Source organism: Callospermophilus lateralis, chromosome 7 (genome assembly GCF_048772815.1).
Source record: "Callospermophilus lateralis isolate mCalLat2 chromosome 7, mCalLat2.hap1, whole genome shotgun sequence".
NCBI classification, from domain to species: Eukaryota; Metazoa; Chordata; class Mammalia; order Rodentia; family Sciuridae; genus Callospermophilus; species Callospermophilus lateralis.
Window position 1 is genome coordinate 86,905,507 of NC_135311.1, and position 60,948 is coordinate 86,966,454.

At 34.1% G+C, this 60,948-nt stretch overlaps 1 protein-coding gene across 3 annotated transcripts; it reads left to right on the forward strand.

The window, feature by feature from the left end:
- Positions 1–41,566: 41,566 nt before the first annotated feature.
- Zranb2 (zinc finger RANBP2-type containing 2) lies at positions 41,567–58,426 on the forward strand. 3 transcript variants are annotated; one of them, XM_076863717.2, is made up of 11 exons: positions 41,570–41,720; positions 43,461–43,513; positions 43,607–43,715; positions 44,884–44,966; positions 49,252–49,328; positions 50,189–50,323; positions 51,388–51,557; positions 52,920–53,006; positions 54,823–54,981; positions 56,011–56,085; positions 56,635–58,426. In XM_076863717.2, the coding sequence occupies exons 1-10, from the start codon at positions 41,665–41,667 to the stop codon at positions 56,042–56,044; spliced, it is 963 nt and encodes a 320-aa protein (XP_076719832.1). In that variant the 5' UTR covers positions 41,570–41,664; the 3' UTR covers positions 56,045–56,085; positions 56,635–58,426. The 3 variants fall into 3 exon arrangements, with proteins under 3 accessions (XP_076719834.1, XP_076719831.1, XP_076719832.1); XM_076863719.2 differs by lacking the exon at positions 56,635–58,426 and having other exon boundaries at positions 41,567–41,720; positions 56,015–56,085; XM_076863716.2 differs by lacking the exon at positions 56,011–56,085 and having other exon boundaries at positions 41,568–41,720.
- Positions 58,427–60,948: the final 2,522 nt, after the last annotated feature.

Sequence of the window (60,948 nt, forward strand, 5' to 3'; positions counted from 1 at the left end):
ACAGCTAAAATAAAATTGAAAATTAGAAGCTGATCTGTTTTACTATTATTCCTCATGTTTTTGGAAATATCATATTTAATCATAAGCATACACTTGATTGCCAAGGTTTAAAGTTAGACAGGATTTAAAACAAGCTCTCCCTCACAATCATAACTTCAATAAAAATTTGAAGGTTTCCTCCCAGCCTGGAACTGCTCAGGGATAATTTATTCATATAAAGGAGAAAAATAAATCAATAGGTTTAATGTATATTGTAATTTGTTTCTACAGAATGAGTAGACAATAAAAGAAAATACATAAAACTCAATATTGGATATTTTCAATATAATTTTGTTGAACATAGGGAATGCATTTTTAAAGCTGCTTTTGCAACATATTGAGAGTTTGAGGTTTTTTTTTTTTTTTTTTAAGATAGAAAAGCTTTCCTAAATTAGACTTTCTTTTAATTCTTCAGGATACTAAAGAAACAAGGGAACAGCTTGCCTTCGATAAAGATCTTTCTTTTAAATGTGACAGAGAGAGATCCAATTTTCCTAGCTAAATAGATTAGAGTAGTCCTAAATAATTTAGATTCCATTTACATTTTGGGCAAGTTCATCATATATGAACTTCCAGCATCTCTTTTTTTTGAACTTTTTTAGATCAGTTAAGGCACACTTTTTAGTAGGAAATGAACAAAATTGCCATAAATTATTAAATCAAACTTTTTCCTTATCATTTTATTCATGTCTTTGTGCTAACAACAATTTGTTAAGACGAAGAATGTAAGTTCCTCACTGGAGCTTAAACTCCTTAGTAGTGTATTACTTTCTCATCAGATAACAGATCCTTTCTAGACTGCAACCTTCTTGGTGTTAGCAATTTTTGAATTTTATCTTATTCACTACTATAACCCCAGTTCCTTGAGCAGAAACTAGAACAATAGTAGAGATATTTAATAAAAATAATAGTCCTATCTTCCCATTATATGTCAGCAGAGTACAAAATACTTTAATATGCTATTTAATATAATATATCAACAAAAATAGACTTCTTTTCACAGAAGAGATGATAGCTTTCCCCAAATATCACCAGAGTTAAGTAGTGATAACTTACCCAGAATGGTTGTACCAATTGGCAGTCCCACAGCAATGTATGAGTAAATATTTTTTCCCCACATCCTTGTCAACATTTATTGTTACTTGTATTCTTTATAACTGCCATTCTGACTGCAGTGAGATGGAATATCAGTGTAGTTTTAATTTGCATTTCTCTAATTGCTATTTTTTTGACCATTTATATTTCTTCTATGAAGTGTCTATTCAGTTCCTTTGCCCATTTATTGATTTGGTTATTTGTTTTTGTTTTTGTTTTGTTTTGGTGTTAAATTTATAGATCTTGGAGAGTAATGCTCTATCTAAGGTGCAGGTGGTAAAATTTTCCTCCCATTCTGTAGCCTGTCTGTTCATGTACAGCAGTATGGAGATTCCTTAGAAAACTTGGAATGGAACTACTGTTTAACCCAGTTATACCACTCCTTAGCTTATACCCAAAGGACTTAAATCAGCATACTACAGTGATGCAGCCACATCAATGTTTATAGAAGTTCAATGCACAATAGCCAAGTTATGGAACCAACCTAGGTTCCCATCAACAGATGAATGGATGAAAAAAATGCAGTATATATACACAATAGAATATTACTCAGCCATAAAGAGGAATAAAATTATGGCATTTGCTGGTAAATGAATGAAACTGGAAAATATCATGCCTAGTGAAATAAGCCAGTCCCCCAAAAAAGAAAGGTTGAATGTTCTGATATGTGGATCCTAACTCATAACAAGGGAAGGTATGGAAGGGACGTAAAGAAGTTCATTGAATTAGACAAAGGGGAATGAAGGAAAGGGAGGGAAGATGGGAATAGGAAAGGCAATTGAATGAATCGGACATAACTTTCCTATGCTCATATATGAATACATGAACAGTGTAACTCTACAACATGTTCAACCACAAGAATGGGATCCAAATTGTAATGGGTTGCACTCCATGTATGTATAATATGTCAAATCACACCCTACTGTCATTTGTATCTGAAAACAACAAATAAAAAAAAAACTTACCCAAACCCCAGCCTTAGGAGCTATGAATCATGATACTGACATTTTGGTTATATAAACCAAATGTATATTCAACTAGATCTCAAAGACTCATTTTGTTGGTCTTTTTCTGCATACCTACCATGTAAGAGTTGTTTTTCCTACATATTTTTGGTTCCATATTCTTTGATGCCTCTTCATGTGATAAGAACCTTCCAATATCATTTTATGTAAAGAATAAAATGGCAACTCACTCTTGCCTCCAGCACAGTTGACCCAATTGTTTTTATTATTGATAATGAAGTGATCCCCTTGAGAGTCACCCTTTAGTATTGTTATATAAATGGTTATGTTTTGTGAAATTGGAAAATCCTGTAAGGTAGAATGTAAAAAGTGACCATAAATTCTTTGCAGAAACTCTCACCAGGAAATGATGTCTATTTCCCATTCCTTAAATCTGTGTGGGCCTTGTAAATTTTTTTCACCAACAGTGAACATACATAAGGTCCTTCCTAGAATGTGACACTGTGAATTTTGAGCCTAGGCTTCAAGAGACCTTCCTACAGTCTCTGTGAATATAGACAAACTCATGCTGCTTCTTGAGAGATGCAAGGTATGTGGGGAATAGAAAAAAAAAAACACTAGCCACCCCTGCAGAGACCCCAGAATTAATATGCAAGTCTGACAAATACTGTATAAGATAAGCCACCTAAAAAAGAGGCAGGCATCAACCTGTTGAATCAGCTTTTTTGCTGTTACGGCTTAAAGACCCAACCAGCACAATTGTAGAGGAGGAAAGGTTTATTTAGGGGCTCCCAGTTTCAGAGGTCTCAATCCATAGACAGCAGACTCCACACCTCTGGGTTCAAGGTGAAGCTGAACATCATGGAACAAGTGTGTGGCAAAGGGAAGTGGCTCACATGACGACTAGGGAGCAGAGAGAGATTCCACTCTTTAGATACAAAATACATACCCCATAGTCATGCTCCCAATGAACCATTTCCTCTAGCCACACTCCACCTTCCTCCAGTTACTACTCAGTTAATCCCATCAAGGATTATTCACTGATTAGGTTCAAATTATGACCTGATCATTTTCCTCCAAATCTTCTTGCATTGTCTCACACATGAGCTATTGGGGGACATCACATCTAAACCATAACACAATCATAGAACAATGATTTTTGTTTTAAGCCAATAATTATTGGGAAGTTTTGTCTTGAAACAGTAAACAACTTTCTAAAGTTTTTTCATATTCATCCATTATAGGTATGATCAGTATTTGTAAAATAATGCTGCCTATTTGTCCTAAAGGAGTTCTGAAAAATTCTTTCATCTGATGACTTAACTGAGGTAAAATTGGCAAATAAAAATTGCATATATTTAAGGTATACAATGTAATGTTTTCATAGGCAGTAGTTCTCCTTTACTCATAGGTTTGCTTCCATAGTTTTTATCCAAGATCAACCATGATCCAAATATATTAAATGGAAAACTCCCAAAACAAACAAGGTTCTGAATAGTATGGTAAAATCTCGTATCATTCCACTCTGTCCTACCTGGAATGGGCATCATCACTTTGCCCAGCGTATCCATACAGTATACAACACCTACCCATTACTCACTTAGTTCTAATCTTAGGTATCAGACCCATTGTCATACTACTGCAGTACTCATGTTTAAGTAACCTTATTTACTTTATAGTGGCTTCAAATTGCCTGTGTAGCAAGGTGGGCAATTTGAATTCGTCAAATAAACTATAAAGTGTTTCCTTTAAGGGAAAATGTGTAAGTATAGTAATAGCAAGATATTTTAAGAAAAAGAGACTATATTCACATAAATTTTATTATATTATATTGTTACAATTGTTCTATTTTACTTCTAGTTATTGTTGTTGATCTCTTACTATACCTACCTCATAAAGTTTATTATACATGTGCATTTATAGGGAAAAATATAATATTTATAGGGCTCAATATTATCTATTATTTTGGGTTTACACTGGGGAAATATATAGCCCTTCTATATTTAGTTTATTGAAAATTTATGTCATCAAAGGATGTTAAATTTTGTCAAAATTGTACTTAAAGATATGAACATATGGTTTTTATCAGAAATTCTGTTAATGCAGTTTGTCACATTTATTGATTTGTATATGTTAGAGCATCCTTGCATTGCAGGGATAAATCCCACTTATTTGTGGTGCATGATCATTTAGAACTTTTGAATTCAGTTTGCTAGTACTTTGCTGACAATTTTTGCACTATGTTTTTCAGGGTATTGGCCTGTAATTTTTCTCTCTTGTAGGTGTTTGTCTGACTTGAGTATCAGGATAATGCTGGCCTGAAGGAAGAGGGGCTGTCCTGGCATTAAGGAACATCTAGAGCCTGGGTCTATAGGGGTTGACAGGCCTTTGAAGTGAGCCTAAAGACCAAGTGCACACAGGTAAAACTGAACTATTATGGCTGTAGGGGTCATGTTGATTGTGTGGTGGGTCTGAAGTCTATGTCTACATGGACTAATCTACAGCCTGGGGATGTGGGGGCCATCTTGGAACTGGGCTAGTTTTGGTGCTAGAGTCAGCAAAGAAGTTGGGTACATACTTCTCTCCCCATAGAAAGGGTATCTCTCTACACTTAACTATGGGTTTGGGAAGGGGTAACTTGGGGGCAATATGAAACTGCTTTTCCTACCCTTTTCAATGTGTCTTTTTTTTATTCTGAACTCTATCCATATTCTATTATATCTTAGCTTTTTGTTTGTTTGTAAAAGTATTTTTGTAGTGGTTGTTCAAATTGATGTTTCTTCAAGGGAAGAGCACTGGAAACTCCCATTTGCCATCTTATGTAACTCCATTGATGGCCAATCACAAGTCTAAGTAAAGAAAAATTTCCATATACTTTTAACAGGTCCCAGCTGTCCATCTCCAAAACTTTGTTACTTCTGTGATGTTGTCAACCTCAAGTTATTAGCAAGATGGTTTGTAGTCACTTCAGTGTCATATATTCTTTGACAAATTACCCTTCACACAATTTCCACAGCTTAAAAGAAAAAAAAAATGATAAACTTTCGTACTGCATTGTATGTATTAAGTATATTCCTGCCACAAGAGAACATTGATAGAAAACAAATAATTGGATTTCAATTTCACACATCTAGTTATTAGAAAAAAAAATTCTCCAGACCAGTTTCTAGCTTTATACATTTCAAACCTTGTTTTTGTGCCACTATATACATACTTGAAATGCTAGGCACCTTAAGACATATTCATATCCCATTTTAATACAACTTTGGCTACATACCAGTAAATCACAACATTAATCACATTGGCAAAATAGGCCATAGGAGTATACCTGGAAGCTATTAGTATGCAGCAATGAGTGAATGGTAACTTAATTATATGAGAACTGATGGTATGAAATATGTAAATATATTGCACTACACTTAAACAAAATACATTATATTCTCCACTTAAATTCCTTAAATACAACTCCAAAAACGTGTGGAATTACTACAAAATGACCAAATAAAGGAGAGATATAATGAAAGAGAAGTCAAGTGGAAAAAAATCAGTGACTTATTACAGTTCATAATCTAGCCCAAATTTTACAAAATACGTGGCCTTGTGAACATATTTCTAGGGTCTGTTTCAAACCCTTATAATGATGTCCATCATGTAAGGGATCCTGAAGTTTAAGTTTCATTAGCTTCAAGGGAAATCCACCCCCACACTGCCTCCTGCTCCTGCTTCAGTTCCTCTTTCATTCTTGGAAATAGCAGTGAATTTTTCCCCCTATTTTTGAGCCATTTGGAATCTTACTTTTCTAACCTAAGTAGTGTTTCAATTTCTGATCACATCCATATTGTTTTTTCATTTTCTTTGCTTCCACGCCTCAGAACCTGGATTTCATGGCTGGCATTGCAAGCCACCAGAAAAGATAATTGCTTGAGTGTGATAATGGTGACTGACAATTTCATCTCCAAACTATTTATCAGTTCACACTCCATATATGGGGAATCAAGAAAACATGACACCTCTTGTCAGTAAAACAAAAGAATCTTGTGACAGCATTTCAATTGGATTTCTCACCTGGCACTCACCACATTAGCACTCAGTTAAAATGACTCCATTCATTATCCCCCTCTGCAAAAAATAAAAATAAAATAAAAATAGAAAAAGAAAAGAAAGAAAGAAATTCTGATGCACTAGACAAGGTAAATGAAATCATATGCATGTATAAAAAAGTTAATACTGCACCTGATCCCAGGTTTTCACCCCCTTCAAAATAACCTGTCTTGGTTTATTTATTATAACTTTTTTTGTTTCCAACAATAAGTCAATCACAGGTCATTCCTTTATATAAGTAAATCATTCTCTTCAGCAGAGAATGACTCATCAAGAAGAACAGTAAGCAAAATATGTCAATCTCAAAGTTCAACCAAAAGTGTCTCTGAGTTACTTCTAACTCAAGGTGTCCATCCAAAGCTCCAAGCAAACCCTCAAATAATCTGGTAGCCCCTTTCATAGAATACAAAGCTCAAATTTCTATGGTTTAATTAACTTTCCAAAAGTAGTCTGAAAAGAAGACCATCTCCTCTTCACCCTCAGTTTTTGTTTCCAAGGAAATTTCTTGCTTCAGGAAGCAGTGGAGTGTGATCATCAAGGTCATGAGCTGGACTAAAAAGTCAAATGTAAGTGTGTTTACATCATGGTGATTCCATGACTGGTGGGGCTATTTAGGCAAATTGCTCTAATCCTCTGAGCCTCAGTTTTCTAGCTTATAAATTGCAGATAATAATGTCATGTTCTTTAAAGTGCAGTTAAGTGGATAAAATGAGCTGATATACATAATTTAGCACATTGACAAGAAAATATAATCACTTTCCATTATTTTTTGCCATTAATATTTTCCTGCTATGAGTGTCATTTTGTTCTGCAAAACAGCGTTGAAGAGTGGCCTAATCAATATTGTAAACAAGTCAAGCTATCCTGGAATTGTTCCTATTTTCCTGTTTCAACTACCTGGGTTGACACTCCAAGCAAGAACTTTTCTCCCTTTCTTTGAATACCACTTTAGCTGAAAAAAACAACAACAAAAAAGCATTTTATGAGATTACTTCTGACTCTGCAATTCTTCTCATATATCTTCTTCCAAATATATCTTCACATGTATATTTTTCCAAAAGGACAAGTGAAAAGGAAAAAAAAAATATTAACCCACTAAGCTATATTAAAAATACTGGATCAATTTTTAAGAGAGAAAAATATTTAGAAATCTTTTCAAACTATAGATTTAAAGAGAGTTTTCATTTTTTTTAAAAGTGTATTCCTAAAGTCCTAATAAGCCTAAATAGTATCCTCCATACTTGAGGCAACTTCATCATCATCAAAATGCACTGAATGACTATGCTGGATTCTGGAAATACAAAGAGGTAAACGCAAGGTCCCTGCCCCATAGGAGCACAGTTGAGGACAGAGGACCAAACATAAAAAGACACTATAAAATCTGAAAAGTACAAAATTAATTGAGACAGAAAAAAACAACAAAGGTCTGAGCAGATGAGAAAATAAAGCAATTTCGGGGCTATCAGTATATTTCCTACATAGTAGGAATGACAACGGATTTTTCTTAACTAAAATCTACACTCATGAAACCTCTGACTTATAAACTATCCATAGTGACCACTCCCAGAACAATAGCTCTTTTTGGTCTCTCAGATGAGTTGCAGGTTTCAGTCAGCTGTGTTGTCCACCCAAAGCCTACTTCATTCCATTGCTGATCTGGATAGTTAGGCTCTGGTTTCTGTATTAGATCACAGTGGAGTGTTCAAAGAAGTAAAGACCACACACATTTGTGACCTCTTCCCCTTATATCTTAACTGTAATAAGAAAGAAAAAGGCTGAATAACTCTGGCCTCTGTCTTCCACAAGTCAGCTGAATAGACTCTCCATCTACAGCTGACCTTATTTCTCACACTTTGGCACTGCTGAGTACAATTTCACCACAAGGGAATACTTAGATCCAAATGTGGATCAGATATTGGAGTAGAAATTTTCAGAACAAGCCTTTTGGCCTCCTTTGTTTCCAGGCCATTAAAACCAATTCAGCACATATAGTTCAGGGAGCACTCTGGAGTCCTGGGTAGTTCCCTTTTGTTCTGCCTGGAGTTTGGCAATGATACTCCAGTAGACATTAAGTACAATGTCACTGCCCTCTGTTGGTCAGCCTACCCTGCACATATGCTTTGGGAATTTCAGAGGGAAGGATAGCCAAGGCAGGGCAAGGTTTGGGTACTTCTGAGTCCTCTGGAAAATCTCCACCCAAGTATGACATTGACATCAATTCTTAACAGCTCCCAATCCTTTATTTTGAATAACCCTGCTCAGAAGGCATAAAAATAAGTAAATAGAAATACTATGTATTATCATAAATGTGTGCTCCCTTTGCTTTTTCAAACATGAGCAACTTGTTAAAGACCAGAATTGAACTTCTAATTTTTCTGACAGGAGCAACCCAGATACCTGAGAGACAGGTTGTTTTTGTTTTTTGGTTTTTGGTTTTTTTTTCTTTTTCCTGTGATCACAGAGTGGCCAGTCAAGCAGGATTTTCTTCATTTTCAATTTGAGTAACAAAAATACCAGATTCATCTGAAAGATATATTTGCTTTAATAAGCAACAAGTTAAAGAAGGAAAAAAATGGTCCAGTCTTTCATGTATGTATCCACAAATATTCAGGATCAGGGGAGGAAAAGTAAGAAGAAGGATATATATCCTACTCCTGATCTTGACAGCTCATGGGAGTTTGTTTCTGAACCTAATTTTAGCTGTCTTCACAGTAATCAGAACGTAATAACTCTAGCTCCTCTTACGCTCAGTTTTTGGGGTTACCTGAAAATCTGGAACAATAGGAAAGTCTCACTTAACAATTTATTAAATTTATATACTCACTTACAGTTCTGTAAATGTCAACAAAAACAGCAATATATAAACTCTGGAAATGTCAAAATAATCAATGAAATATCATAATCATCAAAGTTTTCTTTAGAGTTGGAAAATTATCAAACCTCTTTGCCACAAGCAATTTGGATTTTATTCTCAAAATCTCTCTATTAAAACTATGTATGTATAATATATTTAGAAATGTGTATCACACTCAGAGGATGTGCCAGATAGATATGCCTTCACAGAAAAATGATAATATTCACAAGTCAGTTACTGGCTTTCCCTTTAGAATCTCTGTGTTGGCTATTTGTCATTTGGCTCACAACAACATTCCCAGCCTTCTGGAATCTCCTTTGCATCACAAGATGGCTAGAAGCCTGCAAACTACACCTCACAGACTTGTCAGCTGTTTTTCAATGAGGTTCTGCCAATGGGAGGCGCTGTTGAAGGATTAGAAGGCAAATGGGAGTAAGGTATCTTTGTGTGTTTTTTCTGCTTCTGGTGAGCACAGAAGCGTTAGTAAAAGGGACAAGACAAGCACAGGCTGTGGGGTTCTTCCCAGGCAGTTGGATTCTGCAGCAATGGCAGTCATGATGCTCCACTGGCCTCGGCAGCAGAAACTGCATCCCAGATAACAAGAGATTACAGACTTCTGGGTTCCTGCAGCCTGGGGTATAGGCTATAGCTGCCTGCAAAGGGCGGGTAACAGTTGCAATAGAAAAAGCAGTTCAACCACAACTGCTTATCAGTACAGCATTCCTTGTCTCTGGGTAATTGCACTCCATCTATTACTCCTCTAACCAGACAGATTGTAAGTAGGGGTAACCTGACCTTCCCATCCCCCGACTTCAGGTGTCATAAACATAAACTATGATGCCATATACAATTTAAAAATGTTTTTTCTAATTTCTGAATGAACACTTATTAATATACTTTCTTTATCTTTCTGAAGACTAATGAATTGAGAGAAGCATCAAGATATATATGTTAAATTATTTTTTCATATAGGTATATACATACTTGCTGAATGTTGCAAAATCTTATGATTTAAAAATAACTTACAGAAGCAGAATTAAGAAATCTTTGAAGTGAATATTGAAAAGTTAATAGAATGCAGGTAAAATATGGTGGATTAAACATGTACATTCAATTTTGAAATACAGAGAAAATAAAAATAAAGGAGTAAAGACCCTATAAAACAAAAGAGAAAATAAAATGGAAAAAGGAATGAGACAATAGGGATAGTAGGCAAGGAATATCAACACAATTTTGTAAGTTGGAAAGGACATGAACAAGTAGAAACTTGATTAGCAGAACTCAGAAAGTGGAAGTTAACGATTCAAGAAGCAAATTTAAAAGACGACAAGAATATGGATTAGAGTACAGCTGAAATGGAAAGACAGATTGAAAGATTTCCCCCTCATACTTCCAACATAGACCTTGGATCATGCTACTTTCCTATCCCACATTATCATTTCATTATTGAAAAAGATGGACCAGTATCTCTGGACTCAAGGATAATGGCATAATTGACTTCAGAATAGGTTCTGTATATGGCAATAAAATTAAGTTTTTATACTGAATACTGACATCCCCCATTCCACCATCCAACTAACTTTCCTTGCCCAGAAAGGGGTCAGCAAAGTTTTGCCCTCCAATAAGTTTGGAAAATTCTCTAATAGGGAAGATTAGCCTAAGAAAAAAGATCGATAGACCCAATATTTTGGAGCCACAATCTACAAGCTCCATCAGTTCACTCAGAACTTCTACTTCAAACTTGTCTACCTCAACTTAAATCAGTACAAATGGCCAAGGATGACAAGATATTGGAAAGAAGGATCTTACTTTAAAATCATAAACTAATATAAAAGAACAAGAAAGGAAAAAAATCAGAGAAAACAAGGCAATTTAGAAACAAAATTCTTAAATATAGTATAACTATCCACAGGAAAATAAGAGAAAATAGTGTATCTATAACATAAGATCAAAGTGCTTTGAAAACGAAAGTGAAAAAAAAAACTTATACAGAAGATATATGAAAAATAAGAAATATGATTGCAGAAATTCAGTAGAGAGATTGGCAATAATGCTGAGTGTGTTTTTCTGTAGATATAAAAGAAAAATAATAGAAAATAGTAGCAAAGGGATTTTATAAATTGGTTAATTGTTAATTTTCTTGCAGTACCAGGGATTGAACCCAAGGCCTCTCATGCTAGAAAGGTGCTATACCACTGAACTCACAGTCCTTTTTTTTAAAATTTTTTGTATTTCTTACATACATGACAATATTTTATTTCTTACATACATTATAATCATAATTATCCATTCACAACACCATTTTCATAACTCTGTATATAAAGTATGTTCAGTCCTTTTTTAAATTTTTATTTTGAGATAGAGTCTTGCTAAGTTGTCCAAGCTGGCCATAAACTTGCAATCCTCCTGCCTCGGCTTCCAGAGCAGCTGAGATTACAGGTATGGGCTTCCATGCCCAGCAGTAGTTATTAGTTAGGTTCAACATCCAACTAGAGGTTTCCAGGAGAGAGAGAGAGAGAGAAGGAAGGAAGGAAGAAGGAAGTTGAGCAGAAGGAAGGAAGGAGGGGAGGGAGAAAGGAAGGAAGGAAGGAAGGAAGAGAGGGAGGGAGGAAGGAAGGAAGGAGGAAGGAAGGAGCTAACAATAACATCAAAATACAAATTTTTCCAGATCATAGAGAAGATAATTTTTCATATTTAAAATTTGCAACTGGAGTCTAACATAGTGAATGAGAAGATCTACATCAAAGTTCATGATCGAATCCATTTCAAACCATTAAGGGTAAAAAATAAAAGATAAAAAAAATATTCTAGAGATGTAAAGCCAGCCATATGCAAAAAGTCAGATATCTGAATAACATCAGACTTCACAGTTGAACACCAAATCAACAAAAAAATTAAAGTAGTGCTTTCTAAATTCTAAGAGAAAATTATTTCTAATCTATCCTCAGATACACTTTTAAAAGTGGAATAAAAACATTTTCAGCATATAAAATCTCCCAAAATTTATCTTGTATGCAACCTTTGAAAGAAAATGTTAGAAGATGTGTTCTATCAAAGAAATAGGTCAAGAAAGAGGAAGACATAAAATTCAAGGAAAAAGGAATTTCAGATGGACCGGGCGGGAGGGAGAAAATTCCCCAGGATGGCGATTTAGAATATCAGCTAGCATACTTGTCCTAGAGAGCAAGGAATCCAGTTTTCATGGTGGGGCAGCATGCTCCAGAAATGATAGATCCAAAAAGAAAGAGAGAAAAAGAAAGAAAGTAGAAAGTGAAGGAAAGCAGGAGAAAAGGGGGATATGGGTAGGAATTATATCTTCATTAGCTTTTCTGAAAACAGACTACAAGAAAGTTTGAAATTGACAGTCATAGGGATCTAGATAAAACACCAAATGGCATAATAAAAACTGCTTTAACTGTTATTAAGCACAACATAAATTGCAAATACTAATATATCAGGGGAGCATGCTAGAACTAGGTAGGGGGAGAACAGGAGGAGGAGGAAACATGTATGCATTGAAACCGGTGGAAGAAGGTAGTGTAAAACAGATAATTCTAAACTTCTTTAGAAACGAGATAACAGATAAAGTCTAAAATCTTTTAAAAGCCCACAAAACTAGCAACAAAGTAAGCAGCTAAAGGGATTTAAAGAAAATGTTGCAGAGAATGAGAAGAGAACAGGGGTTTGCTCTATTTATTTATTTACCTACTGTTGGAGGACTATTTGGCTTTTAAAATTAAACGCAAGTTTTACTTTGAGAATGAACATTACAGATTTAAAAGGTAAATAAAGTTAAAGATAAGGAGTTTGGATAATTTCATATACAAGCAGAACATTAGTCAGTAATAAATTGGAACTCACAGAAATCAAGATTTTTTTTAATTTTTAAAAAATATTTATTATTTAACTTGTGGTTGGACACAATATCTTTATTTTATTTTTATGTGGTGCTCAAGATTGAACCCAGGGCCTCGCACGTGCTAGGTGAGTGCTCTGCCACTGAGCCACAATCCCAGTCCCAAACTATATTTTCTTTAATGAAATTAAACATTAACTGTTTAAAATATGCCCTGTAGTCTTTATGCACCACTAATGTACTTCACCATTTTCACAATATACTAAGATAAATTTTAACCAAAATCAGTTAAAACTTTTAAATTTTTTAATTGGGTGGGCATCAAAGTGTTTTTGGTTACTAAACTATTCCTGTTAGGTCCTGTCTTTATTATTATTGTATAATGAATGATCCTAAAATTATAGTGTCTTAAAACAATGGCAACCACTTTGTTATTATCTCTCTTAGTTCTGGGGTTCTTGCTGAGAATCCCTCATACTGTCAAGAGGATTGTGGTGGCTAAAGCTAGGGTAATCACAAAGGCTTCCTTACATGCATGACTAGCAATTGAAGTGGGCAGTTGTGTGATCCCTTGAATAAGGTTGTCAATCAGAATACCTAGTCACAGCTTTTCCTTGCACTCTGTCTTCCCCACAGCATAGCAATTGGGTTCTAATAGTGAGCATTACAAGGGACCCAGAGGAGCTTTATCACCTTTTTATGACCTAGCCTCATAGGTCATATAGCATCACTTCTCCATAGTGGCAGGTTCCCACAAAATCTAAAAGAGGGACAATATTTTTATAAATCTCAATAGCAGGGATTGTAAAGTCACACTGTAGGAAGAGCATGTGGGACAGGAGATCTTACATCCCTTTTGTAATATATAATATGCCATAGTCTTTTTGTACCAATGTAGAAAAATCTATATTTGCATAATACTGAATAACCATTAACTGTCTTCAAAAGGACATGTGCCCAGATCAGCAGATTTCAACCTGACATGCACATGAAGGCATGGATAATTTTTTTAAAAAAACACCTAATTTCTAGAACCTAAACTTAAAATGTACTCTTCCCAAATATTTGTTAGCCAGAGAATATTTATGCTGGTTGTTTTTGTCTTTGTCATACTTTAAAAAAGAGATATGACTGTCATCCATTATACCTTCCTCCAATGGTACATTGACCTTAAGTGTAAAAATCTCCAGAGTTGCAAACAATAGGACAATTCAAAATATTGGAGTCAGCACGGAGAAAATAAGTGACTTTAATAAGTGAATAATTAAATCTGGAATTAGTTTCAATTCTTTGCCTTTAATAAAATTGAAAAAAGACTTAATTGAGATGACAGCTGGTAGATCATAAAAAATAATTTTTGATGATGGATAACTATGTGATATTTGGCATATAACTTGGAAGCAGTTCAAATATTTGAGTGACATTGCTAAGACAAAACTCCATCTCTATCTACTTATTTATAGGAATACATTTTCTCAGATCTTACATCCACAAAACAAAAATAGAATAATTTAATGCTGTGCTTTATCTCATTCTAGCAATAAGTAATACACATTCCACAGAGATATATACTTATTAAATTAAGAAATAGCCCAATCATCAGAACAATGGATATATTTTAAATATATTTTGTTTATCTAAGTGTAAAATTATTTATGCAGTTAAGATTAATTGTGTATTAATAAGTACAATGAAAATTTAATTGAGAAGAAATTCTAACACTAGGGCTAGGGATGTGGTTCAAGTGGCAACACACTCGCCTAGCATTTGTGAGGTACTGGGTTCGATTCTCAGCACCACATAAAATGAAATAAAGATATTGTGTCCACCTAAAACTAAAAAATAAATATAAAAAACATTTTAAAAAATTTAACACTAACTTTCAATGTGTATACATCATTTTTATAGTAGGAAAAGGGTGATCATGAAAAGCTTTTCAAACAGGAAGGATATATTAAGATACGATACAATTCTAACACAGAAGTAGTAGAGAAATAGGCATTCAAGGAGAAAAAAATGCTGAATACTATCTGTTACAGATAAATTTGTCTAAGTATTTAATCTCCAGTAAGAAAATGGTTACTTTTAAAATAGTGACTAAGTTTTTATGTTAAATTTACAATGCCCTGTGAACCATATGTTTTACAATGACTTAACATACAGTGAGAAATTTTAGAGGTCAATTTAAAAATATTTGATAAGGGATAAAGTTTTCAAAATTTACTTATGAACATTGATTCTCCAACAAACATGAAATCTGAACCTAATTCAACAGTATTTTACTTAAAACTTATTTTTCTTGTTAGCTAAAAGAAGTTTCGAAATATTTTCATATTCAGATCAACTATACAGTATTCTTTGTTATATGTGTGTAACTGAGCCAATCAAGTAGCACAATTAAAACGTAAAAACTTATTTCTTTAAGCATGGAAGAAAAATGGTATGATTGATTTTATTGTATTGCCTAAGATTTATTAGAGTTGAGATTTATGATTTTATTTAGATTTTTTTAACATACAGGAAGTAACATGACTATAATTAGAAATCTCTAGATTGTTACATTTTTTAAAAGCATGGGACATAGAGAACAATAGAAAAAAATGTGTATTTATTTCTATTAAAGATTTTTGGTTATATTTAATATAAAACCTGAATATAAGACCTAGAAATCTAGTATGTGCTCCTTGCTCTCTTCAATGTTTCAGTGCCCCCCAATAGCAAGCCTCAAATAATCTTAATCCTATTATTTATCTCAGTGCTTATTATGGTGCCTGACATAGTATAGATATTCAATATCTGTTTATTAAACAAACGAAAAAAAAATGGAATTCATTTCTTTAGTGAGTCAGAAGTAAGCCTTTCCACTTTCAGAAATTTTCCATTAATGTGCAAGTTTATATTGGGAAATACCATCTGAACAGTAGTTCCCAAAAGTAAGCCCATAGTCTGACTGTATCAGTGTAACCTGGAAAGTGTTATAAATTTAGCTTCCTGAACATCTACCACATATTACTAAATTACATACTTGAGAATGGCAAGGTTGGAAAACCTTCACTTTTAACAGGCTCCCAGTTGATTAATACACAGAAAATTGACAAGAAGCTGAAGAATCAGCTGTGAAAACAAGAAAAACCAGGACAGATTCATCCAGAGCATCTGAGGCACTCTCAGGGAAAAAACTAATTTGGTGAGGGCACCACTGCTAAAAACAGAACAATGCTATTTGTTACTGTGTTCAAATTTAAATTTGAGGGACAGAGTAACTACAGGTCTACATTGGGTCATATCAGCACCTCCTGTTTAGAGTGAGGCCGGGACATGACTAGTAGTCACAATAATCTGCTTCTGATCCAGAAGATGTTTTTCCATAAACATAATCAAAATGCTCCTACAAATCAGGAATGTTTTCTGGATGCCAAAAATAAAAATTACAAATATAGGGCTAGGCATAGTGGAAATGAGTGCCTCCTAAAGTAGCATGTATCCTGTCAACAGAGAACCGCTCACTAGATTCACTCCATCTGAGCACCACAGAAAGGATTTCTGCACCAAGAGCAAATGCATGACCTTGAGATTTTTCTCCCATTTTGAGGGTCTGTGACTCTGTATTACTAAATGAACTCCAAAATTACCCCATTCAGTTTTTTAAAATTGGTTAATTGTACAATCCTTTAGAAAAACTAAATAGATGACTATATTTGTAACTTTTTTGCTGTTATACATTTCAAATTGTGTCTAAAGACAGTATACTAAGTAATGTCTATTGTAAGGAAGAGCAATCAATAATCATCTGACCAGCCTTCAGCCCTTTCAGTGGACCTGAGTCTTTCCAACCATCATGCACCCACTGTTCCATAAAGGAAAACCTCAATCATCATATCCCCCAGCAGTGTCAAAGGAGGAAACTGTCAAGTAACCAGCTGTTCACTCCCAAATGGCTTTTGCTCTTTTAGCATCCCATTGTTTTGTTTTTTGTTTTTGCTAAAATTAATTTTGCCAAATTTTTGGCTCTGGAAATATAGTGTCTTGTCTTTCCTCTGACAGATTTGAAGTTCATAGTTGCCAATCCCTTTGGCTCCCAGAATCTCCATAATTTTGAGTAAGAATTGCCTATTCTTAATCATCCTGGAGCCTAATCAATAATCCCCTTTCTCCAACTTGGTTCATGTGAGCTGGATCATTCTCCAACCACCATTGAAGCAGGGAAATTTAATTATGTTCATAAATCTGTGACATTGTTGAATATGGAGACGCTCACTATATAGCCAGGAAGTAAACATGAACAAAACATTCAAATAATTAAATAACTGCATAGCCACATCATTTTTCATGAACTTAAATATATATGTGTTCAGCTTTTCTGACTCATGTCATTATTCTTTCAATGATAGAATGGATATGGTACACTGCTCTGTGAAGAATACCTCATTACCTGTCACAGTTCTCTGAATGTCATAGCAGTGGCTAAAAATATCTTTTCACCAAAAGAGCCTAAAAGAACGCCAAGAGAGAGGTCCTGTTAAACATCACATTGATCTTAGTTAGTAGGCATCCATGGATGAGTGAGGTGCATGCTGTCAATAAATCAACAAACATTATACTTGATCTGACTTGAATTTTAGTCTTTCATCTATGTACTAAGTGATATTTAATGTTAATTGTATGCAAGAGTTGTCTTTTTTCTCATTTGTTTTTATTATTGTTCTTAAAATATTTACTAACAACCAACCTCTTCAAAAATTCATACACACTTGTGATGTATGGAACAAATACAGGAAAATGATTTTATTTCTCTCAAGAAAAGTATTATACATGCATTGACTAAATTTTTAGACTCTGATGAAACCAAACTTTGACAACATAATCAGATAGTTGAAGCTTTTATCAGTGTCATAAAGAAGTCAAATATAAAATAGTCCTGTAAGAGAAGTTCACTGGATATTTACCTGAACCTTCTTTGCATAGGGGATGATATAGATATTACTTCAGGTATTATTAAAGCAAATAAAAAAGATAAAAGATAAATCTTATGCCATAAGATTAACTCCTGAAAATTGGCTTGTTCCAAGTAATAAATTAACCTGCTAATTTTGAGAATTGCCATTGTCGAATGCTATGCACTCAATATACTGATAATCCTCATCTGGCAAGAATATAGTTTCGGATTAACAGTTGAGGGATAATAAGAAAATCTGCAGCCAGATACAAAAGGTAATCAGGGCAGAGACACTGCCAAATGGCATTGAGTCTAGCATTAGAAAATCTGATTTGATCTCCCACAAATCAGCAGCTATGACACTATGCATGTCCTTGAGCCTACATTTCTTGATCTGTAAAATGAAAGCAATAACACCTCACTCATGAGATGGTGGAAGAGTAATGGGCAATAATAGATGTAAAAATGCTTTGTAAATTTTAAAGTGGCCTTGAAATAAAAGATACTATTAATTCTGTTTTTTGTTAGTGCCACACTATGAGCTATGAAGGCATACTAATAATCCTACAAAGTACAAATTTAAGAAGAAACATTTGTCAAACCCATCCCATTAGAAGAAGCAGTATAAACCAGCTTAATGAATAGTCATATGCTTCTGGATTCAATGATAGATAAAATATTGCCAAATATATCAAAAGATAGGCTCTATTAAAAAAGATTGCATTGAAATACACATAAAGCCTATGAGAGCCATAGCAACTCACACACAGATATGCCCAGCAGTGCCTGGGTTGTTACCCAAGGAAGCTGTCTCAAAAAATTAATCAGTGAGGATTACAATTTCCCTGTATTTAACACCAACACAGGTGAAGGTGAAGTTTGAAGGTAAAGGAGCACTGGTCCTTGAGCATCTACATGTTTTCCATATCTTGTGAATGATTAAATATCAAAGCACTTATTGCAAAAATGAAAAAAAGCGATTGCTTATGTCATTGTTAAGGGAAAAAAATTGTCTAGAGATAAGGAAAGAAGTAGTGATAGAGGTGAGCACACAGAATAGAAGCACTTTAAAAGCTGTGTGGACTCGGGTTCCCCAGAAGTCCCAGGCCTGTCATTCTCCTAGCTACTATCACTTCTTACACCCAAACTGTCAAGTTTGAATAATAGAAAAGCTTCTGCTGCTTTCTCTGGTGCCGAGTTCACTGAGAGGGAGGAAATTTAACTACCCACCATAGTCCTGGTTCTTTCTTCCCTGACATATTTAACTTCTTTCAAGAATGATCATCCATAGCAATGATAAAAAAAAAAAAAACGACAGCTGTAAAAAAAGACTGTTACCAATTTGAACTAAGGTGCTGGTAAAATAGGTTTAATACGGTAAATGATATAATTTTGTATTAAAAATATTTCCCTGGATTTCCTTCCAAGTCTTTTTAAGTTAGTGAAGACTTTACTACTTTTGATGGTTACTTAAGTTCAAGCATCTTTTATTGGCCTTACATTTATCCCCACAACTTATTAATTGCCAGATTTTACTATTTGTGGGCATACACTAAGAGAATAATATCTTACCCTGTTCTTTGTAGTTCCTCTGTTAATACTATAGTTTGTTTACAGGTTATTTTTATATAAGCATTAAAAGTACATCCCAGTAGACCAACCTCCTCAAATCTTTCTCCCATTTTAATTCATGCAACACCTCCCATGTTCATAACATTTTCCAATTCACACTTTAATAGCTGCATACAAAATCAAGTCCAAACTTCCTAATATTAAAGCCTATAAGTACCAAATGCTAGAGAGGTTTTGGAGTAACAAAACTTTCACAAACTGCTGGTGCAAGTATATGGATAAGATAATTTTGGAATGGTGATTTAAAGTATTTACCTAAGATGAACATGTACATGTCCTATAACCCCCAAATCACACACACCAAAAAAATAAAAACCCAAAATATCTTGGATAGATTGTGGTATACTCATGTATCAGAATATCATAAAACAACAAAAAATAAGTGAACTTCAGATACATTCAACAACATGAATAAATCTCATCAACGATGTTAAGTAAAAGAATTAGACACAAAATAATACGTATCATCTAATGAAAATATATAGAACTCCAAAAGAGTCAGTACTAATTTATGGTGTTAAAAGCAGTGTAATTTTCTTCAGAGTGAAAGAAAAGTTTAGAGTTTGAGAGAGGCACAAGTAGGTATTCTGGCATGTTAGAAATGTTCTACTTTGAGATCAGGGTAGTGATTTTATGAGTGTGTTTACTTTGAGTTAACTCATGTATTTTAACTCATGAGTGTGTTCACTTTAGAATAATACATTGAGTTATACACTTCTGTTTTATGTACTTGTCTGTATGGTCTTTTAAAAAACTTAAGTTCTTAATTTGGCCCTCAAGGCTCACCACAATCATTTCTTTACCCATTCTCCAACTTCTCTCACAAGCTGCCTTCCTAAGTATTGCATCCTAACTATGTTGGTCTATTCATATCCCAGTCCAGGTTATACTACCTTCTAACCCTCAGCTCAACCCTTTAAACTTTTTAAACCTGTTCTGTTATTCATGTTGTTCTTCATGAAAAATCTCCTACATTTGTTCATACCAAAAATCATCCATTTTTCAAAGCCCAAATATAGTGTACTCTGTCATGAAACCTTCTCTAATTGTAGCAGATGTTCTCCATCCTCTGACTTGCAATGATAACTTGAACCTCTCTTATTCACTTGATTTTACTATATTACAGATATTTGTTTTATTTTCTAACAGCTGTATAAGTCAATGGAGATCAAGGAACTAACTTTTTATATATTTTGAATTTCCTTGCATTATTTTGCATACTGGCAGCATGTGGTGCTACATCAAGAATTAAATGAGTTGGGGAATAAATTAAGACACAAGCCAGTGAGTCACTGTCTTATATCAATAATCATTATGCATTTCCAAGGAGACCCTTAGATTAAGTTTTATCCCAGACTGAGCATACAGATAAATTCTCCATTGTCTTCTTGGTTCTGACCAAAAAACTAGTAGATGAGTAAAGTTATATAATGTTTTTTATCTTCTGAGCCCCCAATTGACAGATGAATTGGTAGATTCACTACCTGCCCAAGACAAAATTTTGAAATGAGAATTTTTTTCTTCCTCACCTTCCCTCACGTCTTTCTCTATTTCAACCTCCATCCCATCTCCCTTTGTCCCCTTCATTTTCAGAGGTCAGTAGTGACATCTATTTGTTGCTATATTTGTCAGAATTGTCCAGAAAAAAATATATGATGTGATACATATGTATATATGTGCATATATAAAGAGATTCATTATGAAGAATTGGCTCACACAATTATAGAGGCTGAGAAGTTCCAAGTTCTGTAGTCAGCAAGTTGAAATGCAAGAGATCCAGTCAGAGTCCAAAGGCTCAAGAACCAGGAATCATTACTCAAGAAGAACTGAAGCTTAATTATCATCCAAAATCAATAAAGACTGATGTTCCAAGTGAAGCAATAGGTTGAAGGAGTTCCCTCTTACTATCAGAAGAGTCCTATTTGTTTATTTATTCTATTGAGACCTTCAACTGATTGTGGATTAGGGGTACTCACATTAGGAAGGACAATCTTCTGTGTTCATTCTACCAATTTGAATATTAATTTCATCTAGAAACACCCGAACAGACACACCAAGATTAAGGTGTGGCCAAATATTCAGACACCCAATGGCCCAGTCAAGTTAATGCATAAAATTAACCATCACAACATCCAGGGGTTGAAAGGATGACTTTAAAATGATATGGATATACTATTCACCTGATTACAATGCTTGGTAAAGAAACGTGCAAGTTGCACGTAATTAGTGGGATTATGGTAAGAATAGGTAACACACACTGGGCAGTTACTGGGCACTTATGCACTATTCAAGTAATATTTACAAATACAGCCTAACCGAAGCACCACAACAATCTGTTGAGATGTATGCTCTTAGGAAAGAGAAGCTTTGACTCTCCAGCTGGATTTGGTACATAAAAATGTGATGAATAGATCTGTCCTGTCCATTATGCTCCTAACAGAAGTCAGCCTGGGAATAGAAGCAACCCAGATGAGGCTCTGGATATCATTTGAGCTCTGATTCAAATTGCACATGAAGCCAGTCTCACCTCTGGATTTTTCAGTTACATGAGCCAGTAAATTCCCTATTTTGATTTAAGCCAGTTTAAGGTGAATTTATATCACTTGCAGCAGTAAAATTCATAACTGATATAAAAAATTGATACCAGAAGAAAGACATTATAAGTAACAGACCCTAGAATGTGGAAGTAACTAAGCTCAGGTACACAGTATGTGAGATGCTGAGAGTCTTAGCAGATAGTCATAGTATCAGGGATGTACATGGAACCCAAGCTCAACTACAGATGTGTGGGGCTTCTGTGAAAACATTTTGACCCTTCAAACAGATTCGATGATATAAAAGTACAACATAAGAAGCCACCAAAAGGGAGCCTGGCTAAGGCAGAGACAACCCAAAGAAAGCACAAAGCACACCAAGACACTACTCCTGGTCATGTATTTTGGATCCTGAGACAGTATTATTATCATTCTAGATCTAACCAGGAATTGGAATCCACAAAAATACATAGGAAAAGTTTAATATAAGGAATTATCTTAAGCTATTATAAGAGATTATGTATAAGATATAAGAAAATTATATATAGCCTCCTGAAGCTGAAGGAAAATACCTAAAGAACATATTTGGAAGGTGGCCCCTCCCTAGGAATGTGGTCTGATCTTCTTGAAGAAGGTATGCTTCAGCCCTTGCCAAAACTGCTGTGCAGTTGTTGGGTAAACAAAAAGCAACTCTGTAGAATACAAGTGAGAACTGGGTGATCAGCAATGGGGGTGGAAAATTTGAGGGTCACAGGCCAAAGCATGCAGGACACACAGAGGCAATGAAACTAGCTTGGATGGAAGCTTCTAGAACCTAGATAGATTTAAAAGAGACTCAAAAAGGGGAATGGGTACTGATGCAAATAGGAAGCTTTCAGAGTGCTACTTTCCACATCAAAAGCACAGCAGGAAGGTTATTTCCAGACTGTTGCTGTGAAGCAGAGGCAGAGCTCCACCAGATGCCCTTACACCCACACTGCAGGCCCTTGGAACAGCAGTCAAACCCATCAGAGACCTTTGTCCTGCAGTGAACCTCTAGCGCCCTCTACTGAGAATGCTTAACATAAGTCTCACTTTAAAGGAGAAGCACTAAAAGGAATTGTGTGTGAACTTGAAGAAAAGGGGCAATAAATTGATAATGGGCACGTAAGCTTTGAGTATCAGTCACAAAAGCCAATAAATTATCATTTTCCTTTAGACATCTTTGTTTGGCTGTTCAAAATGTTACCACTGAAAGACTGCAGGGCCTAGTCCTCTTACCATCAGTAGCTAAGCAGAGTTTTCACTAAGAATTGCAAGCTTTTTTGATACCTTTATGCCACCATTTTATTTTCTTAAATTTTTTTTATTTGTAGATAGACCCAATAGCTTTATCTTTTGTTTTTATGTGGTGCTGAGGATCGAAATCAGTACCTCACACATACTAGGCAAATGCTCTACCACTGAGTCACAACTGCAACCCATGTGCCAGCATTTTCTATCAAAATCTTTCTGTCCTAGCTTCATTTTTTTTGTTAAAATCCTACTTATTGTCTGTGATATATATGTTAATAGCCTGTCATGACATTATTATTTTAATAAGAGCACTCAAGAAAACGAGGGTGTTAAAATAGTACATATTGTAATTTTTAGGTACCTTGAAGTGTTGATAAAATATGATGAAATACATGTTTTAGGGAAAACTGGAACATTGATTTTCAGTCAAAAATAAAGAATTCTAAGTAAACAACCATAATAGTCATATGTTCTTTATTTAAAATAAAGTGAGATATTCAAGGCCAAAGATAATTGCTGTGTTTGTGTGTGTGTGTGTGTTTGTGTGTGTGTGTGTGTGTGTGTGTGTCTGTCTGTCCCCATCTGACTGTCTGTCTCTATTTTAAAAAATGGAACTTCCAGGGAGTAAAATTAAGAAAACAAAATCTTTACTTGGTTGTATTTTTATTAGTTTGTTTTAGTTGTACATAATTATTATAAAAGCATGGAATATAAATTTCTCCATTCACTCCCCAATACTTCCCCTTTTATTCCTCACTTCCCTCTCCCTGTTTCGTGATCACCTCTTATCTGCTGATCTTTCATCTACTTATTTATAGTTTTTTAATTAGTGAATTATAAATATACATAAAGCCTCGTATACACAAGGCCCTGGGTTCAATCCCCAGTGCCACAAAAAAAAAAAAAAAAAAAAAGGAATAAATATACATAAAGGTGAAATTCAGAGTGGTATATTCATATATGTACATCACATAGTTTGGTCATATTCATTCTCCTATTCCTCCCTTTTCCTGTCCCTCCTCCCTCCCCTTAAATCTCCTTTCTCTACTCCAATGATTTCCCTGCTACTCTTGATGGTAAAATAATTGCTTTATTGAGTGAACTGCCAAAACATGTATAAAAGTTCCTAATTGAATAATACTCTTTGAAAAGTTTGATTTTAAGATTTAGACTATTATGTCATTTTTTTTTTTTTTTACTTTAAACAATTTCTCCTAAGTGCCTCAGTAGTCTTGTCTTCCTAGGGTTTTATAACCACAGAGTTTATTATTAAAAAGTTTAGGTTCACCTCAAATACTTTCTGTGCTATTTGGAAAAAGTATCTAGGGGGAAATTCATGTAAGAAGAGTAAACCCAATTTAACAGAAAACGTGAAAAATTGTTGATGAAGTGCTTTGTGTGTGTGTGTGTTCTACCCAAAGGAAGCATTGGACTGGCTCTGAGAGTGGGAGGCAGAGTGAAAAGATGCCGTATCTCCTCCTCTGCCTGCTTGTGTTGGATAAATGCTTCATTTTATTGTCAGGTTGGCTGAGACTGAATGTCAACATTATACGGGAAGGTCCCAGAGGTATGCAGCAGAGGGGATTCTATTCCAGCTTTCTTTTCTTGATGCTATTAAATGAGCTCACAGCCTGTAAGATAAAAGTTAGATAAATTGAAGGCCAATAAGCACCTAGTTTTATAGCTGTAGTTTAAGTTCAAACTTCTTATGAGTTTGTGTGTTTCTATGGAAATACTGCATCTAAAACAACACTCACAGATGAAATTTACCAGAGAAAACAAGGTCTGTGAATTGCTGTACTGATTTGTAGAGTACCTTTTTTTCCTTTGAATAACAATAGCATAATAGAATGTTAGAATGTCCTAAGCTCTAACAATGGATGGCATATTTGATTTAAAATATCAGAAATACATTCTACATTCATTTAATTTTTTTCCCTTTGTAATCAATAAGGAGCGTTCAATGAGAAGCATTCATTCATTCATTCATTCCATAAAAGTTTATTGATTACCTTCTATATGCCAGGAAACCATGGTTTCTGCTTTGAAAATCAGTCCAGCATATGAGAAGGCTTTGTTGCTCTAAAACTCTGGTTATTATGCATTAGTGGGCACCACATTAAATCAGGATATGAAAATAATAATAATTTTTGCAAAGTGATAAAGTTTTCATAGCATACATGTATGTACCATTCATGCGCATACACAAATACACACACACACACACACACACATATGGAGAGAGAGGAAATCTTAATATTCAACTTATTTACCATTTGGTACAGTACAGGTTCCAATAAACCAAAATGTAAATGGAATTAGACTCATTTTGGAAGAAATCTATGGAGTATAGACAGCCATTGTGTCCATTTTTAGTCATTATACAAAAGTATTTTAGCAAGTTACCACTGATCTAAAAACAAGTTCCTTGAAATGGAACCTGTCACCACCACCCCCACCATAACTAAGATGAGAGCTTTTTAAGTATCACAATATGGGCAATTAGAAATTGTTCCTTAATACATATTTATTGCACGTATATTAGATGTCAGAAACTGCTTGGTATGCAATCAAGACTTTAAGTTAAGTTGCAAGCTGCTAAGGAGTAATTATGAAATAAGGAAGAGCAGGCAGGGGATACAATGAGAGAATATTGATTGTGATAGAAGAAAGCCTAAAAAAATTATTTCTAGGATAGAGATTATTTGCATGTTTGGTACTGAACAGAAAATTATGGGAAGGTATGAACTGAAAAAGTAAGCAATAAAGGGTACAATAATTTGAGCAAGAATTGCAAGATGTGGAGGTCAAAGGCCAAAATGAAGAAAGGAGAAAGCATGATTCCATGGAAGGAGGGAGGAAAAATAAGAATGGATGAGAACTGTAAATCAATTCAGAGGTTAGAAGAGGCAAAATAAGTCCTAAAATTATAATAGAAATTTGGAAGTAACAGAAGGGGATAATACAGATTGAGAAATAATAAATGAACTTCAAGGAGAGATTGTATAGGGACGTCTTTCACAGCTGTAACAACTATTGCCTCTGCAAAGGAGGCAAAGTAATCTGCTAAGGTAAGGAGTGCAACATTTAATTAAAAGTTTAAAAAGTGACTATATACTTAATATCTATGACCACATACTATCATCATCAAAAGGAATGTTCAAGGATCTGAAAATATTTGCTAGAGAATATTGAGAATCCAACAGAGTTTGAAAATCATAATTACATAAACAGTCAATCAACATAGTTCTGTGACTTACTCCAGTATCATTCAGTGCTTAGTTCCAATATCAGAACAAATTAAGAAATTCTAGAATTGAAAACAGGGATAATGGACTGGGAAGAAGATCATGAGGGTGTTGGGAATGAAGGGGACCAGAAAGAGAGATTCAACTGAATGACTATGGATTGTCACTGGGTTGAACATGGAAATGAAACCAAAGGAGTCTTATTGATCAAGAATATATGAAGCTAGGGGTTGTTGAAGTGACTCAGTGGTAAAACACTTGCTAAAAATGCACAAGACCCTGAGTTCAATCCCCAGTATCATATACACACATGCACACGTGTACATACACAGTTGTACACACACACACACACACACACACACACACACTCACACATACTCAAAAAGGAACATATAAAGCTAACAATGTACAAGAAGAATTAGTGAGAGTAAGGAGCAGTTATTTCTCTGCATAAAATCTCTCTGAAGGCATTCTGCAGCCTGGAAGATAAAGTTTCACTGAAGACTTATAAAAGATTTTCTAATATCCTGCCTCTCAAGCTCATTGTTCATTCCTTCCCCAAAAGGCCCCCAGGCATTCCATATGGACTGACTACACTGCTTCCTGCTTTCCTGATACTTTCCTTCTTCTAAATCTTCATTCACCTAATGACTTCTCTGCCTTCAAGATTCATTTCAACAAATCTGACCTAACTTTCCTATGTACACATATGAATATACCATAGTGAATCTCACCTTTTATATATAACCACGAGGTATTAATTTTTTTAAAAAAGCTGTAAGTAAATAACAGAAAGAGTACAGGGAAGGAAAATAATAGTAGAGTATAGGGAAGAAAACAGATGTTAGGGAAAGGGAAAGGGGAAGTACTGTGAACTGAATTTGAGCAAATTATATTCCATGCTTTTATAATTATGTCAAAATGAATCTTTTTTTAAAGAGAGAGAGAGAGAGAATTTTTTAATATTTATTTTTTAGTTTTCGGTGGACATAACATCTTTATTTTATTTTTATGTGGTGCTGAGGATCAAACCCAGTGCCCCGTGCATGCCAGGCGAGCGTGCTACAGCTTGAGCCACTTCCCCAGCCCTCAAAATGAATCTTAATATTATGTATAACAAAAAGAACTAATAAAAATTTTTAAAAAAATTATTTCAAGGATCTCTTCTCTATTAAAGACTCGCATGGTCGTCTACAAAATAAATAAATAAATAAGGCTGCTAACAGTTCTTCCTATCTTATGCAGCATGCCACTATTCCCACCCAAAACTCATGATTCTGGCCAAACCAACAGAATGCTATAGAACTGATTCTGTTCTGATTCCAGTCTAACTCAGCTGCCATTCTTCAAAAAAGTATAGGCTCTCCTGCCTGGAGTATGATACAGTCCAGAAAGAGCAAGGTCATAGAAAGGAGTTTATACACAGCACCCATACCCCTGACATGTGAAACCCTTCCTGCCCTTCGTAACCACTAGTTAAAGGTTGAACCCAGCCAACCCATAGAATTATGAGAAATAATAAATCATTTCTATTTTAAGCCACTACATTTTGGGTCTTAACTGTGTTGTAACAGATAAATGATATATTTCCCATTTTTAACTCAACTGTTATTGAGCAGAGTTCTCTCTCTGGCCCTCTCTGCTTCTTGGTGAAATATCCTAAGCTACTTTCCTCTACTACACTCTTCTGTCATCATGTTCTGCCTCACCTCAAGCCCCAAGGAATGGAGTCAACCCTCTATGGACTGAGACCTCTGAAACCATGAGCCCCAAATTAAATTTTTGTTCCTTTAATTGTTCTTGTCAGGTCTTTTGGTCATAGCAGCGAAAAAGCTGATTAAATACAATCTTTCACACCATTGCCAGAGACAAAATTTTAAAATATTGATCAGACTATACACCATTTTATTCACTTCCAAAGTTTATCAGTACTTTCCTATTCCTACAAGTCATGATAAACCTTTTAGCATCTGATACTTGCAGCCTTGACTTGAATTACCTTTCTAGTTACCATGCTACATAACTGCCTATGACTCTAATTTTCATGGTTATTCTCTGAACATACTCTTTTGCTTTCCTGTATATTTCCTATATCCTCAGTTTTCACTTCTCCTCTGAGAATTCCTGCTCAAACTCCAAGGCCCAGCTAAAATGTGATTTTCTCTTTGTTGTAATCACAGAACCCCCAAGTGACATAAATTGTTCCCTCATATGTTTTCCCACAGGACTGTATACAAACCTGTCACAGCCTTTATCACACTACAGTTATTAATTTACTTCTCTATTTTCCCAGCAAGATTCTGAGCTATTCCTCAGAGGCAGGAATAGTGAAATATTTATTGTGCATTAAGAGTCTCTAACATAGTTTCTGGAACATACCAGTACCTGTGAGTTGCTTCACAAATGCCTGTTGAGAAAATGAATGAAGAAACTATCTTGAATGTGCCTGCTATCATTAAATAGTAGTAGTAAATTAAATCCAATTCGGGTATGTACAAAAAGAAAAACCCTAAAAGTAGGCATTATCCATCAAAAAAAAAAATATCTCTAAATATCTTTTCAAACTCAAGAGTGCTCTGATCTTTTTGAAAACTGGACTATAGTTTTTCTCCAGGCACATATCAGACTAGATAGAATCCTGTCTGGGACAGTCTTAAACTTGTAGAATAGTATCTAGTGGGTTGTTAGGAGACATTTCCAATGTATTCTATCATATTAATCTTAATAAATTGTACTGTGTAAATTTTATGCTTTTCAAATAAACAAATTTGAATTATATGCAATAGCTGATCCTTCAAAAATGATAACATGGTGAAGAAAGTGTTTGGTTCTAAAACCTTGTCAGTTTGAGTGACATGTGAGTACCCAGCACTAAGCATCTGTTAGGGAAATCTTATTACTCTGTGTCTGTCGCTAGAAAATTGGAACACACATTGCAAGACCCACACACTTAAAATGTTATGAAGTGTTTTTAAAACTGCCTTCCACAGAAGGCCCTTTATTTTATTAGAAAATTATAAGCAAACAAGCTTTGTTTAATGGCTTTCAAAGTATAAGCACATTTCACATCAAAATTGTATCACTTTCAACTGCTTACTTGTATAAGAAATCTGTCAGGCCCTGGTGCCCAAGAAAATAGGGTACCATGCAGAAGATTTCTTGCTGAAGGATATAATGTATGCTCAATTAATCAAATACAGCATGTGTAATGGTCTGATTCCATCTTAGGAAGAGCTGTCAGCTTTCTGTACTGGAATCAGTATTTTCCTAATGCCTGGACTTTTTGGCAAATTTCTTTGAGCTTATATCTCCGGGAAGGTTGGCTTATTAGCTTTTTTTTTTTTTTAACATTTAAAATTTCTTGAAAATGTTACCTTTTCATTCTGATATCCTGTGTCTCTACTCCCTTTCCATGCCTCTCTTAGTCTGTTAAATGCCTTTATAAACAGTTAGAGAAAATATGCATGAAGTACTAAAATTACACTCAATTTTTCAGGAAAGTCCATTATTGATTGTGATATTAAGAAACATTCTCAAGTTCATCATCTCTTCAAAAACCAAAAAATATTACTATGTATTTAAATGTAAATTGGGTGATAATCAAATTTGGTAAAAAAAAAAAAAAAAAACAGAATATTTCAATGTTCCTTTGAAAGTCTTTTATTTGTTAAGTTTATAACAATTTGATTCTCTAAGCTAGCAGAGATCACACACAGGGGTGGTAGTTATTAACTTTTCCACCGGAAAAAAACACCCCCAAAATATATAACACTTATGATATTAATTTTCTTATATATTCTAATAAAAGATGACTACTAAATATGAATTGCCACATGAGAAGATGATATTGTATGTTACTAAACTGCCATCTACTGGATTTATTCACCCAGTATACATTACCATCTTTTAAAGTCTTCCCTTTTTCAATGAATCCATAATTTTTTCCAGCTGTTATTTGACATTATTTCTTTCCCTTGTTCTAGCAATGTGTGCTCCTACAGATGAGGAAAAAATTGTTTCAACTAATTATAGACTTACTAAAGCCTTTCACATCATTTAAGATTTAGATTGATTATTCACAGTGCCATGAAGACATGTCAGTTTGAGACAAGAGGAGGTTTAGAGAGGATTACACTTTGCAGAGTGCCACCTGTCTCCAAAGGGCATGTTCATTAAAAAGCTCCAGGTGCAAGTTGTGGAAGCAAAACAGCATAATGAAGTTCTTTACCTCCTTGTGCACCTTTTGATTAATAATATCCTCCTTCAGTTTCTAGCAGATTGTACAGCAATGTTTGCTACAAGAAACTTGGAATATCAGCCTACTTTTCCATCTTTCTCTGAAAAGAGTAACTCGTCATTTATCTGTGACTGAAATTTTAAAAAATAACAAAAATTAGATATTTATGGCACCATCTGCTTTTGGAAGAAAATAATACCTAATAAGCCAACTGAATGACATTTATTCAATAAACAATGCTTAATATGTGTCACTGATCAAATTCTACCTTATCTTTTCTTAAATTCACACATAGAAATCCAGCTGATACTTATACTAATAACCTGAATGCACTCTAAAATTCAGAGTTGTCTCCTCAATCATAAAGATGGGAAAGAAAACTGGCCATTATCAAACACCTACTATTTACTAGACATTTTCATGGGCACCATCACATTTTATCTCCATTACAGCCTGAACAGGTAGATATCATTATTCTCATTTTCACTATTAAATGTGATTGAGGCTCAGAGCAATATTATGAGCTAACATTTATTGACTGCTTACTCTTTTCCTGCCATTGTCTTTATTACTTTAGAGGGATTGCTGCAATTAATCTTCAGAACTACATTAGGGAGTAGATACTATCATTATCCTCATTTTATTAGAGGTAATTCAGAGAAGTTAAATAACTTGCCCAAGATCACACAAATAATATGCAGTATGGCCTGGATTTGAACTCAGGAAAACTGGTTCTGACACCTGTACTTGTTAACCTCAACATTATACTGTTTACCAATGTGCATGGGTGTGTATATTTTAGTGTCAAATGTGTTGCATTATTGTTTCGTTTTTGAAAACTGGTAATTGTGTATATACTCTCAGGCATTTTACATGCATTTTATCATTTAAACTTCACAAAATATTTAATGCTCCCATTTTACTTTGATGAAAGTGAATTTTAGGGAATAATTATTATAGCAGTAAACTCTTATGTGGCACTTACTATGTGCTATATATTCTTCATGCCAAAGTTGTAAATATATTGGGGCTAGGGCTGTGGCTCAGCGGTAGCGCACTTCCCTGGCATGTGTGAGTTGTATTCTCAGCACCACATATAAATAAATAAAATATAGGTCTATCAACAACTTAAAAATATGTTTTAAAAAGTTGTACATATTGTACATACTTAATACTGACAACAATATGATATATTATAATTCCTATGACATAGGTGAGGAAACTTAGATAGAGGTAGCTCCTGGATAAAGGTTGTAAGGCTAGCAGGAAGCAGAGCGTCAATTCTAATTCCAAAGGCCCATGATTTTAACCACTACTCTAAACTGTGAAACAATTTAAAGCAGTCATTCCTTGTTTATTGCAGCAAACATTTGAAGCATGCCTTAACTATAATAGCATTCATCACAATCAAACCTTTTGTTGCATACCAACTGAAATAACTATCCACATTTTGTAGAGAGTGGGAGGGAGTCAAGTCTGTACAATTTCATATTAGTCAGGTTTGTGCATTTTCAGGGATAGTAAAAACAAAATTATTTTATTTGTTCTACAAACATTAAGCACTAACTATAATCCAGGTGCTGTAGTTATGGAAATAAGATTCATTCCATATCTGTGAGGAACTGAATATATATAAATAGGTAATTAAAATATAAAGGGATAATTGCTAAAGTAGAGTTTTGCTGCCTAAGTCAAAGACTAATTTACAAAACACTATACATCACCTGGTCACATATTCCCCAAAGAGGTTACATACAGGGTAAAGCTAGCAAAAAGAATAAGAAGGCAGAATATTCCTTCATAAATACATAGAATGAGATGCCTAAAATATGGCTGTAATAATTGCAAACTTATTTAGAATTCCAATGTTTATGTGTGAACTAGAGTTAAAAGTTCAAAATGGTTTTATGATACATATATTCCTTGTTTCAAAAAAACTTTATAACATGTATATTCCTTGTATCTCAAAATATTGAAGCTCTGAGAATTCCTCCTTTATAGTGGATTTTTCTAGTCCTGAGTTCCCAGCCCACCCACTGGGACCCATTAAAATTCCAGCTATAATAATAATCAGAATTCTTGGTGCAAGTGACAGAAATCTAGTGCAATCTAACTTAAGCAAAAAGATAATGTGTTGACTTGGCTCATGTGATTAGGAAGTCCAAGGGATAGATACATTTTAAATAGGGTTAAATTCCAGATTCAGCTGCTACATTCAAAGCTCACTCTCTCAAAAAAATAATAAATTAAAAAATGAATAAATAAAAAGTTCACTTTCTCCCTACCCATTACTCCTCTTTTAAATTATCTCCATCTATCTCCTCACAATTATTGTTTTTGCCTCCTTTGTTTGGGAAGCTCCCTCTATAAAGTGGGTCTAACATTCGTATACACTAGCTTAGTAACTCCAATGAAGAGAGAAATTTTTTCTCCCATTGTTCCTGATTAAATTATAGGGAATTCATCATTCTGATTATATTTTTTGATAGCCTTTGACCAATCACCATGACCAAGCAGGATAACACCCAGTACTGGTTTGTCAAACTAGACCTAGAAAAACAAAACAAAACAAAATAACAACAAAACAAAGATAGCATCAAGCTCTACTAATCATTTCTAGAATACAGGCAATAAAGAGACAACAGGAAAAGGTCTGGGACATTCTGTGTGACTTGCCAGTTCCTTTCTATCCACTGACCCAGAAAAATAGATGAGGTTTCTGTAGAGGTCTCACAGATTGTTATCACAGAGGGAGAATCTGTGATTTATGAAATATATCCACTTTATACCTCAAAGAAGTATAAAATGACATAACACTGTATGATATTCTCCAGAGAAACCGTTACCCATAAATCGATAGTTTCCAGGTGTTTTTGTTTTGTTTTTGTTGGTTTGTTTTACTGGAAGTAATATTTACCCAGGAGATCCTGCTAAAGGCTTTCTGAAGAAAAGTTTCCTGCTTGTATCTAAAAATCATTATTTTATTTACCTGTATGACCACATGACAAGGACATTAGACCAAGGTACCTGTTTTCTTTTCTTTTCCCTAAAAATGTCACTCTAGAAAAGTAAATAAATTGTCCACAGACTAGTTGCTCTACTTCTCTCATCAAAAGGCTGGACATTGTGATTGGAGAGCTCAGAGGAAGAACCCCAAACAGTGTTAGTGTTAAGGAGAAACCATGACTGGAGGCTTCCCAGAAGCACTTATGAAAGAGAAAGCACATTGACCAGGGAGAAAGCACATTGACCAGGTAGGTATAAACTGTGACTCCTGTCCAAATAAGAAAATTGAAGAGTTCTAATTAAGCTATAGTTTTCCTGTTTCTAATTTCTCTCCAAATTATAACTGTGGAAAACTCTCCAGCTGTGTTCCAAGGTACATAGATTATAGCAAAAGAACCAATAATGGTAGTAAAGAATGGGAAAAAGTAAGACAAATCTTGGAGCCTGTGGGAAAGCAAGCCCAAGCAAATATTAACAAAGGCCACACAAGGAACCCTTACAAAGAGAAAGAATATCGGAGGTAGGTGTTTTTCATCCTAATCTCATGTTCTTGAATCTATTTGCCTGCAGAAATCTGAAATTCCAACATAGTAACTGCATTTCTTTGACAGACAGTGAATACAAACAACTGTCCTACTGACCTCAAAATCTATCAAGCACTTTTTCTTTCACCTAAACATAATTTATTTTTAGGTTGAATTTGAATGTCTTTGTATTTAGCTCATTGCAATCTTCCTTGTTCCCTACTGTCTAACCCAAGCCTGTACCACTCATTTACTTTACTGTCTGGCCCCTATAAACATTTGAATTTTTAATCCATGATGTTAACACTTGATTTCTGCTGAATTTACAATCCCTTTATAAGAATGTAAATGTTAAAACTTTTTAGTTCCCTACATCCGTGTGAACAATATCTCAACTATTTTTTCATTGGGGAAAAAAGCAATTTTTGAAGAGTAAGACTACAGGAATTATAGAATAGGGACTAGGGTGAGACATTTAAGGAAGCTCTCACTTTTGGATGCTGCCTCCAGGTTGGAACCTGAGAAGGAATACCGCCTTAAATTTCATACGTAAGATGACTTGTTCTCATCACTAATGTTCCAAACTTTTAAGGATAAAATTTAACCAGATTTGGTTTGTTACTTGTGACAAAACAATTCAAAAATGCATTTTCCTTTGCCAACATTCTTTGAGACAGTTGTCCTCCTGGAGCACCCATAATACTCTCTGAGCATGCCTATGCCACATTTTCAACATTGTTTTCTGTTTACATATCCATATTTACCAGAATTTTGTACACTCCTTAAAGAGTTTACCATTCTCTCTTTAGCTGAAATTTCTAGCCCTATACATGTCAAATGAGTGAATTTATGAATGAGCATGCTGTTAGCATGAACCATCTCATTCCTCCTGTAGCATGGATCACTTGTGAAGTCCTGTGTCAGCTGTTTTATTTTGCCATATATGGATGGCAAACTTTGATAAGTTTGTATTTCAATTATGATTTGGTTTTCCCATACATTTTCATATAAACTTTGTATCAGTTTATTTTTATTTTTTTAAATATGTGTTCAAAAAAGCATGGCAGTAGCTTTGCAACTGATACCTTATACATGCTTGCCTTTCAGTCTCCAGCAGAGCCAGCCTCCTTGACCTAATTAGACTGCTTTACTCCCACATGGCTAGCAAATACTATAATTAATTTATAAAGGACTCCGAAGCACCAGCTGGCAAAAATTTCCTATCAATGATTTCTACAAAACGGAAGAGCATTCAAGTTGAAGGAGAGTTGTAAAGTGTGTGTGTTTATATTTTTTATACACTGAATTTCCAAGAATGTTAATAATAAAATGCACTAAATAAACACTCTTTAATGATTTGTCATTTCTTTCAGCACATTTATTTTAAATTGTAGGAATAAATCCATGTGACAAAATTTGCTCAAAGATGTATATTTGGGGTGTGTGAGACTTGAATGTCTATTAATATTCACACATTACAAGCATGCTAATAAAGGAGTATGCTGTTCTTAAAAGGAAGTCAAACGAAAAAGGTGGACACCCCATTTAAGAAGGATTTCTCAATTCTTTGAGAAATCAACAACCATTGGGAATCTCTTCAACAGAAAAGAGAAACTTGGAAACTTAAGCAAGAATATCAATTATCCAGGGCTTTTCCTATGGTATTTAAACTCCTGGAGGAATATTTGAAAAAGGGATCTGGCAAAGAAGGACTATCTATAGCAACACTTTGATAATAAAAATAATTATAAAAGTTGTGGGCCCATGTAAAGTATAGTGATTTATTAATAAGACTAAGGGTAATAAAAGGTACTAATGTAGCTATTTATGGTATAATCAGTGCATATGAAAAACATTTAAAGTTTCCAGAGGAACCATCTATTTGAATTCTTTATTTTCAAAGAAGTCATTCCTAGGTGATTTTATATCTCTTACTGCAAGGAAAAAGTAGCAATACACTAGATACAATGTCATAGCTTTCTGTATCCTTTTAAAAATTGAAACAGTTTAGATCTTTTTGTCTCTGCAGTTCCCTAATGCCATTTATTTAACTCAAATTATATCATTACTTATATCATTGTAACATCTATTATGCATATGAAAACTAGTTTCTAATGACCTTCAAATGTTGTTAGTATGTTTTGTAGATAATGGCCACACACACACAAAAAAAGACACAAATAATTATAAACAGTTTTTTGCCCAGTGTCATCTTTTGAAATTCTATTAATTCAAAGACTTAATGGCATTAAAAAAAAAAAAAAAAACACACACATCCCAACCATGTCTTCTCTTGAACCTTCTAGGCCTTAATCACAGCATCCCTATGATATCAACCTTTTAATGTTGACTGGAGTCCTGTCTTCCACTGCTGGTTACCAGCATTGGGCTTTGAGAAGATCAAGAAAGGTTTCATTTGGGCAAGCAATGTCTATCTCTTACTGTACACAGCTTAGGGCCAACGGAAGACAGAAGCAGAATGTGGCCATATCGAATATAATCATGAAAAGATATCCACTGAAAGGGCACATTGGCTTTCTGTTGCAACAACCAGGAAAAGTCCAGGTGCCAGTTCCAGAGCTTCTGGGGCACCTGATGGAACCCCACACTCACTAAGAGAGCAACATGCTAAGGACTATGAAGAGAAGAAACAGAAAATGAGGCCAGTAAGGTCCTCTTTAGGCATAAGATGTCCACCAGAAAGTTCTGCTGATCTGGCAGTTTGGCAATAGACTATTTCAGAGCTCCCTTTGTCCAGGGCCCCACAAGACAAGGTTTGGGTTTCGGTCAAGCTTCTGGATCATGCAAGACACCCAAGGAGACTTAAAACACTAAGAGGAAAATTCTCCAAAGCATAGCTAGGGTTAGGGCCAGGTTAAAAGCACCACTTGCTTAGGTCTCAGAAGGGTATTATTTCTGTCATGTAAACTAAGGAGTAAGAAAAGCTGTTCTGACAAAAGAAAATGATGTGTACATAGAGCATGTCCAGCAAGAGACTAAGAAAGCGTGCTACTGTGTGGAAGGATGGCTTCTTTTATCTTCTTTCTGAATCTGCATTGTACTCCTGCCCTGGCATTCCATGAAACACCTTCTGTTTTATACTTCTTGCCCCCACCATACACATTTTTCAGGTTTGTTATTTTATTTTTATTTTTGTTACTTGCAAGCAGAAAGAACCCTAATAAAATATTCAGAGCCAGTTTCTTGGCTATGTAAGTTCAGAAACTCAACTTTACCATTTCCATCAGAGCTAATTAACCTCTTGAGAATCAACATGTTAAGAGGACCCATAACAAAGTCATATGTACGTCAGAATGCAAACTTATCAATCTATAAAGAGAACTTATTTAGAAGAAAAACTTGTATGGATAATTTGTTCTGGGTATTTCACCATGGCAAGTTAAGTACACTCAGGAGAGAAAATAAATTATCAGTCAGAAGATTGTTTGGCAAACATGTAATTACAGAATGGGTAGTCTTGAGGGATTCTTCTTTCAAGTTAGAATAGTTGAAATAGATTTCTTCTGTACTACAAGAATATTTTAAAATCAGTTGTAGTTCTTGAACCCAAACAACCTATTCTGATCATTTCATATATATTTTCTTATATTTAGTTCATGTTATCATTGACTTATTGTACAGTTTTTTTTCTGTTGACAAATGACTCTCCTCCCAAAAGTTTTACTAACTAGTTAACTTTTGATGCAGTAAACTGCATGTTGTTTACTAGCTCTAGCATCTGTATTATTCCTCTTATCACCTTTCCAGTTACTCTCCATTCCTAAGGGTAATCACCATCGCAGAATAATTCTGTTGCTTTTAAACATCACACAAGTGATTGTATACAATGTGCCATTTTGTGTCAGACGTTTTCAATTTAATAATGTATTGGTGAATTACACTCATGCTGTTCAATGTGGTTACAATTTGATAAGCAGTTGGAAAGCTTCCAGCTGGGAGTATAACAAATAATGCAGCTATGAACATTATTATACATATCTTCAATGAATATATGTGCATTTCTTAGATAATACATTTAGAATTGAATTTCAAGGTCATAGTCTATGCATATGTTCAGACTTAATAGATCTAGACAAACATTTTCCAAAGTACAAATGCTAAACTTATGATGAGGCATGTAATCAACATAAGTTGAAAATTTTGTAGTATAAACACATTATTAAATTGAAAATACCATAAGTCAAAAATGCATTTAATGTACCTGTTTTAGTCAGATTTGCATGGCTATGACCAAAAGACCTGATAATAGCAACTTAAGGGAGAAAGGTTTATTTTTGGCTTCTTGTTTCAGAGGTCTCAGTCCACAGATGGCAGACGCCATTACTCTGGGTCTTAAGTGAGGCAGAACATCAGTATAAAAGGGCATGGCCAATGAAAGAAGTTCATGATACAGTAACCAGAAAGCCTGGAGAGCTCTGCTCACCAGCAATAAAATATAAATCTCAAAGGCATACCCCACCGTGATCTACTGCCTCCAGCCACACCCTACCGGCCTACAGTTACCACCCAGCTAATCCATAGCAGTGGGATAACCCACTAATTAAGTTAAACCTAACATTCTAATCATTTCAACTCTAAAAATTCTTACATTGTCTTATACATGAGCTTTTGGGAGACACTCCATATCCAAACTATACCACCACCAACTTACTGAACTAATAGCTTAGCAATATGGCATACTGTAGAGCACCATTGTTCTCCTTTGTGATCCCATGATGGGTTTGGCTAGGCTCCCTTCTACTACTCAGAATCATGAGTATATATGTAAATATTATTATACTAGGAAAAAGATCAAAATTTAAAGAAGTGTGGTTTCTATTAAATACTATCACTTCCAAACCATCATAACACCAAAAATTCTATGCCAGAACCTTGTAAGTGGGAGACTGACACTTCCATCATTAGTGAAGTATTAAAATTTCTCTACAGGTTCTCCAAAACTTTTGTTAAGATTTTTTCATTTTATTCATTGTGATGAATGCCTAGTGGCAACATATTATGGTTTTAACTTGTACTGCTGTGCCAAGCAACATGCAGCAAACTCACTATGGCCTATCTTTTCCACTGCTACAATGAAAAACTTAGGAGAAAACACACAAAGTCAAACAAAAAAAAAAGAAAGGAAGGAAGGAAGAAAGGAAGGAAGGAAGGAAGGAGGAAGGAAGGAAGGAAGGAGGAAGGAAGGAAGGAAGGAGAAAGGAAGGAAGGAAGGAAGGAAAGAAAAGAAAGAAAAAACACAAAATTACTGAGGATTTTGAGGAGTAAAATGAAAGTGGCAAATTGAGGTAGAAAAGCAAAGCTTAGGAAGATGATTTTTTTTCCTGCTTTGTTTTCCTGTTTTCTTTGATCTGAGGTCTAGTACTCAATGAATCTGTAGTTGCAACAAAGGCAGCAATAACTGACAAAATCCCCACTTTTCTGCCCAGATGAATGGGTGAAAACAACTTTTGAGAGCTACATGTCTCTAGGGAATATTTAGCTTATTTTTTCTCTCCCCCTAACCCCACCCAGCAATCTGGGCATTAACCCAAGGATGAGAGCATAGGCTTGGATAGGCATATTCAGACTAATGAATTAGGAAAAGAGGTCTATGTGGTCTGAAGGGTGTGGAGGAAATCCTATAGTTTTCTTTCTTTTCTCTCATCATTTTATCCCAGGTTAGAGTCTGACAAGTACAATAATGATAGAAGCTAAAATTCCAAGAGAAACTTCATATTTCTAACAAGAAGACCAAGAAAAGGGGTCCTTAAGACAAGAGTATAAGAGCAACGAAAGAGCCAAAGAACAGGGTTCCCTAATTCTATGTATGAACCCATGCAAAGTTCAGTCCTTCGTTCATACCTGCACTGAGCATGTGCAGGACAGACCAAAATATAATAGCAAAAGATCTTTGAATAGAACTGTAATTTAAACTATTGTCAAAGTACCAAAAGAATCCCTGAGAATAGTATGTGTAGGATAGGCTCAAAGCAGCATAGTAAAGCCCTTGAGAAGGCAAATGATATGAAATCAGTTCTCACAGAGGGTGAGATTGAATTTGTGATCTGAACCATACTGAATTGGCTACTAAAACAAAATACAAAAAAATCATTAGCATTCTCCAAGACTTTAAACAGGATCCAAAGACTATGTAATATAATATTCAAAATGTTCAGGATAAAACCCACTATAAGCCAAAGTAAAAAGATTGGGAAAATGTGATCAACTCTTATGGGATAACAGCTGACAACTCTAAAATAACCAAGATGTTATAATTACCAAAGATGTTAAAGCAAATACTAAAGCTAAAAACTAGTTAATAATTTCTCTTCTAGATAAGTGCCATATTCTAGAAACCTTCTTGTATTTAAGTTCTAGAATCCATGCCTAAGAATGCTCATACCAGTGTTTGCAATGACAGAACCGGGAAAAAGGCATAAGCTGTCAACAAAAGTAATATTGCAATAATACATAAGTGAAATAAAGGAACTACACAACTATATACTACAAGCAACTATCTATGTGAATAGATAGGATGAATTTATAAACATAATGTTGAATGTAATAAAATTACATAACAAGAAACAATCATTATATAGCTCACTATCAAATTAAATATATACATATATATATAAAATTCATTTTTAAAAAGCGAGAGAGTAAACTTAAAATACAAGATATCGTTCTATCTGGAAAGAGAATGCGATGGAACCTGAAAAGATGCTGGAAAATTTAAAAACATCTGGCAATATCCTAGTTCTAAAATTACTGGTTGATTCCCTTGTGTATACTGCTTATGCCAAACCTACTTAGGTATCCAAAAAGTAGGCTTCTAAATGAAAATCCACATGTATAAGGAAAAAAAAAGGTTCTGTCCTTCGTTAAAATAAACTCCATAAACTTTAACAACCCACTTCACCTCACGCCAAAACAAAGACTAGGTAATGTGCGTTTCCACGCCCCTGTACCGATCACAATCACTTCCGTCTCCGATTCCCATAGCTCCGCCCACCTAGGCGGAAGTTCCTTTCTTCTGGGTCCTCCCGCCTGTAGGGGGCTCTCCGAAGCTTCTAGTGCCACGAAGGCCTCCTGCCTGGGCTGTCCCAACGGTGCCTGTAAATTTAGCTCTAGAAAAGCTCTTTGCGTTTTAACTTTTCAGCCAGGAAACAATTGCAGAGGCATTTTGATCTGTATAATATCGTTCAAACTCAATCTCGGCTGAGTACCCTCATCATCAAATCCTAACGCAGTGGAGGGGCCGGAGTCAGGCGCCGTGGAGACAGCCCCAAGATGCCGAAAGTCCCTGGCCCGCTTCCTCCTGTGAAGACGTAGCTGCGGGTGGCTGTGGTGGTGGCGTCCAAGATGTCGACCAAGAATTTCCGAGTCAGTGACGGGGACTGGATTTGCCCCGACAAAAAGTGAGTTCATGAAGGGACCCGAATTGGAGCCGTACTTATCGGTGAACGCTTTTTTCAGGTCGATTCGGCAATTGCTGTTCTACGAGTTCCTCCCGCTCCTTAAGCCGGGTTAAGGCGGCGAACCGCCGGCTCCTAGGCGGAAAGGAGGCTCCCAGTCCCTTTCTGAGGAATGTCTTTTGGGGACCTTTTGTTTTGGGTTTGTTACCAGCGTTTCTTCGACATTATCTTTCCAAGGTGGTCCCTTGTGCATTGCGAGATCACTTACCCTTTCGTCTCTGTACCCCACCCCCTCCCCGGCCAGGTTTCAGAGATAAGGAAATTTCCCCGGTGGTGGCCAGCTCGGTGTTGGATCTCCCCCACGTGACTTTTTCGTGCAGAACTTTATTCTTGTTTGCCGAAAACGTCGCTGTCTTGCTCTCGTCGTTTGCTTCTTGTTTTCTGTATTTTTAATCGTACATTTTCCTTTATTTATACCGTTTTCTCGACTCCATTTCTTTGGTTTGGAAAATGATCATCTTTTCTCTTCAGTGATCTTTAATTTTATGCAAGAATTCAGTTTTTTGTCTTTTTCGAGTCGAAAGGCCTGTATTTTTGCCTGCATCAGCCCTGAGAGACTCCTGACCACGTGTTTTAGTGACTCTGCTTTCTGACATTGTTGCTAAACCCAATGTGTTCTATTGAATTGTTTTTAGGCGGATCTTATTGTAGGCACACAAATAGATGTGTCTATTTGGAGACTTCAAAAATATTTAGTGCACATTTCATGTTTAAATAAAAATCTTGAATTTCTTCCAGCTACTAAGTTAGCCCTGGATAGTTCATGATAGTGAAGAGCAAAATCTGTTGGACAAACCAGTGTTTAATTCTAGTTTCGTTTTAGACCATCCAAAAAACTGGAGTAGAATTGCTTCCTTGTAGTGAATAGATGGAATAACTGGGTAGTGTATGTAGAAAATGAAATTCGGCATATACTCCTTAATTGGCAGCCATTAATAGTGTTTCAGTGTTAAGATCTGAAGAGACTGAAGTCTAACTCTGATATCAAGTAGAACAGAAAAGTTATGTTAGGAATGAAGTTGTTATGTGTGGTAAGACACTGTAGAAAACCTTCAAAACATAGAATAACAAATTTTGACCATTGTGGTGTTGGTCACCTGTGAAATGACAACACCCTCAGATATTTGAGGTAGGACTTTTAAGAGTGAAATGCATACTTCTGCGCGTTAAAATGAGACTATTCTACAGTATGTATAAATACAGGAAACTTGTACAGTGTTTAAAAATACCCCTCCCTTATCGTTTTTTTTCCCCCCATTGGATTTTGTATTTCTTGTAAAACTTTTTGCAACGTTGTCAATATCTTATTGTTTCCTGTACTAAGATTGTACTTTGGTGTTTTTGTTTAAATCTCCCTGATGTCTTCTCAGTAATTACTGAAGCAGGATAAAAATCTCACTTAAGCTTTGCAATGGGGTTTCATTGTAATGGTGTATGCTAATACAAAAATGCCAGGACAGAGATCCCAAGTGATTTAACCAAGGTCACATAACTGGGTTTTGTTATCCTGTTTTTGTGACTCCCAAGTCACTTTTTCTACAGCTAAATTGTGATTTTATTATAATTAATGTTATTGACATGACAGATGCAGTTCTGAAATCCACAACTTCTGGATAATGTGGTGAGGACACCTTAAACATTCACATGACTTAAATGATTTCTGTAAATGCTTTTTATTTTCAGATGTGGAAATGTAAACTTTGCTAGAAGAACCAGCTGTAATCGATGTGGTCGGGGTAAGTATTTAAAGAAGATTCTATTAACATTGTATGTACAGATCGTTTCTGTATCTTCCCCAGATTAATATTGCATTATTTTTCTATTTTCAGAGAAAACAACTGAAGCAAAAATGATGAAGGCTGGGGGTACTGAAATAGGAAAGACACTTGCAGAAAAGAGCCGAGGCCTATTTAGTGCTAATGACTGGCAGTGTAAAACGTATGTGTTTCAAATTATGGTTCACTCTTCCTGCCCCATTAATGCATCCAGTCACTCCCTTGTTAATATTACAAACTATTAATCACATTAACAAGTCAGTGTATCCTTTTAAATTGGAGGTCTTTTGGTTGTTAATCATTTCATTTCATCTTGTATAATAAAAGAAATTTTTAAACTTTTTTGCATTTTTTTAAATGTAATATTTAAAAATAGTTATTACTATAATGGATTATATATACCAGTAAATAAATGTTTATTATTGAGAAAAAATTCAAAATGTTTTAGTTTTCTATCATTAATGGGAAATGCATCACAAAATTCATTTTGACTATTTAACAAAGTAATTTTAGAATCAGAAGTTGTCTTCCATCAAAAATTGTTTTTAATTAGGAAAGGATTCTATTGTTAGTTTAAATTTAATTCTGTATTGATTTTCCTGGCTTCCATCTTTTTTTGCTGTGCAGATATATCCTAGGTATATGGAAGAAAAATGAATCAGTAAAGGGTCTCAGGGAAATATCTTTTTTGGTACCAGGAATGAACTCAGGGGCACTTAACCACTGAGCCATATCCCCAACCCCCCCCCCTCCCTTTTTAAAAAAATTTTGAGACAGGATCTCACTGCATTGCTTAGTACCTTCCTAAGTTGCTGAGGTTGACTTTGAACTTACAATTCTGCTGCCTCAGCCTCCAAGCTGCTAAGATTATAGGCATATGCCACCATGCCTGGCTCACATAAATTTCTGATCCTGTAAAATTTAAATTTGTATTAAGAAATTTTCCTACAGCAGATTAAGTTACTGGATTTGGTAGGTTATGGAGTTCAGTGTTTAAACAGATTAGTAGAGGTGGGAGGGGAATATCAACAAATTAACATCCAAGAGTACACCCCTAATCATCTTTGAGATGAATTCACAGACTGAAAAATTAGCGGAGCCTTTAATTCAAATTGATAGCACCCAGTCCGGGGCTGCATATTCTCTGTCATTAACACTTTGTCGTTTCTCAAATAGTTTTTCTTCATGCTATGTAGATTTTTATTTATATTTTTAGTAAACATTGCTTTATGCTAGTGATTTCATCTGAGTTTTTCTTTTAATGTTGTAGAATGCTAATATTTTTCTAACCTTGTAGCATGACCTGATTTAAATTTTTTTTATTTCTGTAGTTGCAGTAATGTAAATTGGGCCAGAAGATCAGAGTGTAACATGTGTAATACTCCGAAGTATGCTAAATTAGAAGAAAGAACGGGTAAGATACAACCATGCTGTAACAAAATGATTTTTAAAGAAGCTAAAAGTTGAATTGACCAGTATATCACCTTTTTGAAAGATTACAGTAATAATTGAGGGTTCTGTCTCTTTTGCCCTAGTGATTTTTTTTATTGGGATTTTTTGTTTTCCCTTACAGAAAATTTTTTTGTTTCATAATTTCGCAGTTTATTAAAAAAATATAGTGGTAGGGAGTCCTATCCCAACAAGAAGGGTCATTAGTATACTTTTAGAAAAATGTTTTTCTACATTTTCCCTCACTGATTCAGATGTTTGTAAATTGGTAATTATAACAGTATTGTCTCCTATTCATGTAATTTTGTAGTACATCCAAAAAGGAGAAGGTTTTCCTCTGAACGTAGGTAATAATTCTTGAACTTTCCATAGTGTAGAACTGTCAAAATGCACAGGGGTGGGTCTCAAAAGACCACAGGTTGTTTGGATGGTGTTTGGTAATCCTTGGCTAACGTAATAATTTACCATTGGCTCTGTTGCAGTGTCATAGTGAAACTTTTATTACACAATTTAGTTTTCCCATTATTAGCAACTCCCCCAAACACATTGTCTGTATACTTCTGATTTTATCACTCAACTACTTATATATCACATAGTCAAGAGCTTCTACATATAATCTCTCAGACTTTTGAGTTAATAAACTACTTGCCTGTTTTTCTCTCTAATTTTGGACCACCTTCACAGTCTCAATTTCTGAGGATCAAGGTGATGAATCTTTTAGACCTACTAGAGCAAACATTTTTCTTTTTATTCTCCTGCCCTTGCAAGTTTATATTTTCACATCTGAGAACATTATGACCTAATAATCCTATATATCTCTTCATTTTCCACCTTCAGTTTTTACATCTTACTCAGCACATGGATTTTGTGATGATTAGGTAGATTAAACTCATAAGACTTTCCTTTTTTTTTTTTTTTCCTTCTCTTGCCTATCAAAGTGTTTTTCTCCTTAGCATCTCTGGTTCTTAAGTAACAATTGGCACACCATGGTACCAAATTTATGTTTCCAACTCAAACTTCTTTGACCAATGTATTCAGCTGCTCATATAGCATTGCCATATAGATATTAGGTTTATGATACCTTAATTGAATGTGAAGAGGACCTGGTCCTCTTCCAGTGGTTTCTTTCTCAGGATTTGTTCCAACCACCATAATTGTTACATAAGCCAGAAACCTAAATGTTCTCTTTACCCTAGAACCTTCATCTCACCCCTCTACCTTTAAAAAAAAAAAAACATTTTATATTACTACTGTTAGCAGAAATACCATTATGTCTTGTCATGGAAAAATAGCCACATAGTAGTATATGTATATTCCCCTTTTGCCCAGTTTGTACCAGAGCTCTTTTGTTTTTTCCTGAACTGAAATGACCATTTTTAAAATTTAGTCTCAAAATTTTTTTTCTACTTAGTCATTTTGATGTATCTACATCATGGCTTTTTTCAAATTTTATTGTAGCAAAAATCTGTAGTTTGTGTTTTATACCTTCTTATTTTCCTTTCTCAGCTTTTTCATCATTCTGATATTCTAAACCATTTCCATTTCTCTTGTTTTTGCTGGCAACAGTTGAATATGCAAAATAGCTCATTTTCTTGCTCTTCAATTCCTCTTAGCTTATTTGAAATGAAACTATCCGAGTTCCAAGAGAGCATTGGAACAGGATGTGAATTAGAAACAAACAAGCAAAAAGATGATACACTACCTCTGAAAGTTACTGTCTTAAGCATAATTCCATCATATTATTGTACAGTAATTAATCTCTTGTTTCAGAATTTACCATTATGTAGATTTTTGTCCACTTTTTTTAAAAATTGAACTATTAAGGATAACTGTATAAAAATAATGTTAATACATTGGAATTTATATTCTTTACAATTGTTAATTGTTTTTTTAACTTCTCAGGTGCTAAATTAACTGTTCAGAGTATAGAATCACAAAAAATTGTTAGAATAATCTTTTTGAAGTATATGTTATATTTATCTTCTTTTCTCTAAGACTTGTACTGTGAGCCTGCTTTTTTTCAGAAACAGGGACTCACTGAGTTGCTTAGGATCTTGGTTGCTTGCAGTCCTCCTGCTTCAGCCTACTGGGATTACAGGAATGCACCACGATGCCCAGCTTAAGCTTTCATTTGTGATTACTTATTTTATCTAAGCTCTGATATTATAAAATCTTATAAAGAAATGAAAAAATGGCTACCATTGTATTTTAAAGCCTTCTAAAGAAACTAAAAGTTTTTAGATGATAACAGTATTTATCTTTATTCATTGAAAAAATATTCATAAACCACTGTGCAGTGTACTGTGATCACATGTTGAGCAAAATAGACATTTGTGCCAAAGATTAAAAGTCCTCTTGAGAAAGTTGTGTTTAAGAAGTAAAAATGAGTTATTCAAATAAGGATGTGAGGAGAATTTACTCAAATAAGAATAGGTTTTGTGAGCTTGAGTGAATTGAGCATATTGGATTAGCTCCTTGTTAGCTTCAGGAAACATTTTAGAAATCAGCAAGACCATGTAAGTCATAGTAAAGAGTTTGTATTTCATTCCTAATAGGAAGTATCTAAAGGATATTTAAATAAGGGACTGAAAGGGTTACCTAATTTCAGTGTTGTTACTGATTTGTGGAGAGAGAATTACACCGGGAAAGTATCAAGAATCAGAAGCTCAGTTGGTAGAGTGCTTCCCTTGCCATGCATAAGACCCTGGGTTCAATCCCCAGCAGCACACACACACACACACACAAAAAAAAGCAGCAGCAGCAAGAGTTTTTGAATATATTTCCTGTAGAGTACTAAAACAACAAAATGAAAGAAAGTATGTCACCATTTTTCCAGCTCACCTATTACTGGACATAAATGACATGACATTTTTCCAACTCATCTATTACTTGGTAAAAATGACATGCCCAAGTGTTTTTATGATATGGAGCTACTGTGTTTCCCTTGTGCAGGGAAAGAGTTCATGAGTCAGATTTTTCATACAATTTAAACAATATATCTTATCTATGTTGCGAACAGACTAGTTTCTTTTTCTGAGACTTGTATGAGAGAATGAGAAGATAGCATGGTATTTGCTGTGATATTCAGTGTAAAACAAAAGTACCTACATGAGTTAAATTAATCTTACTGTAATTTAATCTTCAGCTTTCTACAAATTTGCCATATTTCTTTTCACTTTTATAATACTAAAGGTGAACAGAGAACTCCACTAAAAGCCTAACTCCTTGGTTTTAAATAGGATTGTTTTAATATTTTTACATGCTTCCATATATGAATTATCCTGTCCAGTTGAACAAGGACTTATTTGCACTGAAGACAATTATATTGTAATATCAAACTTGTTTAATTGCTCTATTTTTCGAGTTTCATCTTTCCTAACTTTTTTATTGATACAAAGTATAATGAAAAAAAAGAAATGCTGTATTGATGTGATTTTCTTTCAGAAAATAAAATTTGGAAATGTCTTTTTTTTTTTTTTTTTTTTTAATGGCCACAACTGATAAATTTAAAGTCATCTTTGTGGGCTCATAAAGTTCGTAAATCTGAGAATCATTGGCCTTGTGTACTGGTATTTTCTGAAATACCTAACAAGTTAGATTGTGTTATTCTTCATTACCTCTTTATCATGAGGGAAGACTTATTCAAAATTTCTTATCTCACTTTTTCTAAAAGTAGCTCATTTCTTATTCCAGTTTGTTTTAAGCTTATGTCAAAATGTGCCAAGTTGTAAGCATTAGTTGAATATCAAAATAGGGGTTTGCTAATCTTAACTACTTTATAATAGAATAGTTTTAATTTGAAGCTTTACTAGTTATTTAAGAAACCTGAATAACTTAATTGTGAACTAAAAATAATTATGTAGACAAAAATTAAACCAAAGCCATACGGTGACCTCTATCATTTTGTTGTATTTGCCTGTATAAATTAGGAATTTTCCAAGCTCTAGTTAGTGGATTACTACATTTTAGCTCAGCAGTATCAAAAGATTTAAACTTTGTGGAACTGGTAGTCAGTGATATTAAATCCTTGATTCTTATTGAAACAGAAATATAGCAGTTTGACTTTAAACTGAGTTATATCTAACTTTGAGACTATTCTTTGTGGTTATTCTTAACTTGCTTTTAAAAGACTAATAATTTATATGGATAGGCAACTGCCATTGATTGGAGTTTCTTTTTCCTGTTTGGAAGTGATATGGTTATGTTTTTGTTACTTGAATTGTCAACAGTTTATGTGCTTTTTTTTTTAGGATATGGTGGTGGTTTTAATGAAAGAGAAAATGTCGAATATATAGAAAGAGAAGAATCTGATGGAGAGTATGATGAAGTAAGCTGGATATGGTTGTGTAGTTTAAATACAAATTAGGAAAATATGTTATCTTCAGGAGAATGTTTTTAAATACAAGTTGAGTCTTTTCCAGCAATTTATGTGTTGGTGAGGATGTGGGGGAAAAGGCATACCCACACATGGCTGGTGGGACTGCAAATTGGTGCAGCCAATATGGAAAGCAGTATGGCGATTCCTTGGACCTGGGATTGTAACCACCATTTGACCCAGCTATCCCTCTCCTTGGTCTATATCCAAAGGACTTAAAAACAGCATACTACAGAGACACAGCCATATCAGTGTTTATAGCAGCACAGTTCACAATAGCTAAACTGGAACCAACCTAGATGCCCTTCAGTAGATGAATAGATTAAAAAAAGTGGCATATATGCACAATGGAACATTATTCAGCAATAAAAGAGAATAAAATCATGGCATTTGCAGGTAAATGGATTTTTTTGCCAATCCCCAAAAAAACAAATGCCAAATGTTTTCTGATAGAAGGATGCTGATTGGTAATGGGGTTGGAAGGGGAAGCATGGGAGGAATAGACAAACTCTAGGTAGGACAGAGGGATGGGGGGGGCGCAGGGCTTACAGTGATGATGGAATGTGATGGTGGGTATCATTATCCATAGTACATGAATTGGAGTGAATAGATACTTTGTATACATCCAGAGGTATGAAAAGTTGTGTTCTATATGTGTAATGTGAATTGTAACTCATTCTGTCATATATAAAAATTTAATATAAAAATAAAGAAATTATAAGATATATATATTATATATATAAAGATAATTTTTTAAAAAACATTAATGCACTTTCAGTGCACTGAAATATTTTGAAACTGTTTTTCTTTAGTTTGGACGTAAAAAGAAAAAATACAGAGGAAAGGCAGTTGGTCCTGCCTCTATATTAAAGGAAGTTGAAGATAAAGAATCAGAGGGAGAAGAAGAGGATGAGGATGAAGATCTTTCTAAATATAAATTAGATGAGGTAAATAATTTCCATGTCCTATTTTCCATTTGTCTTATTTGAACTATTACATAAACATGAATGCATTTTGACAATCTTGGAGCCTTGACAGATATAGTCTCAAAGGTTTTAGTTTCTACTCTGCCACACAGTTGTTTTTTTTTTTTTTTTTTAAGATAAAATAGTGACCAAGAAAGAACCACCCTTCTCTTGTTAAATTCTAGAGAAGAGCAGATGTAAATGACCAAGATACTAATAAAGCTGTGAAGACACATGATACAGTTACATTAAGAAGACTACTTTGGTTTCAGGGGTGATTTATGAGAAGGTAAAATTTGAGCTGAGACTTAATGATATGAGGGAGCCAGTAAAAAGAAGTGGGATGAGAGCAGATTCAGACAAAACAGCGGATAGTTTCTGTTGAGTAGAAAACAAACCAGACATTAAAAATTCATATGTAGACCATTGTTCTTAGAATAGAAGAGAGAATGATGAGGACAGCACCTGCTTCAATCTGATATTCTGTGGGGCCAGATGGTAATTTTTAGTTTGGCTTTTTGGTCCAGATTCGGGGTACTTTGAAGGCTGATCAAAAAGGTCCTAGAATGCAGGTGTTCCAGAAACAAATGAGTTGTGTTTATCTGATCTGTTCTTCAGGATGAGAAGTGTTAATATATTGAGATATTGGAGTACCAAAATGGACTACAAGAATTAGACTAGCTGAGAGTTACTGTGATATACTAGAGAAAAAAGGATCTAAGTTCTAACCTAAAGACTAAGGGTACTAGACTCTGGGACTTTTGTTTATGAAGTAGAATTGAATGTTCTTTATAACTAACATGGTAATACATTGTGATAGAAAAAGAGGAAAAGAGCATAACTTCCAGGTTTACACCTATCTCGCCTATCTATCTGATTAGCTGAATGAGAAATAGAATAGGTATATTTCAGAATTTGAGAATTAATTTACTTTGAGATTCAAGTGCTTATATCCATATGCAGATGTCCAGGATGTGAACCTATTCATTTTCCCTAGTAGGTAGTATTAATATCTGAATGTCTAAATATGAATGAATTTTTGTTAGGATGAGGATGAAGATGATGCTGATCTCTCAAAATATAATCTTGATGCCAGTGAAGAAGAAGATAGTAATAAAAAGAAATCTAATAGACGAAGTCGCTCAAAGTCTCGATCTTCACATTCACGATCTTCATCACGCTCATCCTCCCCCTCAAGTTCAAGGTCTAGGTCCAGGTAAACGGGTACAGGTCAAGGGTAACACCAGTCAAAATGTCAGTATCTAACTTCTTTATTTATAAATTTCAATTTCTTTTTAATTAAATAAGGTTTTTATTTAAAAGATCGTTCAAGTCACCTTTTAAAACACTTTTTACCCTGGTGCCATGTAGATGCATACTGTCTATACTGTTTTAAGAAATGCGAAATCTTTAATATGAAACCTTTAATGTTTTAGCATTCTGACTTTTAAAAATAAACTTTAAAAATTCAACTAAATTATGACATACAATGATATTTAAATATCTAAATAGCTTACATTTAGAAATGTTTAGGTTCAGTGAAGGGTTATTATTTCAGGATATTAAAGGTTAGTATAGAGAGTTTTCTGAGCATTGAAATCATAGTTACACAATTTTTTGGAAATCTTTTGATATCAGTATTCTGCATAAAGAACAAGATCCGCCGTATTAGTTCAGTGACTTACTGTTTATCACTTGGTTGTCCAGGAATAAAGTAGAGGATTCAGTTGGTGTTGTACTTAAATATTCTTTTGTTTGGTAGTGTAAAATGCATATTCTGTAATTATAGTTGGCAATAAAAATAAAACTTTGGCTGAGAAAAAGAAGTGCCTTAAATAAACAGCACTCTTGAAAAAAATTCTATTCACAGTTAAGTAATACTGTGGACAATGAATTTTAATCGTATTTAGGAATGAAATATTAGCTAACAAGTTCTTAATAGTTACCTATTTATTTAATATTATAAACCTTGGTAGCATAAAATAAGTGATTATAAAGTAATTTTGAAATAAAATATAGTAGTCTGTTATTTACAACTTTTAGAATTCAAATGTACCATATTTTCTTTTGTGTCATTTTTCAGTATTGTAAATAACAATGGCAGGATTGTTATGAATTTTTAATTCTCTAAACAGAGTAAGTAGAAAAACAGGAATCAAAATATGTATGTGCCAACATTTAAAGCTTCATGCTAGCTAGGCTACAAAAAAATAGGAGTTTCATAAATAATAGTGGTAGGAACATTCTCGAAATTAAATATATATTGTAACCTTCTATTTTCCTGGATATATTAGTCCTGGGTAGCTTCTAATAAATTATTTGTGAGCATAAAAGTATTTGTCGTTTTTCTAGTAATGTGGTGGTGCTCTGTGTTTACAACCTAGTGGTTTTAGTGTAGTTTTATCAGGTTTGAAAAGTAATATTTTTTATTAAAACCAAAAATTTTAGAAATCTTAATTTTATATATTTATGTTTTATATGAAAATGAACTCTAATGTATGTCTTTCTTTCAGTGTTCATATCACAGAGATCAATTAAGTGGTCCTGGAAAAAAAAAAATGCTTCCATGTTGTTCCAGGTCCCGTTCAAGAAGTTCTTCCAGTTCGCAGTCAAGATCTCGTTCCAGTTCCAGAGAACGTTCGAGATCTCGTGGGTCGAAATCAAGGTGAATGAGGTAGCATCTCTCTGTACAACAGAGAGAAAAATATTTAAAGGCTGCAGAAGGTGTTGCTGCTTTTCTCTCTTATTTTGCTTCTACTTGTTGATTTTATTTTAGCATTAGAAAACTAATGCACTTGCCTTGGCTTAATTTTCTTACCATGAAATGTTTCCATTGCCAGCCGTGTGCCAAGACATTCCCATGATTGAATTAAGGTGGCTGTTTCCCATTATTGCAGAGTTTGTTATTTTTGTCCTAAGATTTAATAAAGTAGGAAGATGAAGTCTAATCTTATCATCACACCACTACTAGTATTTGATTTCCTTTGAAGTAGTGTTCAAATAAAATTAATATGCAAAAGAAAAGTTTGTTATTAAAAGGAAGAAAAATAATCTTGTCTCAAAACAGGATTTGTTTTGCAAGGCAAATATTTGTAGAAAAAGCTTTGCCATTTCTCAGATAAAGTTTCTACAGAGTTCTGTGTACATTTTTTTTTATTTCTAATTTTAAATAGTATTATAAACAGTATTGTTAGAACAGACACCTGTCTTAAAACTAACTCAGGTAGTATGATTAGTTAGTTTAGGTAGGATGAAGTCTTAAGTAAGCATTGCTATGAACTTTCAATTTGCATTTGGTCAAACCTGTAGAGAGAGCAGTCTGTAGGAGCTCTCTTGAAAGGTTTTTCTGTACTGGATAAAATACTCCCTTTGTTTTTACTAAAGGCATTTAAGGTAAATAAGAAAACTGCTAAAATCCCACTGAAGTTTAATAATGGCTATTTTGGTAAACATAATTAATTGGTGTTAGTTTGAGTCAGATCTTGTAGTTAAAATGAAGTTAATCTTTAAGAGAAAAGGATAACATGCACACTTGTATTGAGCACCCCCCCCCCCAAAAAAAGTAAATGCATTTTCTTATTATGTATTAGTATTCTAGTCCTTTATTTTAGTACTTAAATGAATATCTGTAAACTTTGATATTCCCTTTGGGAAACACTATAAGATATAGAACAGCCTTTATATTCTTTTTAAACATTATTCTTTGCTCATAACTTTCCAAAGAATTCTCCTTTTGGGCTTTCTGGTTTTATTTTAAGCCCAAAGGTGAATTTTTTGGGAAGTTTGAGCTAAATTCCTTCAAACTATGTAAATGAAGAAAAAAGTTTTGCACTTAAATATTGTACATTTACTTCTGCCTGAAACATGTGAATGTCGACACTTCATATTTCATGAATAGTGGTACTTTCATAAATATATATTATAAATGTAAATCAAGTTTTAAAGTTACTCATTTTTATTTGGATTTTTAGCAGTTTACTACAATTACTGTTCGTTCTTGTTTCTGTACCATATTTCTCATATAGCAGCTTAACTTATGAGTTGCTTAATTCCATAAAGAATTGTTTTGTTTGTTTTCCTTGGGAATTTGTACTTAGCATACATACTCTCTCCCCACATGGAAGAGTATAATTTCTAAACATGTCACACAGTTGCAGTTATCTGCTAAATTTACTATTTATATGCTTTAAATTAAAAATCTTATGTAGAAAAAAGTTAAATTCTTTATTAATACTATAATGCTGGTTTTAATTACAAATAATGAGTATGTGGGCTTTTAAAGAGAGATGAAATTAAAATAACTAATATTTAAATAGAGTATTTTCATATTCATCCAGAAGTCTTCTGTTGAGTAAGCAGTAAGTATTCTTTCATATAAAATTTTCATAGTTGTTATAAATCCTGTTTATTTTTGGAAACTGAACAATCTTCTTCATTTCTTCTTTTAATGAAATGTTTGATTTGTTTCTCAACCAATGAAGATCCAGCTCCAGGTCCCACAGGGGCTCTTCTTCCCCACGAAAAAGATCTTATTCAAGTTCATCATCTTCTCCTGAGAGGAACAGAAAGAGAAGTCGTTCTAGATCTTCTTCACCTGGTGATCGCAAAAAAAGACGAACAAGATCACGGTCACCTGAAAGGTTTGGGTTTCTGTAGAAATAAGAATGGGTGTTCTTAAGTATATTTAATAGATAAGCTAGACTTCCTAGTCAGGGGTTAGATTCCCGTCTCCTTTGTTCAGACTTTAAATTATACTTTCCGTCTTTAAATTTTAAAAAACATTACTTTGTTTAGTCTTATACTTTGATCAAGTTGTTTAGAATATAGATCAAACTATTCTTAGATCATTTTGTTCACATTTTTATTTCCCTGTATAATATTATAGCCAACTCTCTGTTATTTTTTTTTTAAGATTGCAGTTCAGAGTTGTATGTTGAAGTAATTTATGGTTTGATTTTTTGTAATTTATGATATTTTAAATTTTAGAACTGATAGGAATTCTAGGACATCTAATAAAATTAACTTTCAGATCATTAGGAATCTGTCTTTAAATATGTATAAATGCATTACCATAGCGAATTGTTTCATGCCCTTTATCTATAAGGAAGTTGTTCCTTATAGCTATAATAAATTTTTCATCTTGCTGTCCAAAACCATACTTTTTTAGAAGGACCTTTACTGGGTTACTTGTCTTTTTTGATATTTTTAAAATTTGGAGAGTGCAATTATCTGTCAGCCTTTTCTGCAACAGGCTAAATTACTCATTTTCATTTGTTCTCTTGGTTCTTAGTGTCTAATTATATAATCATTTAATGACTTCATTTGTATTCTTTGCTAATTTTCCATGTCCTCTTAGCTTGTGAAAATAAGGATTATGTAAAATCTGATTATATTTGGGTTCGATAGTAGGATTATCTCATTCCTATATACATTCCTACTTGTACAGAATGCTTAGTTTTGCTTCTTCACATTTTAAAGTTTAGATACTAGATTACACACAATTAGTCTTAGTTCTGTGCATTTGTTTCTTTGTAAGAAAATTACTCTGTACTTGAGTGAATTTCCTTCTGTTGCTTTCTTACCACTTCTGCAAATTTTATCTTAGCCACATATAATCCCCCTAGTTTGTTGTCATCTAAACTTAATGAACATGTTCTCTATTCCATAAGCCAGGTGATTGGTGAAAACACTAAACAACCCTGAGCCCAGGGCCAACCCCTACGGAACACCACTACTTTACCCAGGTTGATATTGACTTATTCATATTAGCTGCATGAATATAACACTATAACTAATTGTACAATCATCTTGTGTGACCTCAATTTCCAAAATTTAATTATTTATGAATATATTTATTCCTACACATTTGGAAGCCTTGCTGTATTGGTTTTACATATAGACTTATTACACTTTCTATAGTGTATCACAGAGATTGGTATAGTCACACTTCATTAGCAAGTTTATAAATCTGTTGTACAATATCTGTTTATATGCATTTGCAAGGCTTCTCTTCATCACCTTAAATAATTGAGAGGTGGCTATATTTTGGAATAAGAAGTTATTTCTCAATTATAGAGTTTTAAATTACGGTTATACCATTTCTAGGCTCACATCCAAGTCTTAAACACCAGATTATTTTATGTATGTAAGTTTACATATTAGTTTTTAATTATTCCTTTTTCTAGCATCAAGGTGTTTAAATTTTTTGTTGTTGTTGTTTTTACAATCTTAATGAATGCTGAAATACAGATCTAGTTTACTAGATTACCTGCTTTGTCCATTATGTCTTACAGGCGCCACAGGTCATCTTCTGGATCGTCCCATTCTGGTTCCCGTTCAAGTTCAAAAAAGAAATAATGTATTAAAAATTACATCTTAAACAAAAAAATCCAGTACAGTGCATGAAGCATATTTTTTAAGAAGTTGATGTCTTACTTGGTCAGAAGTGCTAAATCTGCTAGTAGAGGTGCATGCCTTTATTGCTTTTCAGAATAATACAACTGTGTTTATTTGTGAAATTAAAAGTAAATTGCATTTTAAGCCATAATGTCCCAAAATAGATGGTCTATTATTCATTATTTACAACCATTCGCTTCATTTAAAACCATCTCAGCATAACAAAGTACCTTTGTTTCCTAATTTAAATACTTATTTCTAAATATATTCTGTCTGTTGGCTAAGACAGGATTAAGTAGGCTTGCCTGTACTTTAGGCATAGAGGCGAGAGTGGTAAACTCATTGGAAACAACCTTTTTAATGTTATTATTAACCTATATCAGAGTAATTCTTACCAAGACAAGTTTAAGTTGTAAAGCAGCCTACTGGAAACTTCTTTATTTGAAATTCGCTATGCTGAGGGTGCCTTAGAATCATTGTCTCTCTTTTATGCAGCTTCACACCAGTTTTGCACCACCACATTTATGCAAAAGAATCTTGTGATTTGAAGAAGGAGAAAGGTGTTGTTTATTTCCTTTCTGAACCATAATTTGGGGCAAGAAAGTCCAGTTCATCTGTTCTCTACTGATATGGTTGCCTGATTTTTTTTTTTTTTTTTTAATCTCAAAATGTTTGTCTCAAAAGTTTAAGAGGCTTTGTGTGATATCCTTTAAAGATCTAGTATCAAATATGATAGGGTAGAAAAGGCTAAATCATAGTTAATGAGCAAATTGAAGAAAGCTTTTGAACTGTATATCCCTTTCGATGAAAGACCAACAGAGACAATTGTGAATTCAAATATTTGCCTTGATGTTTAAGCACATTACATAAAATTTTCTTCTGGATAACAAGTGAATGCTTATTTCTGCATGATATAAGCAAAATTTTATTTTTTTTCCTATTCACTTGAAATAACTTATGGCTTAAAATGCTCTTAGCGTTTTGTTTCTCAGAATTAAAATCTGGTCACATGAACTCTATTTGGTTTTCTGGTTTAAAAATAAAAAGGTTTCTCTTAACAGTGTCTTCAGTGACAATGCAAGGTAAGTATTAGAGGAAATCAAAAATTGTGCTTGGGGGCTTTTTGTTATGGGATACTGCTTTTGTTTTTGTTTCTGTTTTTGTTTTTTTCTTTTTCCTTAACATTGTCTGCTGCAATTTAAATAAAATTTTAAACATTTTAAGGTATTTAGTAGACAGACCAAACAAAATTACATTTGTTTTTATTTTAAAGTGAATGTTTTTCTCTTCAACCAATCTAAAAACAAAATACCTTATGTAGAAATATTTTCATAATATTTTTACTACAAGCTTTCCCATGTATTTTATGTCTTAATTTTCCTTGCTACGTTTACTGTAGGTTGCACAAGAATTTTACTCTCTTGTAATTGTGCCTCAGACTTTTTGAAAGTCCACCTTCTAAATTGCCCAGATGATGATCTAGATTCTACATGTTACATTGGTTTATTCTTGTGCTCTCTTGTATTTAAAACTTTGGCTGTACTAAGCAAATGCAAGGTTATAAATTTAGCTAATAGGAGTTTACAGACAATTCAGATGATTATGATTTCTTGGTTTAACTGAGCTGTACTAGTTCATTTCATAAGGAAATGATGCTGTAGACAAATGTAAATAAAGTCTGTGAGTCAAGCATCAAGTGTGGTGTTTGTTAGAAATTACAGATTTTTAGGCTATGATCTAATGTTTGTTTTTAGGAAAAAAGTTTCTTTTAATTTTTCAGTTTTTAAACTCTTTATATTCATGTTTTTATATGAGTGCTTGGTTTAAAAGAGATTGTTACAGCTTTATGTACTTGTGACTTTCAGAGAGCTCTCAAATTAGTTGAATACTTCCTGCCAGAACATTACACATCTTTATTACCTGTGATAAAACAAAATGTTAATAGTGTGCTTCCTGAATTACTCTTAAAACTATCACTTTACAGCATTCAACAGCTATTTATTTTTAGATGCTGGGTTTTAAATTTCTTTTTGGGATTCTTTCATCTAAACAGTATTGAATGGTGATTTATCTGAAAGTGTCCACATTCAAATAAGCTCTAAATATACAAGACTATCTCTAGGCACAAAGATAAATTAATGTTTATTATCTTCTTGCTATGGCATTCATAGCCAGTACTGAAGATGATGGTAAGAATGTAGGGAATCCCCCCCACCCAACTTAAGTGCTGTTTTTGTTTTGTTTTGTTTTAATAGAAATAACTTCAGTCTCCATGGGTCAAAAAAAAAAAGATCATGAGGATGTTTTGATTTGTTTTTAATGAATGGAAATAATTTGTCATCAGTTTGTGGGTTTCAACTAAAGAAGTGCTTGGGGATGTGATTTGAAAGCCTACAGTTAGGGAAGTTGAGTTAAATCAACTAAATTTTTATTTCTAGAATACAAAAAAAAAAAAAGTGAATTAGAAGGTAAGAAGAAAAAAATGGAAATAGAAGACTTTCACTTCAATCCAAGATTTATCTTTTCAACTGAAGCACACCAGTATTTTTTTAGTATATTGGCCAACGGGCTGTGATTAAACATGATACCTGAACAACACTAGTTTAAGTTTCCATCTTACTCAGAGTTTCTTGGACATTGTGCAGGTACCCCTTTATATTCTCAGAGAGGTGAGAGAGGACACAGGAGGCTTTATGACACTCATGTTTACAGGGAGAGTCCCAGAGTGGGGTTTCACAGGTATCTGGGTATTTTTAAGTCTTAATTCTTAAGTAATATCAGGGGAAACTACCTCAAATGCAAGAAACTGGTAAGAGCTCCAACCATAGGAAACATGAAGATTCAGTTTCAGATCATAATTGCTGAAAGAGAAAAGGCGATAATGGTAAGAAATGTGAAGCAGTGCAAGCCCAAAGACAGTACATCTTGTACTAAAAAATTGGCTTATTCTCTGGTCAAAATGTATTTAGATAATAAAGATGAAATCCAAACCAGCTGTTTAAGAATTAGAATTTACAAGCCAATAAGAGAAAGGATGTTTGTTAACAATAGATGGAAACTTGTCCACACAAAGCATAGAAAGTGCTAACTGGGTTTATCTATTACATAATTATCTTTAAGAGGAAATTGTTTATATTTTATTGAAGTTATTTGTACAAGGGAAAATACACAACAGTACATAGTTCAAGAGGCAAGAAATGGAAGTGCAGTATTTGAATGTGGTTGTACATTAGAGTGTTATACATCATGAAAGTAGGTGGTAAAGTTGAAAGGGCTATAAAGGATGGGTCATTTGAATAGTAATAAAAGAAAATAGGACAAAAACAAATAGGGTGGGTTTAAACCCAAACTATCAATGATTATGTTAAAGGTAATTGATGAAACACCACAACTAAAGGTGGATGTCACTCTGAAAAGAGGAAAATATGCAGAAGTAAGAGATTTCAGGAAAGCAGATTTGAGAGCAAAGGATTTTTTTCTACATGGTGATAATTACTTGACCAAGAAAGTAATCTGTGCATTTATTTCAAAATATGTGAAGCAAATGTAAAAAGCCCACAATTATCAGATTTGTGTGCCTGTCATAATTAAATGTAATTAAGTTCAAAATATGCATATAGAAAACTAGCAGTCAACTTGACCTGGTTCATTTATGTAGAACTCAATACATGTTTTCAGGTACACAGCATCCTGAAAATGGGTCATACTGGGGTCACACATTGCTATTACATTTGCATGAAGTTCAAGAACAGACATGGCTATTGTAATAGTTGGGTCAGTGATGTTTATACACTGGGTAGAACAATTATTTTAGTTGGTAGAACTGTATTTATCAAATGTGGCTACAATTGTATGTACCTATGTAAAAATGTCACTAAGCTGTACAGATAACATTTTTGCATGTTGTATGAATATTATACGTCAAAAGGTGTTTTTTATTTTAGGTTAACTAAAAAGTTGCAAAGATTGAGTTCCCCTATACTCTCATCCAGTTTTTTTGTTGTTAATATATTACATAGTATATTTGTAAAGCTAAGAAACCAGTATTTGCACATTAATAACTGTTGATTTTATTTGAATTTCACTATTTTAAATTTCATGACCCATTTAAGAGTACCACACTGAATTTGGATGCAGTGTCTTTTTTATTCTGATCTCACAAGTTTCTCATTCTTTTTTTCATAAAGACCTTGGTCTTGTGTATCCTAAAG

What these genes read in the sequence shown, in the direction of transcription:
- Zranb2 (XM_076863716.2), top strand. Translation starts at nt 41,665, where the DNA reads ATGTCGACCAAGAATTTCCGAGTCAGTGACGGGGACTGGATTTGCCCC. An exon ending in TGGATTTGCCCCGACAAAAA is followed by an intron (nt 41,721 to 43,460) that starts GTGAGTTCATGA and finishes TTTTATTTTCAG; the next exon opens with ATGTGGAAATGTAAACTTTG. An exon ending in TAAATTAGAAGAAAGAACGG is followed by an intron (nt 44,967 to 49,251) that starts GTAAGATACAAC and finishes TTTTTTTTTTAG; the next exon opens with GATATGGTGGTGGTTTTAAT.